Raw genomic sequence first — 72,089 nt, forward strand, 5'->3', positions numbered from 1 at the left:
GTACTTCCTGAGAAGACTGAGGAAATTTGGCATGTCCACCACAATCCTGAGTTGCTTCTACAGATGCACCATCGAAAGTGTCCTTACCGCCTCCATCACTGTTTGGTACGGTAACTGTACAACACGTGATAGGAAGGCACTCCAGCGGGTGATCAAGACCTCACAGAACATTGTTGGGGCAGCCCTCCCCTCACTGCAAGACATTTATACATCTAGAGTCCTACGCAGAACACACAACCTCATCAAGGACAGCACACATCCACAACACTCATTATTCACACTCCTACCGTCAGGCAGACGCTACAGGAGTTTGAAGTCCAGGACCACAAGGCTGGCAAACAGCTTTTACCCACAGGCCATTAGGCTTCTCAATGAAGCACTCAGACACGCCACACGCAACACACACTCATAGCACTTTATTTATTTATTTATTTATTTGTATTATTTACTTGCATTAATGTCTCTTCTGTTGTTGTTGCTTAATTTCTTGGTATTTATGTATATGTGTTTATGTTTCTTATGTTCTTATTTTTTCTTGTGTTTTTCTTTCTTTTCCTTGGGAGAATGAACAGAATAAGATTTTCATTGCATGGTATAACTGCTGTTTTACCATGCACATGACAATAAAACTCTCTTGAATCTCTCTTGAATCTTGAATCTCTTGAAACCTCAACCAGGAAGAGCGCATCTTCAACTATCGGCTGTCCAGGGCAAGAAGGGTCATGGAGAACTCTTCCGGCATCTTGGCCAATAGGTTCCGGATTCTGCTCACCACCATGCAACATCACCATGAAACTGTCAGAACCATCGTTGAATCTTACTGCATCAGGAGACAGGTAGTTACTCCAGGAGAGCTGGACAGGGCCGTAGAAGGTCCTTCAACCCTCAGCAGTATCGGTATCTGCTCCGTTGTGCAAGGAGGAACAGGATGAGCACTGCCAGAGCCCTACAAAATGACCTCCAGCAGGCCACTGTTGTGAATGTTTCTGACCAAACAATCAGAAACAGGCTCCATGAGCGTTGTTGTTGTTTGAGTATTTCCGGGTTATTTCTCCGTTTTTTTCTCACAATTCAGTCAATAACGAAAGTGACACAGATTGAAAATCAGAAATATGGGGCAGTGTCGATGATACACGTTATGTTTTGGTTTTCTATTGATCTGTTTTTTCTAGTCAATACATTTTGGGGAACTATCGTCATGATTTGGCGTAAAGTGAAGTGTGTTACTCTTGTGCTAACTAATGATGCATTGAAGAACACTTTCATTGCATTGAACTACAACTTTGTTTACCAGAACCTGATACTCCATTTTATTTATTGTTTTTATTGTTGTTTGTGGTACTTATTCAAGTGTTTTTTTTCTTAACAGAGACAGGGCCTATTTTTGATTGATTTTGGTTATGTTTGTGATTTTTATGTACAATTTTTGCTCAAGAGACAGAGCCCATTTTATTTTCATAGTTTTTTTTGTTTGTTTTTATTTTATTTAAAAGCACTTGACATTCCAATTCCAATGCTATGTTGTCTTCATCAAAGTTGATTGCTTTGATATGATGTAATCACGTTATGTATTATCATTACATTACATTTATCTATTATCATCCAGCAAAACTAATTATGGTGACAGGCCTACTTGTCTTGTTTCACGGGTATTGGTCCGTGTTTTTCAACAAAATAATATTGGAACATTGAAGGCGTATGCTGTCAGTTATTAAAAAAGAAAAAAATTGTAATCGGAAGGTCACGCTTTTTAAACATTAGTTATCGGCCAGAAAGTTGTAATCGGCGCTCACTTGTAAGCAAACATTCACTGTTTCCGAGGAAGACATTTTGCATGCTAGTAAATGCTCCGCGACGAGGGGGGGAAAAAAAACACGGCGTTTCAACACATCAAACCTTTTCAGCCACCTGAAACGCCAGCATCACAACGTTTGTTCCGATCCACACGACGTCTGAAAAATGCAAAAAGTTAGCCAAAGACGACTCGAGGGCTAAAGTAGTCTGTGATTTCATCATGGGTATGATGGCGGTGGATGATGAGCCCTTTAACATCGTTGAAGATACTGGCTTTTGTCGGCTAGTAAACCTTTGAGTCACGCTTTGTACGTATAAGCCACCTCTATTTTTAAAATGTTTTAATAGTGGTGATGTCACTGTATTTGATTAGAACACTTTGTCAAATCCAACTTTGTTTGAGTCCTTCGGTATCTATATTGGTGTTGGAGAATAGTTACAGATGAAGCAGCTCAGTAATTTGGAGGTACTTTGAATTCAGGATGCGTCTGTGTAGGCTCTCAGTCGTACAGGAGTTGTCCATCGAGGAAAAGGCTTCTTGAGACGTCATCTGTACTTCTGTTAAGAAGGTGTCGGACGTTTCGCTCCTCATCCGAAGAGCTTTGTCAGCGAACTAATAAGTGCTGGTAGCCTAGGCCTTAAATACAGTAAGAGTGGGCGGAAATGGTGTGCCAACACCCTCCTCCTATTGGTTCCTTACACTAAGCATGGGAGGAGTTGTGGTATAATCCTATCCTGCTGTTAACACCTCCGATAAAAGGGAAGTGTCGCTCCCTGAGTTGGGTATGAACGACTCTGATACTGGCTCGTTAGCATCTATTGTTCTGGCTCGGCCCTGGCTCCACCTCATTTGCAAGACTAAGAGCTGTGGGTTTTGGTCTCAGTAACCTGCTGAACACAGGGTCCAAATTAAACCTCAAACCACCATTCCGATTCAATGATGGCTTCTGTTGTTTGACAAAAATAGCTTCCTTTACTCCTCTTTCAAACCATCTGTTTTCTTTGGCCAAAATCTTTACCTCGCTGTCCTCAAAAGAGTGATTGGTAGCTTTCAGGTGTAGATGTACTGCTGATTGAGGACCACTAGAATTGTCCCTGCGATGTTGATAAAGCCTTTTTTGGAGCATTTGCTTAGTTTCCCCAATGTAATGCTCTTTGCATTCCTCATCTTTACAGTAGATGGAATAGACCACATTGCTCTGTTTTTGGTTTGGAGCCTTGTCTTTAGGATACACTCATTTTTGTCTCAGGGTATTTACTGGTTTGAAATAGGTAGGAATTTTGTGTTGCCATAAGATCCTCTGGAGTTTTTCGGAGACCCCCGCTACATAAGGGACTACCACTCCTCTCCTTTTTGCTTCTGTGGGCTTTTGGGTTTCTTTTCCTACTCTCTTCTTTTGACATTTGTTAAAGGCCCATCGCGGGTACCCACAGGTTGAGAGCGCTCTCTGGACATGTTGTGTCTCCTTTTTCCTTCCCTCAGCACTAGTTGGTATTTGTTCCGCTCTATGTTGGAGGGTCCTAATAACCCCTAGTTTATATTGTAGTGGATGGTTTGATTCAAAAAGCAGGTATTGGTCAGTGTGTGTGGCCTTTCTAAAGACCTCTGTAAGTAGCTGTCTGTCCTTTCCTATAATTACCTTGCAGTCTAAGAAGGCTAGTTGGTTCTCTCTTGTCCTCGCGAGTAAATTTGATATTGGTATCCACCCCATTGATGTGATCTGTGAAAGACTGAATTTCTTGTTTTTTGATTATGACAAAGGTGTCATCCACGTATCTAAACCAGTGGCTTGGTTTTGTCCCTGAGAAGGATGTGAGAGCCTGTTTCTCCATCTCTTCCATGTACAGATTCGCCACTATGGGTGAGACTGGTGAGTCCATAGCACAACCATGAATTTGTCTGTAAAATTTCCCTCTAAACTGAAAATATGTAACTGACCAACGAAAAACTCCAGAGGATTTTATGGCAACACAAAATTCCTACCTATTTCAAACCAGTAAATACCCTGAGACAAAAATTAGTGCATCCTAAAGACAAGGCTCCAAACCAAAGACAGAGCAATGTGGTCTATTCCATCCACTTTAAAGATGAGGAATGCAAAGAGCACTACATTGGGGAAACTAAGCAAATGCTCCAAAAAAGGCTTTATCAACATCGCAGGGACAATTCTAGTGGTCCTCAATCAGCAGTACATCTACACCTTAAAGCTACCAATCACTCTTTTGAGGACAGCGAGGTAAAGATTTTGGCCAAAGAAAACAGATGGTTTGAAAGAGGAGTAAAGGAAGCTATTTTTGTCAAACAACAGAAGCCATCATTGAATCGGAATGGTGGTTTGAGGTTTAATTTGGACCCTGTGTTCAGCAGGTTACTGAGACCAAAACCCACAGCTCTTAGTCTTGCAAATGAGGTGAAGCCAGGGCCGAGCCAGAACAATAGATGCTAACGAGCCAGTTTCAGAGTCGTTCATACTCATTTCAGGGAGCGACACGTCCCTTTTATCAGAGGTGTTAATAGCAGGATAGGATTATACCACTACTCCGCCCAGGCTTAGTGTAAGGAACCAATAGGAGGAGGGTGTTGGCACACCAGTTCCGCCCACTCTTACTGTATTTAAGGCCTAGGCTACCAGCACTTATTAGTTTGCTGACGAAGTTTTTCAGATGAGGAGCGAAACGTCCGACACCTTCTTCACAGAAGTACAGATGACGTCTCAAGAAGCCTTTTCCTCGTTTGAATTCAGAACATTAAAAAATCCTTTTCACCACCCTAAAACTTGGCACAAACCCAAATCTGAGGAATGTGTGAAGCTGTGCGCTGGCTACACAACTCCTCCTGTCCTATCACATTGCTTAAGATATGGTCCTGGCTACAACAGTGGAAACACGGATTTAAAAACCTGCTGAAAACAATGGACTCGCGATGTCGCAGTCATAGTTCTATTTAGCATGACAAGCTCTCCCACAAATGTACAAGGAAGTTAGACCAAGCCTGATGCAGTTGACAGGTTGGTGTTCCTGGCACAAAATAAGGACATGCTTGTGTCTTCTGAAAATGTTCACCTAAAATATACAATTTAAAGTATTTAGGAGATGCTGACATTTTAACATTTCCTCATAAACCGAGCACTCCTTCATGTTTCGTTCTTTTTTGCTTTTGTTATTAGCTGAGTATTTGAGCACAGCTAAATGTTTGTTCTAAAAAAAAAAAGATTATATTTAACTTTTTCTACATTTATTTCAAAAAGAGAATGTCCTACTTTATTTTGGCGGATATTTTTTTTTTATCAAAAATATTTTTATTGAATTTTGACAAAGTGAAAAACAAATGCACACAATGTTTGCTGGTAGTTTAGGCAGAGAACGAGAGTGTGAGAAAACAAAAACCAAAACAGCAAAATAACAAACAAAAAACCCCAACACAAAAACACCCACAACGTAAGCCACACACAGCCCAAAAAGACAGAGGTCCGAGTTTGGTAGGACAACCAAATGCAAAACAATCAAAGCAAATACACAAGTGAGTTAAACAACAGATGACAGCAAATAGGCCAGAGAGGGAAAGCTATTGGGGAACTCAGGTAAATTTAAAGTTGTGGAAATATACTAAGAAAGGTCCCCAGACATTTTGGAATTTTTCTTTGGCATTACAAATTGAGTAATGAATTTTCTCCAAATTTAGACAGGACATGACATCTCTCAGCCACTGAGCGTGGGTGGGCGGAGCGGCATCCTTCCACCTTAACAGAATTGCCCGTCTGGCCAAGAGGGAGGCAAAAGACAAACTTGGTTGTCGTGTGGGGGTCAAACGCAAGTCGGGTTCACCTGTGGTGCCAAACAGTGCTATTAAAGGGTTGGGTTGCAAGGGTAAATTGCTAATTACAGAAAGTGTCTGAAAGACTTCCCTCCAATACTTCTCCAGACTAGGACAAGACCAGAACATGTGGATAAGTGTGGCATCCTCCCTCTTACACTTGTCACAACAGGGATCCACCTCTGGATATATACGGGCTAGTTTGGATTTTGACATATGAGTCCTGTGTACAACTTTAAATTGTAGCAAGCTATGGCGGGCACAAATAGAGGTTGAATTGATCATTTTAAAGATTGTATGCCACATGTCACCTGTCAAAGACATATTTAGGTCTTGCTCCCATGCTGTTTTAATGTTAGTAAGAGAGGTCTGTCTTATGTCCAACAGTTTAACATAAACAGTAGAAATTAACCCCTTACGTGATGGTTGCAAGTCCAGAAGTGCATCAACAATGTTCGTACCAGGAATCTCAGGGAAATTTGGTAATCGACTGTAAACATAGTGCCTAACCTGGAAGTACCGAAAGAGATGGGACTTTGGAAGATTATATTGTTCTGTTAATTGCTGGAATGACATGAACGTATTATCGATAAACAGGTCTCGGAGACACAATATGCCTCGTCTACGCCACTCCCGGAACCCCAGATCCAGCAAGGAAGGTTGGAAAAGATGATTCCCTGAAATGGGGCTAAAAAGGCAGAGATCTTCAAAACCAAAATGTCTCCTAAACTGGGCCCACACCCTCAACGTATGCCAGACCACCGGATTATCAATACGTTTGCTTGACGGAAAAGGGAGTGCAGATCCAAGTAACGCTAGAATAGAAACATTTTTAGCCACATTCAACTCCATCTCCACCCATAAAGGCCGGTCTGGACGGTACTGATAATATGACCAGAATATGACCCATCGAATATTGGCTGCCCAATAATAACAGCGAAAATTAGGCAACGCCATCCCACCCTCTTGCTTAGGTTTTTGTAGATGGATTTTATTCAACCTAGGACGCTTGCCCTTCCAAATATAGGAAGATATGACCGAGTCCAAAGTATCAAAAAAAGACTTTGGGATGAAGATTGGGATGGATTGAAAAAAATATAGAAATTTGGGAAGAATGGTCATTTTAATGGAGTTGATTCGACCGGCCAAAGTAGTGGAAAGTGGCGACCACTGCGTCAGACACTGCCTCGTGTGGTTTAATAGACTCAAAAAAATTTCTTTGAAAAGACTCTTATGTTTTTTTTGTAACTGTGATGCCCAAATAAGTAAATTTATTTTCCACAATCTTAAAAGGAAACGATGCGTACACTGATGCTGGCGCCCCCTCATTGACAGGTAAAATTTCAGATTTATTCAGATTAAGTTTATATCCTGAGAATTGACCGAAATTCTTCAGAAGCAGTAGCAAAGCAGGTAAAGATCTGTCTGGATGTGAAATGAAGCTTAATAATCATCTGCATATAGCGCCACCTTGTGCTGTACTCCATTCCTCCAAATGCCAGATATGTTGTCACAGCTGCGAATTGCTATGGCAAGGGGTTCTATGGCCAAATCAAACAATAAGGGACTTAAAGGACAACCTTGTCTAGTTCCCCGGTAAAGATTAAATGGTTGTGACACCTGAGAATTAGTGAGGACGGAAGCAGTGGGACATAAGTAGAGTAATTTTATCCAGGTAATGAAATTTGGACCAAAGCCGAATTTGTGTAAGACCGCAAATAAGTATGGCCACTCTATACGGTCAAAGGCCTTCTCCGCGTCTAAAGATAGCACACACTCCATGGACCCATCAGAAGGGAGGTACAAGATGTCAAACAACCGGCGCATATTGAAATTAGAATATCGATTTTTTACAAAGCCCGTTTGGTCATCTGATATAACCAGGGGTAGAATGTCCTCCAATCTTTTGGCCAGTATCTTGGCTAGAATTTTAGCATCCACGTTTAGTAATGAAATTGGCCTATATGAGGAGCACTCTGAAGGGTCTTTGTCTTTTTTCCCAATAAGGGTGATACATGCTTCATAAAATGAAGCTGGAAAGGTACCGCGCCTGAATGAGTCGGACAGCACAGTACTCAACTGTACGGAGAGAGATTGGGAAAAAGCCTTAAAAAATTCTGCAGGAAAACCATCGGGACCTGGAGACTTCCCAGACTGGAGTGATGAAATAGCTTGTGCAATCTCCTCCTTTGTTATAGGTCTGGCGGATATTTTTAAATACGATTTTTTTAATGCGCATCTTGTGTGAAGCTTTAAAATTTATTTTCTTCAGGATACATATCTTCTATTGATATTTAACCTAAATATATCAGGATACATATCTTCTATTGATATTTAACCTAAATATATCAGGATACATATCCTATATTGATATTTAACATAATATATCAGGATACATATCTTCTATTGATATTTAACCTAAATATATCAGGATACATATCCTATATTGATATTTAACCTAAATATATCAGGATACATATCCTATATTGATATTTAACCTAAATACATCAGAATACATATCTTCTATTGATATTTAACCTAAATACATCAGGATACATATCTTATATTGATATTTAACCTAAATATATCAGGATACATATCTTATATTGATATTTAACCTAAATATATCAGGATACATATCTTCTATTGATATTTAATCTATATTCTCTATTCTATATCTATATATCTATTCTATATTCTCTATATCTCTCTCTATATTCCTTTATCCAACGTACAGACAACTTCTCAAAAAAACTCCCCCTGTAAGTACAGCAGTTAAAGTATGGAATGAAGAAACTGATCAAGTACTTCAGGACTGCTTTGGCTGCACAAACTGGGATGTGTTTAAAACTGCAGCGGGGAGGGAAGATTGTACTGTTGATTTGGATGAATATGCTTCTGCTGTTACTGGCTACATTAGCACATGTATAGAGACTGTTACCACCACCAAGTATTACAGAAAATACCCTAACCAAAAACAGTGGATGAACTGTGATGTAAGGGCTAAGCTACGTGCTCGTTCGACTGCATTTGTCATGGGCACCGCTGATGACTACAAAAAGGCCAGATATGACCTGAGGAGGTCCATACGGGAGGCCAAAAGACAGTACAGACAGAAGCTGGAGGGCTACTATTCCACCTCAGACCCTCGGCGCATGTGGGCGGGGCTCCAGCACATCACAGACTATCGACAGCAGAGTAGCGTAGCCACGTCCAGCCAAACCACACTTCCAGATGAGCTGAACGAGTTCTATGCCCGCTTTGACACCCAAACTTCTGATGAGCAGAGAGGGTGGCTGAACCTGGGGAGCACACAGGACGCACCTCTCATGGTGACATCAGCTGATGTGCGCAGGGTTCTAAACAAAACAAACCCACGAAAAGCAGCAGGCCCAGACAACATCTCAGGACGTGCACTTCGGGTTTGCTCATCAGAGCTAGCTGATGTGCTTGCTGACATATTTAACCTGTCGCTTGCACAAGCATCTGTACCGACCTGCTTTAAGTCCACCACCATAGTGCCCGTACCCAAGAAGAGCAACGTGACCTGCTTGAATGACTATCGCCCTATAGCACTCACTCCTATTGTTATGAAGTGCTTTGAAAGAATAGTCATGACCCACATCAAAAAGAGCATCCCGGCGGCAACTGTGGACCCTCTACAGTTTGCATATCGCCAGAACCGGTCCACGGATGATGCAGTCAACACTGCCATCCACACAGCCCTTTCTCACCTACAGGGCCAGGACACATACGTCAGAATGCTATTTATAGACTATAGCTCCGCTTTTAATACAGTCAGCCCCCACAAACTCACAAATAAGCTCCTCACACTTGGCCTGTCTCCCTCCCTCTGTAACTGGGTGTTTAACTTTCTCACAGGCAGACCCCAGTCAGTCAGAGTCCACAACCGCACATCCAGCTCAAGAATTGTGAGCACTGGGACCCCACAGGGGTGTGTGCTGAGTCCACTCCTCTACACGCTCTTCACCTACGATTGCGTGGCCTCCCAGAACAACACCAGCATCATTAAATTTGCGGATGACACTACAGTCATCGGACTGATCACTGGTGGTGTTGAAACATCATACAGAAGAGAGGTGGCGGACCTCATAGCTTGGTGTCGTGATAACAATCTCCTTCTCAATACAGATAAGACTAAAGAGATGATCATCGACCCAAGAACAAGGGAAAAGGAGCCACATAGACCCCTGTTTATTGGTGAGACTGAGGTGGAGAGGGTGAAAACCTTCAAGTTCCTTGGCACACACATCAGCGAGGACCTCACCTGGTCTCACAACACCCAACAAATTCTGAAGAAGTCCCAAAGGAGACTGTACTTCCTGAGAAGACTGAGGAAATTTGGCATGTCCACCACAATCCTGAGTTGCTTCTACAGATGCACCATCGAAAGTGTCCTTACCGCCTCCATCACTGTTTGGTACGGTAACTGTACAACACGTGATAGGAAGGCACTCCAGCGGGTGATCAAGACCTCACAGAACATTGTTGGGGCAGCCCTCCCCTCACTGCAAGACATTTATACATCTAGAGTCCTACGCAGAACACACAACCTCATCAAGGACAGCACACATCCACAACACTCATTATTCACACTCCTACCATCAGGCAGATGCTACAGGAGTTTGAAGTCCAGGACCACAAGGCTGGCAAACAGCTTTTACCCACAGGCCATCAGGCTTCTCAATGAAGCACTCAGACACGCCACACGCAACACACACTCATAGCACTTTATTTATTTATTTATTTATTTGTATTATTTACTTGCATTAATGTCTCTTCTGTTGTTGTTGCTTAATTTCTTGGTATTTATGTATATGTGTTTATGTTTCTTATGTTCTTATTCTTTCTTGTTTTTTTCTTTCTTTTCCTTGGGAGAATGAACAGAATAAGATTTTCATTGCATGGTATAACTGCTGTTTTACCATGCACATGACAATAAAACTCTCTTGAATCTTGAATCTTGAATCTTAACCTAAATATATCAGGATACATATCTTCTATTGATATTTAACCTAAATATATCAGGATGCATATCTTCTATTGATATTTAACCTAAATATATCAGGATACATATCCTATATTGATATTTAACCTAAATACATCAGAATACATATCCTATATTGATATTTAACCTAAATATATCAGGATACATATCTTCTATTGATATTTAACCTAAATACATCAGGATACATACCTTCTATTGATATTTAACCTAAATATATCAGGATACATATCTTCTATTGATATTTAACCTAAATATATCAGGATACATATCTTCTATTGATATTTAACCTAAATATATCAGGATATATCAGGATACATATCTTCTATTGATATTTAACCTAAATATATCAGGATACATATCCTATATTGATATTTAACCTAAATACATCAGGATACATATCTTATATTGATATTTAACCTAAATATATCAGGATACATATCTTCTATTGATATTTAACCTAAATATATCAGGATACATATCTTCTATTGATATTTAACCTAAATATATCAGGATGCATATCTTCTATTGATATTTAACCTAAATATATCAGGATACATATCTTCTATTGATATTTAACCTAAATATATCAGGATACATATCCTATATTGATATTTAACCTAAATACATCAGAATACATATCCTATATTGATATTTAACCTAAATATATCAGGATACATATCTTCTATTGATATTTAACCTAAATACATCAGGATACATACCTTCTATTGATATTTAACCTAAATATATCAGGATACATATCTTCTATTGATATTTAACCTAAATATATCAGGATACATATCTTCTATTGATATTTAACCTAAATATATCAGGATATATCAGGATACATATCTTCTATTGATATTTAACCTAAATATATCAGGATACATATCTTCTATTGATATTTAACCTAAATATATCAGGATACATATCCTATATTGATATTTAACCTAAATACATCAGGATACATATCTTCTATTGATATTTAACCTAAATATATCAGGATACATATCTTCTATTGATATTTAACCTAAATATATCAGGATACATATCTTCTATTGATATTTAACCTAAATATATCAGGATATATCAGGATACATATCTTCTATTGATATTTAACCTAAATATATCAGGATACATATCCTATATTGATATTTAACCTAAATACATCAGGATACATATCTTATATTGATATTTAACCTAAATATATCAGGATACATATCCTATATTGATATTTAACCTAAATATATCAGGATACATATCTTATATTGATATTTAACCTAAATACATCATGATACATATCCTATATTGATATTTAACCTAAATATATCAGAATATATCAGGATACATATCTTCTATTGATATTTAACCTAAATATATCAGGATACATATCTTCTATTGATATTTAACCTAAATACTTCAGGATACATATCCTATATTGATATTTAACCTAAATATATCAGGATACATATCTTCTATTGATATTTAACCTAAATATATCAGGATACATATCTTCTATTGATATTTAACCTAAATAACCTCCATCACTGTTTGGTACGGTAACTGTACAACACGTGATAGGAAGGCACTCCAGCGGGTGATCAAGACCTCACAGAACATTGTTGGGGCAGCCCTCCCCTCACTGCAAGACATTTATAAAACTAGAGTCCTACGAAGAACACACAACCTCATCAAGGACAGCACACATCCACAACACTCATTATTCACACTCCTACCGTCAGGCAGACGCTACAGGAGTTTGAAGTCCAGGACCACAAGGCTGGCAAACAGCTTTTACCCACAGGCCATCAGGCTTCTCAATGAAGCACTCACACACGCCGCACGCAACACACGCACACACTCATAGCACTTTATTTATTTATTTATTTATTTGTATTATTTACTTGTATTAATGTCTCTTCTGTTGTTGTTGCTTAATTTCTTGGTATTTATGTTTATGTGTTTATGTTTCTTATGTTCTTATTCTTTCTTGTGTTTTTTTTTCTTTTCTTGGGAGAATGAACAGAATAAGATTTTCATTGCATAGTATAACTGCTGTTTTACTATGCACATGACAATAAAACTCTCTTGAATCTTGAAATATATCAGGATACATATCTTCTATTGATATTTAACTTAAATATATCAGGATACATATCCTATATTGATATTTAACCTAAATACATCAGGATACATATCTTCTATTGATATTTAACCTAAATATATCAGGATACATATCCTATATTGATATTTAACCTAAATACATCAGGATACATATCTTCTATTGATATTTAACCTAAATATATCAGGATACATATCCTATATTGATATTTAACCTAAATATATAAGGATACATATCTTCTATTGATATTTAACCTAAATATATCAGGATACATATCTTCTATTGATATTTAACCTAAATATATCAGAATATATCAGGATACATATCTTCTATTGATATTTAACCTAAATATATCAGGATACATATCTTCTATTGATATTTAACCTAAATACATCAGGATACATATCTTCTATTGATATTTAACCTAAATATATCAGAATATATCAGGATACATATCTTCTATTGATATTTAACCTAAATACATCAGGATACATATCCTATATTGATATTTAACCTAAATATATCAGGATACATATCCTATATTGATATTTAACCTAAATACATCAGGATACATATCTTCTATTGATATTTAACCTAAATACATCAGGATACATATCTTCTATTGATATTTAACCTAAATATATCAGGATACATATCTTCTATTGATATTTAACCTAAATATATCAGGATACATATCCTATATTGATATTTAACCTAAATATATCAGGATACATATCCTATATTGATATTTAACCTAAATATATCAGGATACATATCTTCTATTGATATTTAACCTAAATATATCAGAATATATCAGGATACATATCTTCTATTGATATTTAACCTAAATACATCAGGATACATATCCTATATTGATATTTAACCTAAATATATCAGGATACATATCCTATATTGATATTTAACCTAAATACATCAGGATACATATCTTCTATTGATATTTAACCTAAATACATCAGGATACATATCTTATATTGATATTTAACCTAAATATATCAGGATACATATCTTCTATTGATATTTAACCTAAATATATCAGGATACATATCCTATATTGATATTTAACCTAAATATATCAGGATACATATCCTATATTGATATTTAACCTAAATATATCTGGATACATATCTTCTATTCATATTTATGTGTTGGAAAGAGTAATACATTTGCATGACAAAAATGCCTTCTCAAAAAAATTAGACCTCACTAATGGCTCGGCTTTATTTCCTCTGACGCCGTATTAATGCGCGCTATCGGCCGTCCATTGCTGTGAATGTGATGAAAATGGCTGCGAGCCTCGCGGGTTCATCCTCTGTGGAACACATACGTACACAAGATGGCTGCGACCTTGCGGCAGATGCATCTTCATTACATTCTTCTTCCGAGAAGCGTTTTTTTACTCTGCTTTTGCTGCGCGGGATTACCCTCGGTACGTCTCTTCCAGATATGACGCTGAGCTGCGAGCTAGTTCGTTATGGCTGGCGCCATGAACTATAAATGTTCAACATAATTACAAAGGTGATCAAAGATGGCGCCCTCCGTGGCAGACGTCTCTGTGACACTCCCGTTTTTCTCTATTTTTTGCTATTTTATTGTTCATTTTGGACATTCAACACACTCACGCAGTACATTACAACAGAGAGACACTTTTGAACATCGGCAGGGTTCATCATGAACTTTCATTTAGCCTCTCAGACTTTGGCTTTCTTCTGCGCCGGGAGAACGCAGCAGCCTGCGGGCCTGGTGAGCTGAATACCCGGCGAGCAAAGCATCCGAGGCGTAAACGAGGAAAGCGGGCCGGCCTGCATGCTAGGCTAAAAGCTAGAGCGACTAGGCCACCGCTACCAAGCCTGCTGCTAGCCAACGTCCGCTCTCTTGAAAACAAGATGGACGAACTAAGAGCAAGGATTACAGCTCAACGTGAGATCAGGGAATGCTGTGTCCTCACCTTCACAGAAACCTGGCTGTCGGAGGATATACCGGACTCGGCGATCCAGTTGGAAACATTTGCTGCTTACCGGGGAGATCGGACTTTAGCGTCTGGTAAACACAGAGGTGGCGGCGTCTGTGTTTACGTAAACAAACGGTGGTGCACAGACGTACAGACGATGGAAAAGCACTGCTCGCAGGACATTGAGCTGCTGATGGTGAAATGCAGACCTTTTTATTTGCCTCGTGAGTTTAGCGCTGTGTATTTAACTGCTGTTTACATCCCACCACGAGCTAACAACGCTAACGCACTAGGCCTCCTGCATGACATCATTGATAAACACGAGACCAAACACCCAGACGCTGTATTCATTATATCTGGCGATTTCAACCACTGTAACCTCAGGACTGTCCTCCCCAAATATTACCAGCATGTGAGCTTTCCCACAAGGGAAAATAACATCCTGGATCAAGTCTACAGCAACATGAAAGGTGCTTTGAAGGCTGTTCCAAGACCCCACTTTGGAAAGGCTGACCACATCTCTATATTCCTTTATCCAACATACAGACAACTTCTCAAACAAGCTCCCCCTGTAAGTACAGCAGTTAAAGTGTGGAATGAAGAAACTGATCAAGTACTTCAGGACTGCTTTGGCTGCACAAACTGGGATGTGTTTAAAACTGCAGCGGGGAGGGAAGATTGTACTGTTGATTTGGATGAATATGCTTCTGCTGTTACTGGCTACATTAGCACATGCATAGAGACTGCTACCACCACCAAGTATTACAGAAAATACCCTAACCAAAAACAGTGGATGAACTGTGATGTAAGGGCTAAGCTACGTGCTCGTTCGACTGCATTTGTCATGGGCACCGCTGATGAATACAAAAAGGCCAGATATGACCTGAGAAGGTCCATACGAGAGGCCAAAAGACAGTACAGACAGAAGCTGGAGGGCTACTATTCCACCTCAGACCCTCGGCGCATGTGGGCGGGGCTCCAGCACATCACAGACTATCGACAGCGGAGTAGCGTAGCCACGTCCAGCCAAACCACACTTCCAGATGAGCTGAACGAGTTCTATGCCCGCTTTGACACCCAAACTCCTGATGAGCAGAGAGGGTGGCTGAACCCGGGGAGCACACAGGACTCACCTCTCATGGTGACATCAGCTGATGTGCGCAGGGTTCTGAACAAAACAAACCCACGAAAAGCAGCAGGCCCAGACAACATCTCAGGACGTGCACTTCGGGTTTGCTCATCAGAGCTAGCTGATGTGCTTGCTGACATATTTAACCTGTCGCTTGCACAAGCATCTGTACCGACCTGCTTTAAGTCCACCACCATAGTGCCCGTACCCAAGAAGAGCAACGTGACCTGCTTGAATGACTATCGCCCTATAGCACTCACTCCGATTGTTATGAAGTGCTTTGAAAGAATAGTCATGACCCACATCAAAAAGAGCATCCCGGCGGCAACTGTGGACCCTCTACAGTTTGCATTTCGCCAGAACCGGTCCACGGATGATGCAGTCAACACTGCCATCCACACAGCCCTTTCTCACCTACAGGGCCAGGACACATACGTCAGAATGCTATTCATAGACTATAGCTCTGCATTTAATACAGTCAGCCCCCACAAGCTCACAGATAAGCTCCTCACACTTGGTCTGTCTCCCTCCCTCTGTAACTGGGTGTTTAACTTTCTCACAGGCAGACCCCAGTCAGTCAGAGTCCACAATCGCACATCCAGCTCAAGAATTGTGAGCACTGGGACCCCACAGGGGTGTGTGCTGAGTCCACTCCTCTACACGCTCTTCACCTACGATTGCGTGGCCTCCCAGAACAACACCAGCATCATTAAATTTGCGGATGACACTACAGTCATCGGACTGATCACTGGTGGTGTTGAAACATCATACAGAAGAGAGGTGGCGGACCTCATAGCTTGGTGTCGTGATAACAATCTCCTTCTCAATACAGATAAGACTAAAGAGATGATCATCGACCCAAGAACAAGGGAAAAGGAGCCGCATAGACCCCTGTTTATTGGTGAGACTGAGGTGGAGAGGGTGAAAACCTTCAAGTTCCTTGGCACACACATCAGCGAGGACCTCAGCTGGTCTCACAACACCCAACAAATTATGAAGAAGTCCCAAAGGAGACTGTACTTCCTGAGAAGACTGAGGAAATTTGGCATGCCCACCACAATCCTGAGTTGCTTCTACAGATGCTCTATGGAAAGTGTCCTTGCCGCCTCCATCACTGTTTGGTACGGTAACTGTACAACACGTGATAGGAAGGCACTCCAGCGGGTGATCAAGACCTCACAGAACATTGTTGGGGCAGCCCTCCCCTCACTGCAAGACATTTATAAAACTAGAGTCCTACGAAGAACACACAACCTCATCAAGGACAGCACACATCCACAACACTCATTATTCACACTCCTACCGTCAGGCAGACGCTACAGGAGTTTGAAGTCCAGGACCACAAGGCTGGCAAACAGCTTTTACCCACAGGCCATCAGGCTTCTCAACGATGCACTCACACGCCGCACGCAACACACGCACACACTCATAGCACTTTATTTATTTATTTATTTATTTATTTGTATATTTATTTGTATTAATGTCTCTTCTTTTTGTTGTTGCTTAATTTATTGGTATTTATGTTTCTTATGTTCTTATTCTTTCTTGTGTTTTCTTTCTTTTCTTGGGAGAATGAACAGAATAAGATTTTCTTTGCATGGTATTACTGCTGTTTTACTGTGCACATGACAATAAAACTCTCTTGAATCTTGAATCAAACAATAGACAACATTTAAGCATATGTAAGATTAAATGATGTCAGACATCCTTTTAGGGTACTTTTACCTTCATTGAAGATGTGACTGGTCTCAAAGACACGATGTGGCATCAACACCAACACCTTCCATATGAACTTGGTAAACGGTACATGTGGAATACAGGAAGTGCACAAACTTCATGAGATGTATTAGCAAATGATCTGAAACAGAAACGTTGTTGGATCAAATAAGCTTTGCTTCTTTCTACTCCCTTTTGGACATGTGGAATTGTGATATGTTGGAATGTGTGATGCATTCCAATGTGACTTGGATGTACTGTATGTTTCAAATAAAATGAAAGCATTGCTATTACTAAAATGCTTGCACTTTCAACTTTTTGCATTGTTTTGGTTTATTGAAGTAAGAAACGCTATTGAATTCAAGAAACAACTCATGGCAAAACAGGAAGGTGGTGTTGAAGAGGAAGGGGTTGATCTCGCCACCACACGGTGTTTTTGGGAACAGTCATGTCAAGGACCACGTCTTCAAAGAAGTAAAAGGAGCCTTAAATGTTCATTTATTCCTTCAGTTCATCATTTAGATGCATTTCAACTCGTTTTCTACATGTAAAACTATAACTGTGAAAGTATAAAAACTTGTTTTGTGCTGACATGTTTGGCTTTCTGGAACGGATTAATTGGATCCACATTATTTCTAAGGGGAAAAATGGAGTCAGTGAGTGTCCATTTCGGTTAGACTTCTGGAAGGAATTAATGACTCTGACCCAAGTTCCACACCACAATAATAAACATTAATGCAGGACTGGTGAGAGGAATCGAGTGCAGATTAATTGTGAAGCTTTATCTGTTTTATTTATAGTAATCAAAGACCAATGAGGTATCCATGTGTTTCAACCTCAAACACAAATGGAACAACCTACAAAAATGCCAAATCAGGCATCACTGTACCAAAGGACAAAAAACACTGTACCGAACAGACAAAAAAGGAAAAACTTGTCTTTTGAAGGAAGCAATAATTAAAACCACTGTTCCCCAAAGAATTCCCTTTAAGGAAGAGATGAACTGTGGCCACATACCCCTGACATTCCTGCATCTGATCCAAAGTTTCTGGAAGGTCTCTGGAAGAAAGAAGTTGACCACAGAGGAGGCGATTGTGAGACTTCCCATGAGGATGTATGGAAGACCCTTGTTGTAAGAGCCTGTAAATGACAGTAAAACAAGTGTACTGTACGTGAAAACATCGGGCCGCAAGTCAAGACACAAAGATGACACGTGCCTAAATAGATGACATAAGGAGCGGTGATGCTGCCAATGCACGCAGCAGAGGAACACATCCCCATGCCGACGTTCCTGAGCACGGTGGGGTAGAGCTCCGCTGTGTAGATGTAGACGATGCTGAAGGCCATGCTGAAGCCAAACTTGCCAGTCATTTCCAGAGCTAAGCCACATATTCGCGGCCTGGGAAGGAGAGCAAGACAGTGGGAGGGGAATTTCAGTATGACTCCGGTTCTTCTCCGTTTAGACTCTTTGACCGCTGTTACAACCCGGCTCAGGGGCCACACCAGAAGGAGACACACCGGATATACGGTTAACCAAACAATACTTTATTAAAGCAAACTGGACCATATTATCTGAATAATAACACAATGTAAGTGGACATCAGTACAATGTATAGTATAGGGCAGGGATCACCGAGAGCTACTATATGTTATTATTAACCCATTCAATACCAAAGACGTATTTATATGTTTTTATGAACTCAAACGTCTGATCCCAAAGACGTATTTCTATGTCTTTACGGTTTTTTGCATGAGAGGCAGAAAGAGGTGATGACACAAGTGCACACTAAAAGATGTCACTGTTGGAGGGGTTTTAAGCCATAAAAACAGCCACAAGGTGGCAGAAGTGAGAGCATGGATCTTTTGCATAATGACTCTGATAATACACACGCGACAGCAAGGAGGAAGTGAGAGAGCTTGAATGAGTGTAGCGTGCAGAAGGTTATGCGTTGTAGGGAAATGTTAAGGCATGCACACGTGCAGTGGCGGTTCTGGCTTAGATGACGCCCTGGGTGGACTGACACTGTGTGCCTTGAAAAATCTGTCAAAATCATCTAAAATGGCCAGTACTGAAGGGGTTGAATTTGGAAAAATCTGGAGTGGAGATTACATCTGATCCATTCTTGTCCTCACGTACAGTTTTAGCAATTAGCATCATTGTTTATTTGAGAACCTCCCCGTCTGAAAAGGCCTTTTTCTTCATCAAGACTTGCGTAGCTCTAAATGGGGCTTTGGTGGTTTTTGGGAGTTTAACCGGTCTCGTGAAAAAGCTCTTTCTGCTGGTAGTGAGCTTCCCTGTGGGTAGTTAGCATGGTAGCCTGTGTGACACGTTGTCACATGTCTCTCCACATTGTGCCGTAAAAACCCCAACTCTACCTCATCGTGAAAAATGTTTTTTTTTTTTCTGCCATCTTTTTGGGGGTCAGTCATCTCATTTTCGCTGCACCCGCTGGCTTGTTCCCACCATGTTTGTATGATTTCCACAAATGGTATATTTTGGTCCTGCGCACAAAACTGACCTTTTAATATTGTCATTTCCCGTTTACATGTAAGTGTGATTTAACCAAGAAGATCAACCAACAAATATTAGATGCAGGTTACTGGAAAGTGCCACTATTGGAGCTGCTTTTAGAACAGGCTGGTGGGCGACTTATGTGGTCCTTAAAGGCAAACTGGTGCCCCGGCACCGTGTTGGTGACCCCTGGTGTAGGGTGTGCATGCCTGGAAGTGTGTATGCGTGTTGAAGAACGAAACCTACAGTCAGCAAAAACTAATAAACCAAACGGGGAGGAGGACCTGCAGCATGCTCCCAGTCTGGAGAATGAAGGAGAGAGTGATGAGTTGGCAGCTGTGTCTTACATCACCTCTGATGTCCTAGTTGCCACAGGTGCTGCAGGTCACCTCACCAGCCAACAGCACCTCCAAGAGGACCCTATGGGCTGTGAGGAGACTTACTTGTGGGAATGAACTGGATAAGCGGCAGAACTCCTCCTCCAATGAACAGAAGGGCTCTCCTGGGACATTTCTTCAGCAGACACGTGGAGACGATGTAAGCAGGCACCTCTGCAGTCGCCGATGAAAAGCAGTTTGTGAAGGGGTTTCCACTGAGGTTGGAGGTGTTCAGCGATAAACCGAAATAACCAACGTTTATTGCCATCCTGATGGGAGAAGAAAGGCTCAGCCGACCCTTTTTCCTTCTCCTTACTCGTGTACTTTAATACTACTCACCACAAAACAAGACACATGAGTGTGATGCATCGTATGTTATTGGATCTCAGAACGTCCAGCATGGTGTACACTCTGCCTGGAGGCCGTGACTGCAGCTGGAACGCAAAACAAGATCATGCAACTTCAACCAGCAGTGACCAGTCAGCGTGAGCTACAACATGGCGACTCCACCTCAGATCTTCTGAAGATGACAAGCGGCGTCTCTCATGATGGCCTCGGCCTCCGCCACTCCTCCCTGGGTGATGAGCCACCGAGGGGACTCTGGAATGAACCTGTAGACAACATTTGGAACAATTTGAATTGTTCAGTGATTGAATTAAGATGAGATGTCAGAGAGGTATAGAATTGACTTTGTGTCAAAAAGGTATTTATGGCATGTCTTGATTGATTTATGGCCCCCTGTCATAAAAGTTTATGATATGGCAATAAAACAATAAAGCAATAAAACAATAAAACATCAATGCGTTTTCACACCTATGTGTCAGGGATCAAAGCATCAGGAAGTGGACATGCGGAAGTCATAAAACAAACAAACAATCATAAAATCATTCCCACGTGACTGTGTTTTCTTCCGGCTGCATGTGGGGGAAGCCCCCATTCCCATACCCCTCCTTTCCTTTACCCTGTGTATGTGGGTGTGTCTGCGCATGCGCGTGTGGGTGTGTGGGTGTGTTTTACTCTGACCAGGGGCAATGTAGCATGTACGGACATGCCCTATTTTCTAAAAAATAAAAAATTTTTAAAAAAGTCGAACGTCATCAAAAACGTCAGAGGGTGGGGGGCGTGTGGGATCGGACACGGTAAATAAAACACATCTCCGGTGTACGCACACCACACAAGATACAACCCGTCGTAAAGCTGCGGTACACCTCACGTGTGTGCGTGGGGTTGGTGTTATAAAAAGAGACATTCAAAAACCTAAGGTCTGCAGTCTGACCTATTGACATCTGGATACACTACATCCGAGACCTCACAATCTATCATGATAAATCGCGGTGAATATACAGCATTTTTTTTATAACACCGTGTAGGCATCAAATCAAATCACACGCTATATTTGTAGATTTTGCTGTACGGGGTGAAATCCACCCACATCCAGAAAGCCGTCCTTGTAAGTACTTTGATAGCTTGGAAATATGTGAAATATGTACAATATTTTAACAATAACATCATAACTTGAAGCTGTCATCGGAGAAGAGTTGGGATGCATCAATCTGACACAATCAGATATTGGTGAGTATTGATTCACATCCAGTATGGCTCATATCACTATGATGATAATCAATTAAAAACATGAATTGTAGATTTAATTGATGCCATGCAATGACAATTTCTTATAAAAATAGGCTTTGAAGCTGTCGGGTGGGATGAAGTAGAACAAAGGGTGGAGTGTTTGACTCGCACGTTCATGAAGCGAGTGATTCAGCGCAACAGCAAAACAGAGGTATGTGTCGATTTACACTCAGTATGGAATGTATGACTACGATGATAATCATTTAAACAATTACAGATTTAAGTGTCCAGGCTGAGGATGAAGAATCGTCTTCCATGGTGACAGATTGCGAGTCAGCGGGGGGTGTACAGACCATAACAGGTAAGGTCAGCTGTTTATGGTGATAAACAACATGAGATATGATCATAAAAATCTTTCACAGGAAGAGTGGGACGTCGCCACAAAGTTCAAAGTAGAAAAGGAGCGCGCGCAAGAAGGAGAAGGAGCCGAGTTCTTCGTAGGATACTCAAGAGCCTTCTTACCCACGTGGTTCACATCTTAGTTGAAGTTTGGTAATGTGAATTTGTTTGTATTTTTTTCACAATGGACTGTAATATGGATGAGGTTTTCCCTCATATTGTACCTTATGAATTAGAGATGGCTGTAAATGATTTAAATAGAATCCCTCTTGAACAAAACGAAAATGATCTGGGTCCTGAAACAGTAGATGGTGTTGATGATGATGATGATCCTTTTTGGGCTATTAGACAAATTAATGACTTTGAAGACTTTTTTAGTCCGCTTGAAAGAGCACTCCATCAGCTAAATGCACCACAACCATACGACTGTACACGGGATGAAGCAACCGCACAAGCGGGGGGAAATCTAGCAGACCCTGAAATAGTGCACCGGGCCCGTTTCAACAATGTGGAAATAAGACGCCTGTTAAATATACCCCAGCCTGAACACGTGCCTGATTTTGCAACCTTTTACACCGGTGTTATGGACAATGTGAACGATTGTGTGAGGCAACACGTGTCTGTTCAAGTGACTGGCGAATCACATGATGTCCATGCAGCGTTTCAAAATGTGCTGGATCGCCTGGTACAATCCCATTTAGAAGTGATGGCTGATGCCGGTCTAGAGCTTGTCGTGCAGGTGGTGCGTGACCATAGAGGCGGGGTCAAACGCAAGCTGGAGAAAACACTTGATTGTGAAATAATTAAAAAGAAAAAACGACATCTGTACATTCTATACAATAGAGACGACCAATTATGCTTTGCAACCCTAATAGCTCTCATGCTAGATAGCGAGCAGACGTTAGAATCAGCCAAGCAGCAGGGGAGGTGCCTACAGCAATGTGTAGGGCTGAGTGATCAGACACCCGTGGGTTTTAATGATATTCATAAATTTGAGACACTTGTGAATCGTAAAATCGTTGTGTTGTATAGACAAGAGGGCTGCAGACCTCTTTGTCATTTTGAGACAAATTTCCCCAAATCTGCCGACGCTCTGTTTCTGTATTTGGCGCAAATAAATAAAATCAACTGCTGGCTTTGCTGGACAAAAGTATTTCTGTCATTTCTGCTACAAAGGTTATGACAACCCCCACTCCCATCGCTGCCAATGGCATTGTTCTATCTGTACTGCCCCTGAGTGCACGCAGCAAAAGACGGTTGGGATTTACTGTCCTGACTGTCACAAAATATGCCGCACGCAATCTTGTTTTGACAGACATAAGGAGCGCAGATACGCCACCAAAAAACAGACCCACGTTAGCACGTGTGACTTGTGGAAAAAATGTCCTGAATGCAATATGACGTGCTATATCAGCACGGCTGCGAAAAAGCATATATGCCTCACTCGGAGGTGTCAGACCTGTGGTGTGCAACTTCTTCGTGGTGATGAAGACCAGCCTCACTTATGCTTCATGCAACCCTTAACGGTGGAAAAACCCTGCGATAACTTAATATTCTACGATTTTGAAACCTATGTAGATGAAGACAATAAACACGTGCCATTCCTGGTGTGTACAAAAACACTGTGTGGAGAGGTGCAGAGCTGGTACGGTCTGGATTGTGTTAAAAAATGTATCCACCATTTCAGGAGAAATAAGTTTAGAGGATCGACTTTAATAGCTCACAATGCTAGGGGGTTGGACAGTTATTTGATCCTCAATGAAATGGTGAAGATGAATCTCACACCCACCATAATCATGACAGGGAGTAAAGTTCTCTCTTTTACAGACCAAGATTACAAGCTAAAGTACATCGACTCGCTATCGTTCCTAACCACTCATCTCAGTGCTATGCCCAAAGCCTTAGGGTTTGAAAATCAAACTAAAGGTTATTTTCCACACGGGTTCAGCTCCAAAGAGCATCTGAATTATGTCGGCCCCTACCCACCCCCCAGCGCTTATGGGGTAAAGCGCATGACCCCTGCTGAGAAGGAGGTGTTTCTCACTTGGTATGCAAAAGAATGCAAGGGTACGTTTAATTTTGAGAAGGAGGCCTCGCTGTATTGCAAAAATGATGTTGACATTTTGGCCCAGGGTTGTGTTAGATTCATAGATGAATTTCTTAGCGAGACGGCTGTAGACCCGATGAGCTGCGTCACCATAGCCTCGGCTAGCATGAAAGTGTTCAGGACCAGGTTTTTAAAACCTAACACGATTGCTATACCACCACCCGACAATTACGCACGACGACACAAATCATACTCTCAAGCCGGCATTCAATACTTGGAGTGGGTGTCCCACAGCGAAAACATATTCATCAGACATGCATTGAACACTGGTGAAAAAAAGATTGGCGAGTACTTTGTGAATGGTTATGCCGAATCGGGTGGTGTAAAGTATGTGTGGGAGTTTTTGGGGTGTTTTTTTCACGGATGCTCTGACTGCTTTCAGCCATCTGAGATTTGTCCATTAACGGGGCGTCCCTTTCAGGAGCTGCGTGACAAAACCCACAAGAAATTAGACGCATTAAAGACCAAACACGGGGTGCAACTTACAGTAATGACGGAACATGAATGGAATAACATGAAAAAGTCACATCCGCAGTTGAGGGAGTTCCTGCTTCACTACAACGCCCCAGAGCCGCTTTCACCACGTCAGGCTTTTTTTGGAGGTAGAACAAGCGCGTTTACTTTAAGGTACACGGCTGCACAAAATAAGCGCGTGCTGTACGTTGATGTCACCTCTCTGTATCCTTATGTAAACAGCAACTTTGCTTACCCGTTAGGTCATCCGATTATTATCCACAAAGACTTTGATGAACCTCAAGCCTATTACGGGCTTATTAAAGCGGCAGTCATCCCTCCGAGAGGCCTTTTTTTTCCGGTTTTACCACATAAAACATCCAGGGGGTAAACTGGTGTTCCCTCTTTGTCGTACATGCGCCAAAATAAACAACCAGGAGGGGGCGTGTGTGCATAATGATGATGAGAGGTTGCTGACGGGGGTGTGGGTCACGGTGGAATTTAACAAAGCTCTCGAGTTAGGTTACAAGGTAGCCAAGATTATGGAGGTGTGGCATTTTGAAAGAGCGAGCAACACCATCTTTGTGGATTATATGCACACTTTTTTGAAGGGGAAGCAGGAGGCTTCAGGATACCCGCCTGATGTTGTTGATGATGAGGGCAGAGAGAAGTACATCCGCGACTATCAGATCCACCAGGGTATTCGATTAGACCCCACCAAAATCAAATCAAACCCGGCAAAGAGACAAATGTCTAAACTCTTTCTGAATTCTCTTTGGGGGAAACTAGGCCAGAGGGATAATTTAGTTCAAACCCGACTCATCAGAGACCCGGATGAATTTTTCAAACTGCTGTTCTCTGGTAAATACGAGATCAAGTACTTCTCTTTCCTCAACGATGACGTGTCAATGATACAGTATAAATACAATCAACACTAGACAGCCCCCTCAGGAAAATCTTCCAACATCTTTTACGCCTGCTTCACAACTGCGTACACCAGACTGTTAATGTACAAATACTTGGAGAAACTGCAGACACGTGTTCTTTACACTGACACTGACAGCCTCATTTACATTGTTAAAGAGGGGGAAACACCTCTCGAGTTGGGGGATTACTTGGGTGATTTGACGGATGAATTGAATGGTGACAGCATTCAGGAATTTGTAGCAGCCGGTCCTAAAAGTCACGCCTACCAAACCCGAGACAGCAGAAAAACTGTCTTGAAGGTGAAAGGTATCACGCAAACACAAGAGTGCTGTGAACGTGTCAATTTTGACGGTGTCAAAACACTGGTGGAGGGCTACATTCAGTCAGACCGCGCCCGTGCCAGCATGCTTGAAACACCTCAGCATAGTATCATACGTGATAAAAAGACATTTCATTTGAAAAACACAACATTTATGAAGAAGTTCAGGGTGGTGTACGACAAACGACGCCTCCTGCCTGACGGTACAACTCTCCCGTTTGGCTACTAGACCAAAAAATGGATACGGGGCAAGTAGATTTTGACCCTAGATTAGAGCTACCGTTTTCATGTCTGATTTCAGGACCCAGTGGCTGTGGAAAAACATTTTTTGTAAAAAGTATTTTGGAAAACTGTGAACATGTAATGAGATGTGTGCCTCAAAACATTGTGTGGATTTATACCTCTTATCAACCCTTGTATGATGACATGCAAAAAACAAATAAAAGACTGAAATTTGTGGAAGGTCTGCCTGACTCATTTGATGATGAAAACCTCTTTCCACGCAACGAGACACATCTTATCATCCTCGACGACCTGATCTTCCAAGCCTCCGATCACCCAGAGGTTGTAAAAATATTCACGCAGTACAGACATCATAGGAATATGAGCGTCATTTTGATGACTCAGAATGTTTTCCACCAGGGTAAATACAGCCGAACTATCAGTTTAAACAGCAATTATATGGTGTTGTTTAAAAATCCTCGCGATAAGCTTCAGACAAGTGTTTTAGCTCATCAGATTTTCCCCATGCGGAAGAAATATTTTTTAGAGAGTTTTGATGATGCCACCAAAGACCCCCACGGGTATTTATTAGTGGATCTGACCCGCACATGCCCAGAACAATATAGACTGAGGACTGGTGTACTCCCACAGCACTGGCCCATCGTCTACATACCTAAAGGTTGATGCCATGTCAAAGCTTTTAAAAAGGAACGCAGCGCTGCTCAGAGTATTGTTTCACGCAGCACCGAGAAAGCGAAAGGATATATTGGCCCACAGCTCTCCAGACTTGGTGAAGGCTTTCTGCGAGATTGCCCTAAATCTTTTGAAAGGACACATCCCGTTATCTCCTTCTCAATACAAAAAATTAAAAAAACAAAAAAAATACATACGTTTACTAGCAAATAAAAAAGCTAGTCTGAAAAGAAAAAGAGGCGCTTTGACTCAGAGAGGGGGCTTTATTCTCCCCCTGCTCGCAGCAGTGGCCCCTGCATTAGGTAGTCTTTTGGGGGGCCTATTGAAAAGAGATTAATCACAAGACGATGTCTCTGAGGACAACGCAGAAGATGTTTCTCATCTCGCCGCAACAGCTGGAACGACTAAGTAGACCCGAACCGTCCATCCGACAGGAGGCCGAGCATGATTTGGATTTAAAGATGAGGGCTGTGTTAGAAGATCAGACATTGAACCAGTATGACAAGGTTAAAAAGTATGGGACTTTGTTACAACGCTACTTGGGGTTCCTTAAACAAGATCAGAATGAGCGTCATTCACTGACATTAACCCTCCCTCAAGAACCCCCGCAGAGCCTCTTCAGAAACAGCAGTTAGCCACAGATACAGTGGCAGCCAGAGAGGTGGCGGATGGGGTGGGGGATGGGGGTGATGGTGGGAGGTCAGACATTTTGGAAGCCTTCCCCACACGTCAACGTAGAAATGCTGAATATGTGTTGAGAAAACTATCCATCGATAAAAGAGGTTGGACCCCGAGGAGTGAATTTGTCTTTAAAGGAAGAGCAATAAAAGGGTCACGTATGACCGATCTGCTCAAACACCTGACATATGACTTTGGAAAAAGAAAAAATCCAGAGCGCCCTCCCAAAGGTTGGAGTGAATTTCTTCACACACTCTCTGAGCTAAATATCCCAGAAACATATATATCCAACCCCCAAGCTCGTGAACAATTTAGGGTTTTCAAAAACGAATCGTCAAACGAGGAAGAGCATCAGGATGTTGGAAACAAAAAGAAGAAGAGAGGAAAAACGTCAAAGAGTATAAAGTGGATGTGTTTTGGATAAAAAATGTGTGGTTGATATATTGAATAAAACGCATTAATAACACAAAGCCTTGAAGTGTCTTTAATTAAAATGTTTATTAAAAACTGTCACAGGCAGTGACAATCTTGAAATTTATGAAAAGAACAGGCCAGCTGGCCCCCACAGCTTAACGAATCACGCTCAACAAATGCAGAAACCATAGCATCATTTTTAATCACATCCTCTGTGTAGCAGTCTATGACGTCTCGATAAGACAGACCACACCCTCTTCTGCATAAGTAGTACACACAATGCTGCCTGCAGGTGGTTGATAGTTCATGCTGAAGTTGATGGTTATGATACACGATACCATCAGAATTGTTTTCCAGAAAAGTCACTATACTTTGAGGATAATATTTAAAGTCTGGGGGGAATCCAAACGAGTCAAAGAAGCTCCCATAGCCGTCCTTTTCCAGGGTCAGGGCAAGCCAGTGCTCTCCAGGCAGGTTACGTGGGTGTGTGTTGACAATGTAATAGCAGGGGGGCTTGGGGCGTAGAGTTTGTAATTCATCTGAGGCGTAAACACCCTGAAATAAATCTCCCTGTAAACGTTTCATAAGGGTTTCAAGCTCTTTTCCATTCATGGTCTTAGTAATAATCCACCAAAACCTGCCGCTTTGAATTCATTTCCAGAATCGAGTCGTAACACGCGTACACAACCAGGGTAGTGGTGTGGGGGAGGGGGACTCTAAATCGCATTTCCAGCCTCACTGTGCCGGTGGATACTGTTGATAGAGCACCAGAATCCTCGCTGGGGTTCAGATTAAAAACAAATAGGGCATAGCCCTGTTTAAAATCTTCATGATCAATACAGAGTAGTATATCTTTTAAATGTCTACCTGTAGAGGTAAACAGGTTATGAAATTCACGGATTGCATTGCCGCTATTAAATTGAGGTTGAAAGGCTTTGGAGGGTATCTGCCGCCCGTCTTGACACAGAGCTAAATATTCCACATCATGATGGGCAAAGTTGAAGGGGTTAAGATCTCTTCTGCCGACAAAAGCATCATGATTCACAAGGCCCAAAACTACATATTTGGGTGTATTACCAAGAAAAAGATGATCTTGATTACATATGCGGGAATGCTGGGGGATAGAATATGTTTTTACATTAATTCTTGATAGTGGGTAAAGAGCGTTCTCTTTAGCCAGAGCAGCTGCGTGTCCTAAGCTAACGGCAGGTGAGACTGTTACTTTTTTCACAAATAGAGAAGCACCAAGTATTTTCAGGCGGAAATTTGCATCAGGCTGACTCATTAAACAGAAGCTATCGCTAGCCCGGATGAGTTTGAGTCTAAGATCCACTTTGTTTAAGAGAAGCCTTTCGCTGAAGAAAATATCAGTGTGTAAACTGCCCAAAATGTCACACTCTCTAGAACCAACAAGCATTTGGGCTCTCTGAACCAAACCCTCATTAACATCCTCTCCTGTGTTAGCTGTGGAGTCCATAAACCCTCGAGCGTCTTTATAAAACATCCCGGCGGTAAATTGGCTTTTTAGTGAATCCTCTGAAAAATTTAAGAGAGTCTCTATAATGGCCCTGTAGGAGTGGGTGGCGCTTGATTGTGAGATCAACCTGTCACCGAGGGTCACGTCCACTTGTGAGAAAATTGTATTGATGGGGTAATTGATGATGCCCACACGTGCGTTAGGCTCCAAGCGACTCCCATCCCCGTTGCTTACTTGGATCCTCAGATGAAGCAGCGTGTCTGACAGATCCAAATATTTACTTCCATCACGGGGGATAAAGAATTCAATTGGTCCGTCGTTAGTGTGGGCAGACAGGGGAAAGACCTCAATGTACTGGCTTTGTTCTATGGATAATTGGGTCATGGGGGGTGAAAACAGATCCAACTCACTCAAGGCGCATTCCTGTGATTTGTGGTGTAATAGGGCCATATTTGGGGTGATATCCTATGAACTGTGGTTGTTAAGAGAAAATGTCGGAGTTGCTTCTTCGACGTCTTCCTCGCGATACTGATTTATTTTTTGGAGCGCGTCTGCACTTTTTATGTCCGTTAACACGTAATCCGATAGGTCTCTTTGTAGCTCTTCGAGCTAAAACCATCAGGCCCGAACCACCTTGCCCCTCCTCCTTTCGTCGCATTTTCTCTATCACACGCCCCGCCACGTCGGATGCGATGTTTTTGGCAGCCGTTTTTAAGTGGGGTTGCGCTAGACCGATGCCTTTTTTAACAAGTGGCACAACAAAACGAAATAATTTTGCAAAAATTGACCCCAATCCACGACCATATTGCACAGGCGCTCCGTGAAGGCCCTCAATTGAGCCCCCTGCCTGGTTTCATAATAATGGACGAATCTGTACATATCAGGTCGGGGTTCTACCAGCACCATTTTTTATTTAGACGGTTTGAAATGCAACGTCACTTTTCCGTGTTGAAACTTGACCGGTTGGTTCTGGTCTGTCTTAATTTCAACACCGATGTTTTCAATATGTCTTCTACAGACAGGTGGATAATAAGCGGGGTTAAAAGAGCGAAATACAACCTCTCCGTACTCCCCTTGAATCGGAACTGTCCGTAAAAGCGGAGCAAACGCGTCACCGACTATCTGATGCGAGGTAATGTCGGTATAAATTAATAAATTATAAAAACCCGCGTTTATATTTGCTGCGTGAGGTGAGTCAATCACGAATGGGCCACACGTAAGCCACTGCCCTGGATTCAGGCCGAGTATATAGGCCAGAGGTGGAAAAAAACGCACGCGATAACGACCACTCCCCTTCCAATTAAACGTGTGTTTGAGGGGGTTGTAATTTAGACCGATTTCTGGAGCTCTTTTTTTAATTACAGCATTTATCTCCTTTTTTATAAACTCCACTGAGTTATAAAAGCCGCTATCCAGGCTTCATTTTTGGATTTTAAATTTGCTCTCATCAACTGCTTCAGACATGTTCACGGCTGTCTTGGGATCCGGGGCGCCATGTTGCCACATGTCCACAAGATTGAACCCTGTTTGACCATCGGGGACATTGACCCATGTACGCGGGTATGATATCTCGCTAAGAGCCACACGCCAGGCCCCGTCAAGTTGAATATGTTGCGCTAAATTTACTCTGTAGGTTGCCGTTGTATTTCCTGGAAACACATTGTAGCTAGCGTTTGACGGTAATGTCACATAAAAACCTTCTTCCATGAGTACTTCTGAGGAGGATTCTATTTGATAGGCTTTATATATCTACCACCTCGCTGTGTGGGACCCAGGAGTCAAACTTTTCAGGCCAACCCCTCCAACGTATCAGGCATTGCTTCTGACCTCTAAATGTACGTCTTTTAAGAATTTTTTCGACGTGAAAAGCCTTATCTTTTGATATTTTAACTTTTTGTAGCTCTGGTTCATAAAACGATCCTTCAATCGGATCCCCGTCGTAATCCACAAGTTTGTACACGGGTGGGTTTTTTGCGATGCATTCAGCTACTGTAAACAGTTCATTGGTAAAACTCTAAAATTCTTTACCGGCATCCGTTTGCAGCTTTTTAGGTATTTGGCTTTCTAAAAAGATGGATTGAAAAGCTCTCACTACTTCTGCTGCAGTCTTGTCTCTCAACACACGCACATAGGCACGTTTTGAAAACACATCTATGACGGTTAATAAATATTTATTCCCGTCATTGTGATCAGAGAGTGCTCGCATATCGCAAAGATCTGCCTGAAATTGATTTAAAGGTCTTGATACAAAAACTTTATTCCTGGGGAAATTAACTCTGGCTGGTTTATGCAATGTGTATGCGTCTTGCTTGGATAAAAAGTCTTTAACCTTACTACGTTTTACTTTATGAACTGCTTCATTTTGCAGGGCTTGATGTAATCGCCCCACACCGCTAAATCCAGCCGGGTGTGCTGGATCATAAAAAATGGTGCGCATACGCCGGTCACTCATGGTGGTATGGTGTGCTTTTGATCTGATGGCTTATTTTATTTATTGATAATGTGGGTAAAGACCCTGTGTGCTCACCCCCCCCACACACACACACACGCGCGCACACACACGCACACACACACACACACACACACGATCAGGGGGGTGGGAAAGGCAAAAAAAAAAAAAATACACAGTACCACATTCAAATGTATATTTTATTTACTTAATGAGCATTAAACCTTGATATAAAACTGACTGATCAACATTTACATCAAGAAAGGCAAGCAGTGACATTAATTCGAAATATATGTTTACCTGGCGGTTGTTTTGTAAACAATATCTTACAGCATCCACAAACAAGGCATAGACTGTAATCAAACGACCCACATTAAATTCATTCGTCCAATGTTTTAGTATATTTTTGATTGTGTCAGTCAAACTAGCTTCAGACATGTGAACCAGTTTTAAGACCAACAAATTCCATGGTAACTCTGATACAGCAAGAGAACGGGCTTTTTGCATGATTTTTTCCAATCTATCAACGGTGGCATCTCCGCTCGATGTGGATCTGATCGTTTTGTCCAAAATGTTCCTCCACTGCTGTGCTATGTAGCGGCGTTCAAACTGTCTGTGGAGAGTTGTGAAGTAACCCCCATCTAGGCTTGATAAAACCCGTACACAGTCTGCAGGATATTGTAGGCCGCTCGCCCAAAGAAGCCGATGGTTGTGATGTCTCTCTCCAGCTGAAGCTCAGCTAAGAAGACCTCTGTTAGAGTTCTCACTGTGGCGACATCAGCCTCTGCACCAAATAATGCAAGCGCGTGGTGAATCGCTGGAAGAAATCTCGGTGTGTTGAGCCTGCCTAGCAATGGGTAAAAGTGTTCTGTGATCCAAAAATCATCGCTGATGTAAAGACACATGTGTTGAAGCTCATCGGGGTGGTTGTCTCGGCAGCCGTAACATGCCTCCTTCACATACTCCTGCAGCACCTCAATGAAGATGTGACGGACTGCTGCTTTACAGACGAATAAGACGTCTGCCTCAGGAAAGCGGAAAATTGGGGGTGTGTCAAAACATGGGGCTTCCCCCACCTCTTCTCCCCCAAGGGCTGATGCTGGTGGGCTAGCTGGTGATTCAAGTGAGGCCCAATCCTGAGGCTCCTCTTCCTTACCCTGCAGCGGCATGGTGTTGTGGGTCGATGATGATGGACTAGCTGGTGATTCAGGTGAGGCCCAAGTGGTCTAGTGGTTAGCACGTTGGCCAATACAGGAACAGCCTGGAGATCGAGAAGACCTGGGTTCGATTCGATTTCTGTGTGGAGTTTGCATGTTCTCCCCGTGTGCGTGTGGGTTTTCTCCAGGCACTCCGGCTTCCTCCCACATTCCCAAAAACATGCAGGTGAGGTTAATTGGCGACTCTAAATTGCCCACAGGTATGACTGAGTGTGAATGGTTGTTTGTCTATATGTGCCCTGCGATTGGCTGGCGACCAGTCCAGGGTGTGCCCCGCCTGTCGGCCAAAGTCAGCTGGGATAGGCTCCAGCATGCCCCCCGTGACCCTAATGAGGATGAAGCGGTATAGAAAATGGATGGATAGAGTTCATGTAAGACATTTCTTATGAAACCCTATGAAGCAGCCTGCAGAACTTCATGAAGCATTTTGTCTCGCATATGCTTCCCATTTCCCAATGTGACCTGGCCGGCTCCGCTGGTCATGTCTCCCAGAGGAGGCTCTCCGGCTCCGTGGTATCACAGACACCCATGCACTCCCGGGGCTATATGTTGCCCATGGCATTATAGGGGTGTCATGAGACGAGACAATACATGAGATTGGGCCAAAAATAACTATTTGTTGTTTTGTTTGTTTTCATAATATTCCGACAGTTGAGGATGTGTGATGTGTGTCAGGCGAAGGCAAAACCAGCTCTTTCTAACCTTGCGTAACAAAACATGCTATATGGCTTGAACGTGCTCTTAGAGTCAGTGGCAAAGTGAAAGTTACCTGTTTTCACAAAAGGCTGTTCATCTCCCCTTTTTAGTCTACAGTTATTCTCCTTCGGTTGGGCTCATTTCTTGAAACTGTAAACGTAGGTTGGTCTTCTTCTCTTATCAATGTAATGTCGTTGGGATATTTGTCAGCATTTGCTTTCCTCCAGTCCTGTCCTACTCTATATGCTTGAGCTCAACATAGCGATGTCACAATTCATGCAACTGCCTCGGCCAACTGTACCAAGACCCCCGATGAATGTTTGGGGGGTTTGGCCCACCTATGTTCTGCACCACAGAGCCGCGTTTGTCAAAATTGTCTCCCAGCCCTGGGGGTGGCCGCTTTATTCCAGTCTCATACACAATCGGCAATAATGATATGACCCCCGATATAACACAACCCTGGGAAATAAGTTCTTCCATAATTTATGTTTTAGTTCAAGATAACAAAATGAACAGAATAAAGTCCAAATAAATATCTATATGAATGGAAATCTGTCCTGCCATTTTAAGTGACTGGAAAATGTGGAACTACATGCTCAAAACTCATTGTTAAATGAAAGCCAATTGGACAAACAAATTTAAGATACACTGAAGATAATAAACAGTTGGGAATTAATTCATTTAATTTCATGGAACATGTCTCCATGGCGTGTGACCAATCTTTGCAGGAAAAGGTTTTTGGGCTTTTGATGGGGGTGGTAACTGAAAATTTCTCCAGGCTGTACCTGTCTGAAGTGGGGCGGCTGAAATATTGTGTCACTGATTCCTCACTCTGGCACTTTCCTGGACTTTCCTGCCTTCTGTGCCTCCACTATCTTCAGCCTTAATTTGAAAGACGAAAGTAAGATGAAGTTAGATGAATGATAATGGGCTACTTTTGTTGATGACCTACAATACGCCTAGGCTGTGTGAAGGGGTCCAGGAAAGCCCTAGTAGAGCCCCTGTACACTGGCGTGTCTGAGATAGTCAAAATGAATGGTGGCCTAACTCTTTGTGAAACTCAATTTCATTCAATGGTTATTCTGTAGCATCCCATCTGTCATATCAGAATAGCTCAACTTTCATTTTATCAAGGAAAGGTTAAAATTAGGTAGGCTAACACAGAAATTAAATTGCCTAGGCTACATCAAAGCCTATAGCCATAGCCTATAAAATCAAATGTGTAAATGTGTGTTATTGTCATTTTTTGTTTTAAACTCTATAGAAGTTTGATTCCCCTGTCTTCCATTACAAGTTATCATTGCTGCAGTTTTATTAGGTTCCAGGCCAATGCATTAGTCATTTACCATGTCTCCTTATTTTTAGTGTAGCCTATTTGTCAAATTCACTGCGTGTTTCTTTTGAGGGCAATAAGCCATTATTTATCATCATCACAACGCAAATCAAATAAGTAGAAGCTGATTATCAGAGTAGTCGATTGAGTAGCCTACATAACGTCACTTACCAGTACCTCCTCTTCTACCCCCCCAGTACCCCCCCCCCAGTACCTCCTCTTCTACCCCCCCCCAGTACCCCCCCCCCCAGTACCTCCTCTTCTTACCCCCCCAAGTAGCCATGAAGATCCCCTTGCTGTCTCTCCCTCCACATCATGTTGCTCTTCATGATCAAAGATGGCGCCCTCCGTGGCAGACGTCTCTGTGACACCCGTTTTTTTCAATTTTTTGCTATTTTATTGTTCATTTTGGACATTCAACACACTCACGCAGTACATTACAACAGAGAGACACTTTTGAACATCGGCAGGGTTCACCATGAACTTTCATTTAGCCTCTCAGACTTTGCCTTTCTTCTGCGCCGGGAGACCGCAGCAGCCTGCGGGCCCGGTGAGCTGAATACCCGGCGAGCAAAGCATCCGAGGCGTAAACGAGGAGCGGGCTGGCCTGCATGCTAGGCTAAAAGCTAGAGCGACTAGGCCACAGCTACCAAGCCTGCTGCTAGCCAACGTCCGCTCTCTTGAAAACAAGATGGACGAACTACGAGCAAGGATTACAGCTCAACGTGAGATCAGGGAATGCTGTGTCCTCACCTTCACAGAAACCTGGCTGACGGAGGATATACCGGACTCGGCGATCCAGTTGGAATCATTTGCTGCTTACCGGGGAGATCGGACTTTAGCGTCTGGTAAACACAGAGGTGGCGGCGTCTGTGTTTACGTAAACAAACGGTGGTGCACAGACGTACAGACGATGGAAAAGCACTGCTCGCAGGACATTGAGCTGCTGATGGTGAAATGCAGACCTTTTTATTTGCCTCGTGAGTTTAGCGCTGTGTATTTAACTGCTGTTTACATCCCACCACGAGCTAACAACGCTAATGCACTAGGCCTCCTGCATGACATCATTGATAAACACGAGACCAAACACCCAGACGCTGTATTCATTATATCTGGCGATTTCAACCACTGTAACCTCAGGACTGTCCTCCCCAGATATTACCAGCATGTGAGCTTTCCCACAAGGGAAAATAACATCCTGGACCAAGTCTACAGCAACATGAAAGGTGCTTTGAAGGCTGTTCCAAGACCCCACTTTGGAAAGGCTGACCACATCTCCATATTCCTTTATCCAACATACAGACAACTTCTTAAACAAGCTCCCCCTGTAAGTACAGCAGTTAAAGTGTGGAATGAAGAAACTGATCAAGTACTTCAGGACTGCTTTGGCTGCACAAACTGGGATGTGTTTAAAACTGCAGCGGGGAGGGAAGATTGTACTGTTGATTTGGATGAATATGCTTCTGCTGTTACTGGCTACATTAGCACATGCATAGAGACTGTTAGCACCACCAAGTATTACAGAAAATACCCTAACCAAAAACAGTGGATGAACTGTGATGTAAGGGCTAAGCTACGTGCTCGTTCGACTGCATTTGTCATGGGCACCGCTGATGACTACAAAAAGGCCAGATATGACCTGAGGAGGTCCATACAAGAGGCCAAAAGACAGTACAGACAGAAGCTGGAGGGCTACTATTCCACCTCAGACCCTCGCCGCATGTGGGCGGGGCTCCAGCACATCACAGACTATCGACAGCGGAGTAGCGTAGCTACATCCAGCCACACCACACTTCCAGATGAGCTGAATGAGTTCTATGCCCGCTTTGACACCCAAACTCCTGATGAGCAGAGAGGGTGGCTGAACCTGGGGAGCACACAGGACTCACCTCTCATGGTGACATCAGCTGATGTGCGCAGGGTTCAGAACAAAACAAACCCACGAAAAGCAGCAGGCCCAGACAACATCTCAGGACGTGCACTTCGGGTTTGCTCATCAGAGTGAGCTGATGTGCTTGCTGACATATTTAACCTGTCGCTTGCACAAGCATCTGTACCGACCTGCTTTAAGTCCACCACCATAGTGCCCGTACCCAAGAAGAGCAACGTGACCTGCTTGAATGACTATCGCCCTATAGCACTCACTCCTATTGTTATGAAGTGCTTTGAAAGAATAGTCATGACCCACATCAAAAAGAGCATCCCGGCGGCAACTGTGGACCCTCTACAGTTTGCATATCGCCAGAACCGGTCCACGGATGATGCAGTCAACACTGCCATCCACACAGCCCTTTCTCACCTACAGGGCCAGGACACATATGTCAGAATGCTATTTATAGACTATAGCTCTGCTTTTAATACAGTCAGCCCCCACAAACTCACAAATAAGCTCCTCACACTTGGCCTGTCACCCTCCCTCTGTAACTGGGTGTTTAACTTTCTAACAGGCAGGCCCCAGTCAGTCAGAGTCCACAACCGCACATCCAGCTCAAGAATTGTGAGCACTGGGACCCCACAGGGGTGTGTGCTGAGTCCGCTCCTCTACACGCTCTTCACCTACGATTGCGTGGCCTCCCAGAACAACACCAGCATCATTAAATTTGCGGATGATACTACAGTCATCGGACTGATCACTGGTGGTGTTGAAACGTCATACAGAAGAGAGGTGGCGGACCTCATAGCTTGGTGTCGTGATAACAATCTCCTTCTCAATACAGATAAGACTAAAGAGATGATCATCGACCCAAGAACAAGGGAAAAGGAGCCGCATAGACCCCTGTTTATTGATGAAACTGAGGTGGAGAGGGTGAAAACCTTCAAGTTCCTTGGCACACACATCAGCGAGGACCTCACCTGGTCTCACAACACCCAACAAATTATGAAGAAGTCCCAAAGGAGACTGTACTTCCTGAGAAGACTGAGGAAATTTGGCATGTCCACCACAATCCTGAGTTGCTTCTACAGATGCACTATGGAAAGTGTCCTTACCGCCTCCATCACTGTTTGGTACGGTAACTGTACAACACGTGATAGGAAGGCACTCCAGCAGGTGATCAAGACCTCACAGAACATTGTTGGGGCAGCCCTCCCCTCACTGCAAGACATTTATAAAACTAGAGTCCTACGAAGAACACACAACCTCATCAAGGACAGCACACATCCACAACACTCATTATTCACACTCCTACCGTCAGGCAGACGCTACAGGAGTTTGAAGTCCAGGACCACAAGGCTGGCAAACAGCTTTTACCCACAGGCCATCAGGCTTCTCAACGAAGCACTCACACACGCCGCACGCAACACACTCTCATAGCACTTTATTTATTACTTATTTATTTGTATATTTATTTGTATGAATGTCTCTTCTTTTTGTTGCTGCTTAATTTATTGGTATATATGTTTGTGTTTATGTTTCTTATGTTCTTATTCTTTCTTGTGTTTTCTTTTTCTTGGGAGAATGAACAGAATAAGATTTTCATTGCATGGTATTACTGCTGTTTTACTATGCATATGACAATAAAACTCTCTCAAATCTCTTGAATCTATCTCCACATCATCATTCCTGGTGCTGCTGGCTCTAGCCCCCCCACCCCCCACCGCCGCGCTCAAAAAGCTGTGGAAGCTTCCTACATTTTTAAGCTTCATTCTCCAATAACTTTTTTTTCTCTTTTCATTTCTGCCATCCATCTTTTTCTTGGCTTTTTCTGCTCGCCATTTCCAAAACACTTGTCTTCTTTGTTGGCTTTTTGACAGAATGTAGGCCTATGTTTGACAAATGATCGTTACAGCGCCATCTGCTGGTAGGCCTTGGTGTTAGACAGGGACGTCGACCGAAGAAAAAAAAAAAACAATTATCGGCCATAGACTGGATGGCCGTTCTGGACTTTTCCAGAACCCAGATTACCAGTCCGTCGCTGTTTTGAAGTGAAACCTGCTAAACTATCTCGACTACTTGCTGTGCACGGTCCTTTGACAAAACAATGCTCACTGAAACGTGAGGGGTGTACTCACTTTTGGGGCTGACTGTATGACGATGGGTTGGCGACTCACCATCCTTTACCGCAGTGGTGCCCAACCTTTGACCCGCGGACCGGGTGGGGTTCATACATTACAGCAATCTAATTTATCTCATAATGTATTGTAAAACTAAAACATGAATAACATCAAATTAAAAGCACAAAATGAATGGCGACCCACCATCCACCAGTTAAAGTTCCAGCCAAGTTTTTCCAGAGAGATGATTACATCACTGACGTGTGCGGTAAAAGGCAGTGTGCTAGCATGAATTAACTTGAAACAAATGTGCACATTAGCACTCAATAAGTCATCCAAACTTACCTTCATACATTCCCACATAGTATCAGCATTTGACACCACATATGAGGTAAAAGAAAAATGGTAAAAATACAGCAGTAGAGAGAAAGGTCGCACACGCACAATGGACATGCATCAAGTGAGGCGGATGTAACAGAGAGAATCCGGCCACTTTTCAAAATAAAACAAAAAAATGAAATAATGGAAATTATTTTTTCTTTCTGTGAAAAAAAGTACCGCGGCCCGGTACCAAATGACCCACAGCCGGGTACCGTGCCGCGGCCTGAGGGTGGGGACCACTGCTTTACCGCACCAGGTGATACAACAGAGCACATCATGTTGTGAAAATGTACATTTAGCACTTACACTTGATTACAGTACTGTTAGGTAATAACCCCCACCCAGGAGGACGTGAAGGACTAAGCATCGTGAGAACACTGGTGCCAGCTAAACTAACAACATCCAGTAGCACATATTGGAATAACGTGTGAAATGCTGTATCATGATGAAAAACACATCATAGGGGTGTCAGCACATGTCTGGCATGAACAGAGCGGCCAGGAGCCTATCAGACTCAACTACGGCATCGCTACTGTCGAGTGTGTGGGCCGGACAGGATGGGAAGCACACATTAAGTGCTTTACACACACTAGAAATTTTGCAATCCAACCTGCATGAGGCGTTTCCAGTGTCACTCCAGTTTCATGGTGTGGTCCTGGTGAAGCCAAGATCATGCACGGTGACACCCCTACTTAAACAGGTCAAAGAGTAGCATAATCAAGGGACCGTTTGCAACTCTCATAATCAAGGGACCGTTTGCAACTCTCAAGGTTAATCAAGCGGCAGCTAACATGTTAGCAGGACATCTTCAATGTATCCCTGAACTACATACAACTAACACATCCATCCATGCGCTTATCCTCACTAGGGTTGCGGAGGTGTGCTGGAGCCTATCCCAGCTCTCTCTGGGTGAGAGGCAGTGGTCAGCCAAAGGCAGGGCACATGCATTCATGCTCACATTCATACCTATGGACAATGTAGAGTCTCCAATGAAGCTAACATGCATGTTTTTGGAATGTGGGAGGAAACTGGAGTACACAGAAACCCCCCCCCACACACACACACACACGGGGAGAACATGCAAACTCCACACAGAGATGCCCACTTGTATATCTTTCACCAAGAAAGTGCATGCCAGCTTTGTGGTCGAGGTGAAAAAGCCCATCGTTCATATCACCTTCACTCTTGGTCCTTTTTATTTTTCTAACCATTTCAACTTTCTTGTTGAATCATTTGTCAGATTTTTTCTAATATTTTACTCCCACATTCCAAACCCAAATTACAGAGAAAATTACAATGAAATGACATCATTTAACTTTGTAAAACAAACCTTTTTCTTGTTAAAATGCCATTGTTTGTTTCATTTTCTAACTTTCTTCTTGTACATTTTCTTCTCAGAATTTTGTCCTTATTCCCGTAATCATTCTCATCTCGTAACTAACTTTTTATGGTCAGATGACACATTTTTCTTTAACTTTATGACTGATGTTGTGTTTTAGGTGTGTTTCTATTTGTCCTGTCAGATAGCAGCTTGCTATTTGCTGTGTGCATCATTTTAGCTGCTGGCTAATGTAGAAGATCAGCCAATTTCAATAACTGAGTCAGTGAGGTTGAATAAAAATGTGAATGATTATTTTCTGTGTGATGGCTTGTGTTAGCTCCTCAACTGCAAACAGGACGAGCTTTAGTTTGCAAATTGGCGTCGTGCAGGTTGTTAGGGATCATGTGCTCGTCCATGATGATTAGCATTCATTCAAGCAACTGAATTGAAGGCAGAGTGGTGATCTTTCGTGCCGACGTCTTTGAAGGAGCAGCCGGATCACACAGCCGAGACCATCCCCAGAACTTCTGACAAATAAATTGTTGATTGTAAATGCAGTTGCCCTCAAAGAGTCCGCCTGTGAAGAAATCAAAAGGTTACAAGATGAAGGGTTGTTAAAATGTTCATCAATCATGACTGCATTTCTGCAACCTTACCCGAGTACATCTGCACACAATCTCTTTTACCAAGCCGGTTATCAGGCGCGTCTGGTCCCCATATAGCATCCTTGCTGTCCCCCTCGCCGTCCTTCTTCACACTAAATGTGGAACCATCAACCCATCTCCACACACCGCTCTGAAAAATGAAAGGAAGAGTTGAAGCTATGAAATTGGCGTCCTGTTGAGCAGTGCTGACCTTTTTTCTCATGAGAGTTACTTTTCCAACATGAACATCTTCATAGATGATTCCTACAACACTGGCGTACATGTTGGTGTACACAACACACGTCTACAAAAACCAGCATGTCTTACCTCTTTGTAGCCCCCAACCCATACCCAAGTATTCCATCTTCTACCCGTCAAACCGTAGAGGAAGTCAAACGTGGCTTTGGTGGGAACTGAGGCCAAGTGTCCATCATTGGCTCGGCAGTAGTTCTGAAAAAGCCAAAGAGGACAGGATAAGATTGGCATAACAACTGTGGCTGTAGGCAACCTCCTAATGGAGTTAATGAAATCCACAGGATGGCGGTAGCTGCATTCAAGGTAGCATCCAGCAGCTTTATTTAGCTCTGATTGTCACGTAAGGCGTGGCTACTATGGAAGTGGTGCCATTGGAAGCGTACAGGAAGTGCTTCATGCACACCGTAGGCCCCGCAATCCAAGCTGGGGGGGTGACGTGTGTATGTTTTGAATGTGTTGAGTTGAACAGCTGTGGCACCGCGTTCACGTCCAAGCACAAGCTGTACCAAGTCTACATTTCATCAAATGTAAGCCAGGCGTATTGGTGAGCACGTACTGGAAGATGAAGGGTGAAGCGGGTGTCTTGATCATTAGTAATGCTGCATGGCCATCGCAACACACCTCATACGTAGTGCTGGGCTGCAATATCGTGCATGGTCTCGTCTCAGGAGTAGATGTGCCACGGTAGTTTTCACATCTCAGACCAAACAGCCTGTATTTGCCGTCCACCTGCTGGGAAGAAGGAAGCCTGAGCTTCCCTGCTTAGGCTGCAGCTCCGACAACCCGACCCAAATACAGTAACAGCAGAAGATTAAGTCTGGTGCTGTTTCCCATTCAAAGCACGCAGTAAATGCTGTTTCTTCAAGGGTACTTTGCATAATGAAATGATACATGTGCGTGCATCCTGTTGAACAAAATATTTTTTTGTGGTTGGGGAGAAATGAGCAAGGACATTGAAGGATTAAAAAGGGCTGGCATACCTCAGCATCATGCCAGGTCTTCTTATTGTCAACAAACAGGTAACATCCTCCCTCATGGTAACGCCACGGCAGACGGCACGCGCCTGTGACAATAAAAGATTTAAGAAAAAGCAGCAAACACAAGGGAGCATTGATTGTAAACATAAATTGATTGACATGCTAACCTGCTGTCATCAGAAGATCCTGTGAATATAAAACAAACTGATTCAACTGAAGCTTTTCTTTTGCTTGACTCATCTTACTCTTCCTGTCAGTAATAGCTGAGACATCATGAAGGGCTCATCTGTCTACTCCTGTTGGGACATGCTCACTTGTGCTTTCTGTCATTTTCCAACTATTTGAACTTTGTTGTCAATTCAACTTTATTGCCATAATATTTTCACTTCATTCTCATAACATTCTAACTTTTCCTGCAACCTACAATTTTAAATGGCAACATTTTCAGACAAATACCTTCAATTCCTGAGCCATCTCCTTCACATATCCCATCAGGCCCTGCAGGAGTACATGTTACACCTTGTCAAGCTGCGTTTATGTGTAGAGCACGACAATAGTACACGTGACGTGCATGGCTCCCGCATGGGTGTGCATTGTCACCACCACTTCCTGCACCCATGAAGCAGTCTCAGTGTTATTCGGTCCCGCGTGACGCCACGCAACAGTAGGCATTATTCTTATCTTCATTCATTCAGGACCTACTTGAGAATTTACATTATTTTGTGGTTCCTGTCTATGTACGTAAATAAAGTACCCATGTGTGTGTTTACCTTCATCCTACTTAGTACTCCCAAACCATACTCAGGGAAGGCTTCATTGAACCCCTGCAGTAGGACATGTTGTGGGTCACTATATGGTCTACTTCCTGCGTTCAAGTGCACTGCGTATTTCTGACAGCTGAATCTGCTGTTTTTTTAAATGAAACATGCAAGTAGTCAAGAGGAATGTAGCGTGTAGCGTCCAATCAGGACTAACGTAAAGGTTCCTAGCTAGCACAGGTTGCAGGGGGAACATGAGAGCCACTCATGTTCACTAACGAGTCTTCAATAAAGCCAAGTAATGTTCAATGCTGGGCTTTCTAAAAGAATATGTATTTCTAATAGAAACAAAGTGTTTGCTGGACCTTTTGGAACACAAAGACCAAAACTGACGTTCCGCCGTAATATATACTGTAAATAATAAAACATCAAGTGTTTCTTTTTACATGAATAGTCTTGTTCAACTCGGCCACGTCGTGGGGTCCATCCTGGTGATCTGTCTGTCCCTGTAGAAGACATGTTGTGGGTCACTACACTCCAGTCCTTCCTGTACATGCATGGGAATAAAGTATCCATTTGTGCTTTTACCTCGCCCTTCACTGCTTCAGCCAGTGGCATGGCGATGAAGAGGAGTCCAATCACGAAGGTCAAGCGGATGGTGGCCACCGGGAAGACGAAGGCCTTTGGAGGCTTCTTGCCCGCCATGTCCAGCTTGCTCTGCATGTTGCTAGTTGTTGTGTGATGAGTGTGTCTGTCCTGGAGAAGATGGAAGAGTGGAAGAGGACGCTTCATCAACTCAACTCCGCTGGCTTTTATTTTCTATTTATTTACAGGAGCCTGTCAGCTTAGCTTGTTGAACATGTCTTCATATTTACATCAGCATTCTTTGCTTGTTCAAGCCATTTTTAGATCTACAATTGAGCTAAATTGGCTAGGAATAGGCAAATGGGTATGAATACCAGCGTGAATGCTTGTTTGTCCACATGTGCCCTGCCTCTCACCTGGGATAGGCTCCAGCATGAGGATAAGCGGTATAAAAATGGATGGGGGAAAAGCCAATTATTAACATCAACTTCAATCTTTGCTTTTCTTTTTTCAATTTTCAATAATTAAAATTTTTGTCTTAATATTTTCTTGTCGCAATATTTTGACTTTATTCCCATAATATGACTTATTTTCCTAATAGTAAAATTGAAAAAACAGCTGTGTGCCACAAATGGCCCCTGGGCCGCACTTTGGACACAGCTGCCTGAATCTCAGGGTGGGTGCCAGTCATGTGGTTCAAATCCTGGTTTTGTTTTGCTTGTTTGATAGTTAAGGCCATTTTATTTTCTTAACATGCTAGGTCTTTTATTTTGTCAAGCGCCAAAACTATCCCATATCGAAATGACTAACATGTGCTCCAAAAGACTTCCAGCTAAAAACACGGGTCGTCACTTGGCTGAAACGTGGTTGATTCAATGCTGCACTCATCCAGATGACCCTCAGCAGCCCCCACTAAGTTGTCTTTGTTCTAGCTGCTTTTCATCACTTTGAAATCAAAACATGCACTTATCCCGCACACACGCCACGTTCCAACGTGCGGACGTGACACATCAGCGGCAATCTTACAAGAATTGGGGGAAAAAAGAAAAAAAAAACTGAAAAAGTTGTAAATTTAGGAGAACATAACATTATGAGGAATAATTCATTAGCATAAAGTTGAAATATTAAAATATTTTTAAAAAAAGATGAAACAACAAATCAAGTTTAATAAAGTCAAAGTGTTGTCGGCACAATGTCATAATTATGACAAAAAAAGCAGAAATGTGAAACAGCTGTAACTTTACAATAATGTCAAAATATTGACAAAAGTTCTCAGAATAAACGTGTAACATTGGGCCTCATTCACGAACATCTTCTTAAAAGTCTTCTTAAGAAGTGTACTTAAGAAGGCGCGGGTTGGAAACTGCGCCACATTCACGACACGTTCTTAAGTAGGGATAATCGTTCGCACCGGTGTTCTTAGGTTGATGAATGCCAACTGCGATGCCCGTGCATGTGAGGCCTAATTTGCATAGGTCACCGCCTATTATTTCCTATATAAGGTCAAAAATGTGGCAGCTGGAGGCGGAGATGGCAACGCGCAAGGGCAAGACTGAGGAGCAGCTGGACAACAAACGAAAGAAAAACTTCAATTCTACTGAAATAGAGGTGCTTTTACAAGGAGTGAGCGAACACAAGACCACCTTATTTTCACATGTATCCACCGGTCATCAGGCCATCCAAAAAGAGTCGGCATGGAGCACCATTGCAGGAAACATAAATGCCGTTTCCACGGAGAAACGCGCCACCGCAGAGGTTAAAAAGAAGTGTTTTGACTTAAAATAGACTCAAAAAAAAGATTGGACTGCACCGGAGGGATCTGGAGGAAACGGGAGGTGGGCCATCAATCAGAAACCAAACCATTTCGGAAACTCTAGAAAATATTTACACAATCATGATGGAAAAATAAAGTAAAAATACATAGTTTGTGTGTGACAATGTATTTTTTCTGTGGTTACATTTGATTAGACGCTGCCTAATTAATACAGCAGCCCCGTGCTCTGGCTCAAGATGTGGCTGGGGGCGCATGTCGTTATCTGGGGGTGCTACGTGCGCAATAGGCACACCACGTTTCATTGCCATGTTATTCTGATGATCCTGCACACCTGCAAGAACAGAGAGGGAAGCCTGAAGCCTGAAGCGGGACATCAAATATTGGTGGCTTTCAGCAAATAAATCTAATGGTCCCTTTACATTCTCTCTCTGCGCAGCGCACGTCCAGCCAGCTACTTTTTTTTTTGATGAATTGGGATTTGAATATATATTTATCCATGGAGTATATTTTAGTTGTTTTGATGATAAATAATTGTTGGGATATTTTATTTGCACTACATTTTTTGGGATCAGGTTGCAAAATCCATCATGAGGGCGATTGTGTCATGTTCTGTGTTCTGCTCTGCTGCCCTCTGTCGTTTATTTGTTGCAGCACATCCCTGAACATGACCCAGTCCTAATTACACACACCTGCAGCTCATTACCACCGGCCTACTTAAGCTCCAGCCAAACTCCAGACCGGTGCCAGATTGTACTCCTTGACTCCTTGACAACCTGCTCCCTGTACCTGCTCCTTACCCTGCTCTCTGGCTCCCCGGCTCCCCGCTTACCTGTACCTACCTGCTAGCCTTGTTTGTGATCTTCTCCTGTAAGGTTTGCCTGCAGTGTATTTTTGTTATTTCTAGTTTTTTCCTAACAGCCTTTTGCTGTTAGTGTTTTTTGTTATGGACTCTTACCTTGTTGGATTTTCCTTATTTGTACTTTGTATTTTTGCTTTGGACTCTTTTGTGTATTAAATTGTTCTTTTGTACTTTCTGCCTCCCTTGTCTGCATTTGGGATCCTAAAATACTCGCCGTGTTCCACGGCCGCCCATGACAGAACAATCTGGCCAGAACATGGATCCCGCAGACATGGAACAATTCCGAAAAGCCCTGACACACCAAGGACACATGGTTGGAAGCCATGAGAAGTCGCTCCAAGGGATCCTGGAAGCCATTTCTGTTCTCTCTGCTAACATGGAAGCATTAAATCAACGACTGGGATGTTCCGCTCCGGTTCCACCACCAGAGGTCGGTACAACCACTACCATGAGTGATTCCGCTGCTGCCACAGCTGCAAGCACACCTGCTGCTCATCAAGCTCGTGAGCCCATTATCCCTCACCCTCCTCGCTTCTCTGGTGACTCTGATTCCTGTAACCAGTTTCTACATCAATGTTCGTTAGTTTTTGATCAACAACCTACATCTTACTCCTCTGATCAAGCTAAAGTAGCCTTCATAATGAGCTTGCTTGCGGGTAGAGCTGCCACTTGGGCCCTGGCCATAAGTACTTCTATGCCCGCAATCCGTACCTCCTTACCATTATTTTTAGAGGAGATAAGAAGGGTGTTTCATCACCCTATCCGGGGTTTAGAAGCCACCAATCGCCTGTTGGACTTAAGACAAAGAGGGCAATCTGTGGCCGATTTTTCCATTGACTTCCGTGTGCTCGCAGCAGCAAGCGAATATCCCGATACCGTGCTCCGTGGTATCTTCCGGAGGGCTCTTAGTGCCCGCATTAAGGATGAGCTAATAGCCAAGGATAATACTACATCGCTTGATGACTTGATAAACTTAGCGATTTGTTTAGACAACCGAGTAAAGGAGAGAATCAGGGACTATGCAGAGGAAGGATACCAGGTTCATACACCGATACCACATTCGCCCACGGAGCAGAGGAGGACTCACCCCATCAATGTTGATGGTGATACGGAGGTTCCAATGCAGCTGGGAGGACGACGACGACTAGCCGCCGAGGAGAGAGTCCGTCGCCGTCGCCTGAACCTGTGCCTGTATTGCGGTAACCCAGGTCATCGGCTTCTTCAATGCCCCATCCGTCCAGTTCGTCGCCAAGGGTCGACTCCAGGAGCACCATCGGCACAACTATCGCTATCCAGTATCGATCCTCCCGTCACCAGCAGCCAGTCCTCAGCTGGTATTTGTGAGTACCCCCAGGAAGTGATCGACACAGACAATGAGTCCCTGAGACGTCTCCAGGTCAAGGGGATTATTACAGGGGGGGGCAGAAATGTGACTGTAACCGCACTAGTTGACTCCGGTGCCGATGACTGCTTTTTGGATACGTCATTCGTTGAGAAACATAATATCCCAGTGATTAAGCTATCCTCTCCGAAGGACGTTCTGTCTTTAGATGGACGTCTTCTAGCAGTAGTCACGTATCAGACCGAACCTCTTTCTCTGCAATTGTCGGGTAATCACTCAGAGAGGATTAGCTTCTTTATTATGCCTTCCCAAGCAGCTCCACTAGTGTTAGGGTTACCGTGGCTCAAACTCCACAATCCTGCCGTAGATTGGACTAAGATGAACATAGTCAACTGGAGTATGTTCTGCCACGCTAACTGCCTTAGGTCTGCCATTTCCGAGGTTTCCGTTAAACCACTTCCTGTAGAGGAGATTAACCTCACCAATGTGCCTGAGGAATATCACTATTTGAAACAAGTATTTAGTAAGGATCGTGCACAGACACTTCCACCTCATAGACCGTATGATTGCTCGATAGAATTACTAGCCAACACCACATTACCCAGCGCTAAGCTCTATAATATTTCTGGGCCGGAACAAAAGGCTCTTAAGGACTATATCTCTGCCTCGCTAGCTTCCGGTCTCATCCGTCCTTCTTCCTCTCCTCTCGGTGCGGGTTTCTTTTTTGTTGCCAAGAAGGACAAGTCCTTGCGCCCCTGTATCGATTATCGGGGTTTGAACAGTATTACGGTACGTAATAGTTATTCGCTCCCTCTCATGGACTCTGCCTTTTCCGCTCTCCATTCGGCACGGATCTTTTCGAAACTGGACCTCCGTAATGCCTACCACTTAGTGCGCATTAAGGATGGAGACGAGTGGAAGACCGCGTTTAACACTCCGCTGGGGCACTTTGAGTATCTTGTCATGCCCTTCGGTCTTACTAACACCCCAGCGGTGTTCCAGAATCTGATTAACGACGTTTTAAGCGATATGATTAATCTGTTTTGTTTCGTGTATCTTGATGATATTCTGATTTTCTCTAGGAATCTACAAGAACACACTACGCATGTCAAACTCGTTCTTCAACGCCTCCTTGAAAATAGGTTGTATGTTAAAGCTGAGAAGTGTGATTTCCACGCCACATCAGTGCCGTTCCTGGGGTACATCGTGGAGAAGGGTCAATTGCGTGCCGATCCCGCCAAGATTCAGGCGGTGGTCGAATGGCCAACTCCCAAATCAAGGAAGCACTTACAGAGGTTCCTAGGGTTCGCCAACTTCTACAGGCGATTTATCCGCAATTTCAGCAGTAAGGCAGGACCTCTGACTAGGCTTACATCTCTTAAGGTTCCGTTTGTGTGGACCCCAGAGGCAGAGACGGCTTTCTGTAATCTGAAATCGTTATTCACATCAGCACCTGTGCTCGTTCATCCTGATCCTAACCTGCAATTTTTTGTAGAGGTCGACGCATCGGATACGGGAGTGGGAGCCGTCCTGTCCCAGTGATCCTCGGTCGACCAGAGGCTGCACCCCTGCGCCTTCTTCTCTCGTCGCCTCACACAGGCTGAGAGCAACTATGATGTGGGTAACAGGGAGCTGCTGGCCATCGTTCTGGCGCTGCGGGAGTGGCGTCATTGGCTGGAGGGTGCTACACTTCCGTTCATAGTCATCACGGACCATAAGAACTTGTCATACATCCGCACCGCTCAAAGACTCAATTCTCGACAAGCCCGCTGGTCATTATTCCTCACCCGTTTCAATTTTTCAATCACTTACAGACCCGGTTCACGCAATGTCAAGCCCGATGCCCTATCAAGAGTCTTCAGCCCCACGGAGGAGGGAAAGGCACCAGAGACTATCATACCTGTGGCTCGAGTGTTTGGTGCACTCCAGTGGGAGGTGGAGAGGAAGGTGTCGGAAGCAACAGATGGGAGGAGACCACCAGAGGGCTGCCCCCCAGGAAGACTGTTCGTCCCAGAGGAGCTCAGGTCAGAGGTACTACAATGGGGTCACACATCTAAAGTAACCTGCCACCCGGGACTCAAACGGACGCTATACGCACTGGCGCAAAGATTCTGGTGGCCTTCTATGGTGGCGGACGCCAAGGAGTTCGTCGCGGCCTGCTCTGTCTGTGCCAGGAGTAAGTCTTCAAACCGACCACCAGCCGGCCTGCTCCAACCATTACCCATCCCCGCCCGGCCCTGGTCTCACATATCCTTGGACTTCATTACCGGTTTACCTGCCTCTAGGGGGAACACAACAGTATTGAACATTGTGGACCGGTTTTCTAAAATGGCTCATTTCATTGCACTACCTGGACTACCTACATCCCTGGACACAGCTCGTCTGCTGGTGAGACACATTTTTCGTATTCACGGCATTCCCACGAACATCGTCTCAGACAGGGGCCCCCAGTTCACGTCCAGAGTCTGGAAGGCATTCTGCAAGATGCTGGGGGCCTCGGTCAGTCTTTCTTCCGGTCACCATCCCCAGACCAACGGCCAGACAGAGCGGGCCAACCAGGACCTGGAGGCTGCCCTTCGTTGCGTTTGTCACCGGCATCCATCTTCCTGGGCCCCCCACCTCCCCTGGGTGGAGTACGCACACAACACGCTTGTCAGCTCTGCCACAGGTATGTCACCCTTTAAGGTCGCTTACGGATATCAGCCCCCACTGTTCCCTTCACAGGAGGCGGAAGTTGCAGTGCCATCCGTGCAGGTTCATCTACGCCGAGCCCGGAGGATTTGGAGAGAGACAGTCGCTGCACTAGGCCGCACGGCGGCACGAAATCGACGGCTGGCTGACCGTCATAGGATCCCAGCTCCCACTTATCAGGTTGGCGATGAGGTCTGGTTATCATCCAGGGACTTACCTTTAGCAGGGACTAATAGGAAGCTGGCGCCCAGATTTGTGGGTCCCTACACTGTGGACTCCATCATCAACCCCTCCTCCGTGAGACTCAAACTGCCATCCAGTCTCAAAGTACACCCAGTGTTCCACGTCTCCTGTCTCAAGCCTGTATCTACCAGTCACCTGTGCCCTCCGGTCGAGGCTCCGCCCCCGCCGCGCTTGATCGATGGCCACCCAGCCTACACTGTGAAGGCCATTTTGGACTCCCGAAGGAGGGGCAGAGGGTTCCAGTATCTGGTCGACTGGGAAGGTTATGGTCCTGAGGAGCGTTCATGGATCTCCCGCTCCCTTATCTTGGATCCGTCCCTCATTAGCGACTTCCACCGTCTCCATCCTGACAAGCCAGGTAAGCCGCCAGGCGGCGCCTTATAAGAGGGGGGCATACTGTCATGTTCTGTGTTCTGCTCTGCTGCCCTCTGTCGTTTATTTGTTGCAGCACATCCCTGAACATGACCCAGTCCTAATTACACACACCTGCAGCTCATTACCACCGGCCTACTTAAGCTCCAGCCAAACTCCAGACCGGTGCCAGATTGTACTCCTTGACTCCTTGACAACCTGCTCCCTGTACCTGCTCCTTACCCTGCTCTCTGGCTCCCCGGCTCCCCGCTTACCTGTACCTACCTGCTAGCCTTGTTTGTGATCTTCTCCTGTAAGGTTTGCCTGCAGTGTATTTTTGTTATTTCTAGTTTTTTCCTAACAGCCTTTTGCTGTTAGTGTTTTTTGTTATGGACTCTTACCTTGTTGGATTTTCCTTATTTGTACTTTGTATTTTTGCTTTGGACTCTTTTGTGTATTAAATTGTTCTTTTGTACTTTCTGCCTCCCTTGTCTGCATTTGGGATCCTAAAATACTCGCCGTGTTCCACGGCCGCCCATGACAGATTGTGCATTGAAAGTGCAAGCTTTGCTTGTGCGTAAGAGTCCTCCTGAGCGTTCGTGGAATTTGTTCTTAGATCTAAGAACTGTGAGTTCAGAACACGTTTCGTGAATGCCAAAAATCTTCGTAAGAAGGCTTTAAGAACACGTTTGTGCGTAAGAACGTTTCGTGAATGAGGCCCATTGTGAGTAAGTCATTTATGAACATAGAGTTGAAATATTAAGGAAAATGAAAAAAAAAGTAATGTGATGATAAAGAAACAAAAGTTGTGACTTTTGGCAAAATTAGGTTGGGAGGGGGGGCCGTCATAATATTGCCAGGAAAATGATTTAAGAAGTGGAAATATTTGAAGCAAAGCTCCTGACTTTCTGATATCACAAAGCTTTTTTTCCTTGCCAAATCTACAACTTCTTAGCATGTTACGAAGTATCAAAGTGGAATCCTTGCACTTTTCACTTTGTGGTCCTGGCTGGAAAAGGTTTGGCCAGCCCTGCTTTAGAAGCAATAATAGTTCTTACCTACCAGTTAGCTATCAGGTCAGGATGCTTCCAGTCGCCTGTGCAGCGTCTTCTACAAGTGCAGCCTGCAACGATGGCTGCCTTAAAGCATCATGTCACAGGATAATAAACATGTCCTTGCCATTCCATTGTCTTTCACTTATCCAGGTCACGGTGGTGGGGGCAGACTTCACGGTCCCCACGGCCACCTATTCCAGTTCCACTGGGAGGACACCAAAGGTGCTCCAGGGCCAGCTTTGAGACATAATCCCTCCAGCGTGTCCTTGGTCTGCTTAGAGGCCTTCTCCTGGCTGGGCATGCCTGGAACACCTCACCAGGAAGGCATCTGGACTAGATGCCCAAACCACCTCGACTGGCTCCTCTCCATGTCGAAGGAGCAGCAGACTTTCCCAGGAAGGCTGAGGAGTGTGACACCCCCCGCCTCCCTTCTTGAAAAGGGGGACCACCACCCCGGCCTGCCAACTGTGGTATTGCACATTACTAGTCTACTGGATTCACTCGTCACATGTGCAACAAGGTCCACGCAGGCGTGCATTAAGTGAAACAACAAAAGATTCACCATCTTGACCCACATTTCTACCGGTGTTGCTACATGATACGCAGCGGAAACATGATCGGTTCTGCACACACGAGACATCAAGGACAAGATAAACGTCATTATCCTGAAGGGGCAATTTGTTCTACGGCTAGCAGTATCACACACAGACAACATGAATTAACAATACAACATTACAGTTCTTCACCACAACAGTGGCTGCATCGTTCCAAGATATTTGTACTGCTGAACCACCTCATCAACAACAGGTGAGAAGACTGTAGGATTCTTCCTCAGCTCTACTATCATCTTCGTTTTGGCAGATTCACCTTTAAGAAGGACATGCTACACCAGGCCACAAATTCAGACAATACAGGGCCATGATCAGAGTCATCATCTGCAAGTGTGACGATATGCCACCCCGGGCATGGAGTTTGCCACTAATTGGTATACAAGACAAATAAGAGGAGAGAGGACACCCCTGTGGCGACCCAGTGGGTATGTCACTTCCTCCACTCGCCAATTTTTACCCAAGCGCTTCTGTGACGTCACGTGCTGCGATTTCTATTTAATAGAAATGAGCAATAACCATATTTAATATGTCATATTGCAGCTTCTTTTTAGTCACTTATTGCCGGCACCAACCACGTCACATATCCCATCTGCCAAGTTCTTTTGGGCTTTACGCACTTGAAAAGGCCCAAAAGATTGTCGAGGACGCGTCAACTCAACACCAGCAAATGTTCTTGAAATGTATTTCACCTATTCACAGGAGAACAGGTAAGGTTGCTAACCTTCCAATCAAAGAGGAATAGCATTAAATGATGACTTACACGCTTTGTAATTTAGGAACAATAGCAGCTGGTACATACCAGTGGTCTCTGTCTTCTCTTGTTACAATAGTCGTAGTACTTTCATCGTAATTGGCAACCTCTTTGATGAAAACACGTAAGTCACGTGACGCTTATTTTCAACAAATACGTCAAATTCGACCCAACAACATCCATCGACACTTCCGATAACCACAAAGTCGACACGTAGAACTGATCGTGAAGTGACACGCAGCAACCAAACGAAGCACATGAAAATAATAAGCTTGGCGAATATTGGCAAGACCGGCAGCAAAGCGTCAAGATGACCACACGTGTTCACCAGCATCAGTGAAAGTTGATAAGTTGTTAGCAAAGAGCACCAACAGTAAATGTTCTTATTACCTGTTGCGTCCACAGTCCAGTCCGAGCCAACAAGCAGTACTTGGAATGCAGCCTCCGAGCACAGCTTGTTAGCAAACTTTCATGTTGATAAAGGTGACGTCACGACGTCATTTCAAGGCATGAAAGATCCGTTTCACTCACATCGTCACTGCCACCACTCATACCACACATTAAAGATCATCTTTTATCATACACTTGCTTTGATACGGGCGTTTGGGGGGGCTCACCCATCACGGAAGCTATTGATAAAATGATGATGAAGATGAATGATAAACTGGAGTAAATGTATCTAATAAAATAGGATAGGAAATGATGCCAGATCATGTTGTGTACAGTACACACATTCATTTGTGTGATTTCTGGACAGAGGGGAAGCATAAGCAGGAATAAAATAGCACAACATACCTCACCACACTGTCACGTTACCCCCCTGCCCCCTCATCTCAATAATTACCACTAGAAACCAAAGTAAACTTGGCTCATTTGAGGAAGAGTACAAATGTCTTGCAATTGTCTTGCATCTGAGTGAGATGAGACTCAACACCTCCAAATCCCAGGCCGTGGTTCTCAGTGGGAAAAGGGTGGCTCGGGAACCAGAGGGGGGGGCAGGACCTCCAGCCATGCCATGCCACCCTGTCATGTTTGCAACTTCAAACCAGCATCTGTGTGTGTGCACTGGTGATGCATATGAGTTATTATGTTATGTTGGTGAAAAGGACAAGACGGTTTTAAGGTTTTTAATACTTTCAGTATGCAGAAATATACAAGTGTTGAACATTTTAGGATAAATAAGAAGAAAGGTACAAAGTTGGGGGTTATCCATCAATCCACCCATTTTCTATGCCTCTTAACCTCACTTTATCCTTGGAACGACCCAGCTTTTGAGTGAGTGCCAGCTTTCTTGGACTATAAATCAGCTGGGAAAGGATCCTGCACTCTCCCAAAACGTAGCAACATCCTAGCTTAGCATGCAGTGGACTTCCTGCTCATAGCATCAACAGATGGCACTGTTTCCCTGTTAAGAGAGCCCAAAACTGCATTTTTTCAAGTTGTGAAATGACACTTTTCCGGCCCGGAGGTGGGGGTTCAATGTGGAGGAGCAGCGGTTCTACTCGGGCACAGGTCAGCAACCTGCCAATCAGGGTGCGTGACAATCTGTGCATCCAACAACACTGCAGCTCTGTTTGGCGAACTGTGGTTCACGACGTCACAGTTGCCACAGAACAGAGAAAATCATGTCTTGTTTCGGGTCGGTAACATTCGTGTCAGCCACCGCGGTTATACGAAAGACCCAAGCTCACAGAAATCAACACAAAATAGGAGTAACAACTTTTATATTTTCTTCTTGTGTGTTTACTTTGTTCCCTCAAGGGTGCACAGTATGTAACATGAAGAAAATCACAGTGCATGATGGCGCAATGCTCTAATGTGACATGTGACCTCTGTATTCAATATAAATGAGGCACATAACTGAAAAATTCAAGAAAAACATTTATTATTTCAACTGCACTTTATTTACAAAGCACGTCTCCACTTAGTGTGCTCATTTGTAACAAATATAAAATGTTAATAGAGGTTTGGAAAAGGTGTGCATGATAATTACAGGCCCGTAACCAGGGGGGGTTCGGGGTTTAAAAAAAAAAGCTGCTTTAAGGTGTGCAATTGTAACGGAGTGTAGATGTACTGTGATAAATGAAGGCAGAAGTGTTGCAACAGCGCCTGTTGCTGGTGAATAGTGGCATGTGCACATTGCTGCAGGAAGTTGTTAACTGTTAGCCTAACAGTTAACAACGATTGTAGCTGAGTTCATGTTTGGAGGCAAGCGTGAACTGTCTTTAATTTCCAAAACCATTCTAAAAAATATTGGAGATAGTAATGACCAGAATGTTTTATAAAACTCGGCAGGGAAACCGTCGGGTCCAGGTGCTTTGTTATTCGGTAACCGGTGTAGAGCGTTATGGAGTTCTATTCATGAAATGGGTACATCTAAGATTGTCACCTGTTCGTCATTTAATTTTGGTAATTCTATGGTGTTGAGAAATGTTTTGATATTTGGGAGAGATGGTTTAATCTGAGGTGTATATGGATTTTTATAAAAGCTCCTAAAGACGGAATTAATTTCCTCCGGGAGGTGAGTGATGTGACCTCCTGAGTTTCTAATGGAGGAGATAGAGCATTTTTCTTTATTGACTTTTAGTTGGTTAGCTAAGTATTTTCCGTGTTTATTGCCATGCTCAAACTTTTCCAAACGTAGTCTCTGCAGTTAGAACTGAATTTTCTTGTCAGTAATTTCTTTTAAGTCTAGTTTCAGTTTTCTTAGGTTACTTAGGATATGCTCATCTTGTGAGTCAGCATGAGCTGCTTCGAGGAGTTGGATTTTTTTCTCCAACTCTGATTCTAGTAATCTCTCTTTCTTTTTCTTATATGATGAATATGAAATGGTTTTTCCGCGCATTACTGCTTTTGCTGCCTCCCACAGAATACTAGCCGAGACACCGGGTTGGTCATTGAAGTCTAAAAACATTGTCCACTCTCTTTCAAAGTATTTTAGGAAGTCTGAGTCTTTTAGTAATGATGTATTTAATCTCCAGCATCTAGTAGGAGCGCTCATTGTTTGGTTAGTGAGAAAAAGAGAGACTGGGGCGTGGTCACTAATGGTGATAGGGTGTATGTGAATGTTTGAAATGTCAGATATGATTGAGTTGCTTGTCAAAAAGTAGTCAATACGAGAGTAGGTGTGGTGCACTGGTGAGAAATAAGTATATTCCCTGTGAGTAGGGTGATAAGAGCGCCAAGCATCACAAAGACCAAAATCATTCATGTATTTCTTCAGTATCGATGTTGATTGAGACTCACGATGTCTCCCAGCTGGGCTAGACCTGTCCACTTCTGGATTAAATACTAAGTTGAGGTCCCCTCCCAAGATCATACTTGTATCCAAATGTGCAGAGAGAGAAGAAAAAAAGGCATGAAAGAAGGAGGGGTCGTCAACATTCGGACCATATATGTTGGCAATGCAGAAATGTACATTATCAACAGATATGTTCATTATTATATATCTCCCTTCTGTGTCTGTACTAGTGTTGTGGAGTGTAAAATTCACCCTCCTGTTCATTAAAATAGCTACCCCTCTCTGTTTGGAGTTGTAACTTGCTAAATATGTGTGTGGGAGCTGTGGTGAGTGAAGTGTATGGACAGCTGACTTGGACATGTGAGTCTCTTGTAATAAGACAATGTCTGCTTGGGTGTTCTTCAAATGGTTAAAACTTTGTTGTCTTTTTCCTATCGACCCAACTCCCCTGACATTCCAAGTGACAAACTGTAGTGAGTTCATCCTAGACTAGCTTTAGTGATGTGTGTGTAAACAAGATCAAATGCCAAGTATGTGTACCTGGAAGTAAAATTAATGGGAGTATATACAGTACATTTAAATGTATGCTTAATTTGTACATAGGCAAAGTGTCACATAGTAATCCTGAATGAACTAAGCCAACTAAAGTGAGGACGTGATGTGGGTTTATGCATAAGTGAGATGAGCGTGCTTGTGAGTAGTTGTGATATCCATATCAATAGTAGAATATGATGTGTATGTGTAGGAGAATGCGTGCACGTGTGTGTATTTGTGTGAATAGCTTGAATTTGGTTGGGTTTGGACTTTGAGGGTGTATGATGTCACTGTGAGGAGATGCTGATGAAGGAGACAGCTGGCAGACAAGAGGATATGTGACAATATGAGGAGGGGAAAAAACGTGAGACAGAGGGGGGAATAGAAGAGGAAGAAAGAGAAGAAGAAAAAAAGGACAAAAAAGAAAAAAGGCTGTGCATACATACAGTGCCACTAAAATAAGAAGCATGCATGTTGTTCTGAATGAGCAACATACAGCACGGGTACCGAGCTCCATATAGTTCCTCCCCACCTGAGGTGCTGATCTTTCATTCAAACATGAACCCATTTACATCTGACTTCATTTTAGTGCGGAAAAACTCACTTGAAATCATATTGAAAGCAGAAACAACAGTCGTTTATTTGCATCGTATTCAGCCTTTTTTTAACTGACTTTTTTACATTAGCTTTTGACGTTATTACGTTCTACAGTGTCCATACAACCAATGATGCAAAATTAGGCAATGATGTCATTTGGTGACCTCTTGTGACTTTCAGGACAGCCAGTATGTTTATTCTATTTCTTTATGTACGCCATACGTAACCGGATATGACGTTTACGTGCATTGGGTACGTGTTTAGGCAGCTCAGTCTTGGTGGATGTCATAAGGCCATAGAAACATCCACATGCTAACCAAGTATTTGAACAAGTCACTCCCCCCAATATATGACATATATGAAGTATGCTTACTGACCATTTATGTTCATACATTTCAAAAATAACTACCACAAACAAAAACGTCCACAAACGTTTATTTGACTAAATCATGATGTCAGATGTTCTTCCAGCCATCCATTTTCGATGCTGCTTATCCTAATTAGGGTGGCGGGGGTATGCCGGAGCCTATCCCAGCAGACTTACACCCTGGACTGGTGTCCAGCCAATAGAATAGAATAGAACTTTATTGTCTGTTCTATAGAACAGAAATTTGTCTTCCAACACGGCTTATAAAAATTCACTCACAATGAAGTACAATATAAAACACACAACAAAACATACTACAATACAAGAACAACAGTGCTACCGGGCGCTGCTTAACATAGTTACTGCAACTGGAATGACGGATTTCTTGGAGGTGTTTTTGCGGGCCAGTGGGGTTCTGACGGCAGCAGAGTGGAGGAGTGGTGCAGGGGGGGTGTGGCATCCTCAGTGATGAGAGTGGCTTTTCTCAGCACTGATCGCCTATACAATTCACAGAGGGGAGTCTGAGGTGTTTGAGTGATTTTACTGGCCTGGTTTATGATTCTTGACAGTTTTGTTTTATGTTTGAGTGTGAGAAAATTGTACCAGGAAGAGATATTATATGTGAGGATGGATTCTATGAGTGAAGTGTACACAAGAGTTAGAATGCCTTTGCTAACATTAAAAGTGGCAGGGCACATATAGACAAACACTCACATTCATACCTATGGACCATTTAGAGTCTCCAATGAAGCTAACATGCATGTTTTTGGAATGTGGGAGGAAACCGGAGTACCCAGAAAACCCACACACACACGGGAGAACATGCAAACTCCACACAGAAATGCCCAAGGGAGATTCCAACCCAAGTCTTCCCATCTCCTGGCTGTGTGGCCAACATGCTAACCACTAGACCACCGTGTGGCCCGCATGTTCTTTCATGAGCTTATGAACTGTACAGTCAGTTTGATGCTCCATGCAAACAGGCAATGCTGAAGGACATATAGATGTTATGTATGACTGATAGGAATATTAGTAGTGATGTTAGGCTCGAAGCAGACGCTCGAGACAAGTGTCGAGCGCTCGCGGCAGAAGTATCACAATCAGTCGTCCCGATGTCTCGCTGGATCTGGTGGAACAGCTCGTGACGTCACGCTCGAAGCAGGCGCCCGACAAGTATCGAGCGCTCGCGGCAACAAGTATCCCGATACTTGTACCGATGTTCATTCAGTGGAAAATCACCTGGCCGCGGAAGCGAAGCGTTGTGACGTCACACGCGTGTCGGCCGTGACCGTCGACGTGTCACTCAGGTAGGGAGGGGTCGAGTCAGTCAATTTGGTTCAGTCAAACTCACAATGCTTATAAAAAGGGGAAATATCCCTCAAAATGTTGTGGGTTGTGAGGAGAGCTTTTGTGCGCATTACGTCATATTGAGAACGAGGGAGAGTAAAGTGAAGTTAGATCAGATTACACATTAGATTCATTTGCAATCGCACATAGTATAGGCATTCATTGACACACTATACACTGATTTATATAATATACACACACACATGCACACACACACACGTTAGTTTTTGTGTCTGTCTGCCAGTTTGTATATTTGTTCGTTTGTCTGTTTGTTTGTGTGAGAGTATTAAGCGTGTGAGTGATGGTGTCGTTGTAGAGAGTGAGGCCAAATAGGGAGAATGGAGGGAAGGCCAACTAACAGAGCCAGGTCATATGTGTGGGAGCACTTTGACCTTATTGCACCAAAAAGGGTCAAGTGTCAGATCTGTGCTCAAGAGTTGGCATTCACTAATAACACATCCTCAATGTTAAAGCACTTGCGCTCTAAACACCCCAAACAACACCCAATCCAGCTGCTCCTACTGCTCCAGCTGCTTCTGGAGTAAGCAGACAAGGTAAGCCTATGGCAACTGTCATGTATTTATATAGTATAGTCAAAAGATAAAACAAAGCTTAAAATATAAAATATACATGACATTATATTATATTATAAGTTATATGTAAGTAACTATTCACATTGGTCACATTGTTTCAAGGACGACAGGCTGAGCTGGATGAGGCCTTGGTGGACATGATTGTGCAGGACTGCCAGACATTTTCTGTGGTTGAGGATAAAGGATTTAGAGCATTTGTTCACAAATTGGACCCAACATATGCTCTCCCCACAAGACAGGCACTGCGAGGCATGGTGGACCAAAAATATAAAGAGGCCCAAGACAAAGCCAGAGCAGAGCTGGAGAAAACTGTGGCAGTCATTTTGACTGCAGACATGTGGACATCTGTCAACATGCCTAATTTTCTTGGAAGAATGAACAGAATAAGATTTTCATTGCATGGTATAACTGCTGTTTTACTATGCACATGACAATAAAACTCTCTTGAATCTTGAATCTCATTGATGAATGGGGCCTAACTAACAAAATCCACTGTCTTGTCACTGACAACGCTGCAAATATGGTGGCTTGTGCAAAATTACTTATTTGTTTAAATTTACTGGCAAAGAAGGCACTTGAGGCAACACCAGAAGTCTCAGAGATCCGTTTGAGAGCCAGAAAGGTTGTGGCATTCTTCAAAACAAGCACAAGGGCCAAAGAGAAACTGCCTGAAGTACAGTTACAACTTGACAAACCACAACATAAACTAATTCAAGAAGTTGACACAAGGTGGAATTCTACTTTTCAAATGTTGCAACGCTTACTTGAGCAGCGTGAGCCAGTCGGAGCAGCCTTGGCGTCATTAACCACACATGTGCTACCACTGAACTGTGCTGAGTACGACGCAGTGGCAGAATGTCTACAAGTTCTGGGATCCTATCTCTGGCTACTACAGAGCTTTCAGTGGAGAAGAAGGTGTCTGCATCTAAAGTCATTCCATTAGTCAGAATGCTTCAGCATAAAATGACTGAGAAATCTACATGGTTACTCCACCCATGTGCAAAACAGCTGAGCCAGAGCCTGCTGCAGTTTTTAGTGGCAAGGTGCAATGTGGAAAACATCCGGGTCCTGGCAGTGGCCACTATTTTGGACCCGAGGTTCAAAACACTAGCATTTGGTAACCAGACAAAAGCACAAGAGGCCGTGTCTCGCCTCATAGCTGAATGTGCAGGACTGATGGCAAGGCGCTCAGTACCCACACCCACAACATCACAGGTAATTTAACTTCATTTTCTCTGCTTGTATATTGCTTTATAAAAGTCATGTATCAGTTTCCATTTTTTACAGTCCACAATGGAGGAAGCCCCTGGACCCTCAACCCAACAGGCTGACCCTGATAGTCTGTGGGCCCTTCTGGACTGCAGAGTTGGTTGGTTGCATTAGTCTGGAGTTACCTTTAACTCCGAAACATGAACCATTGATTTAATCCCTTTCTGTCCTGATGTCTTGCAGGTGCAACACAGAGTGTCCATCATGTGACAGCTGATGCAACTGTGGAAGTACAGCGTTACATGTCAGAGCCCTACCTCTCCAGAGGAGAGGACCCTTTGAAATTCTGGAACTCTAGGCAGCCATTTATCCCCATCTTGCAGAGTTGTCAAAGATTTATTTGCATATGCCTGCCACCGCTGTGCCATGTGAGAGAATATTCTCAAAAGCTGGAGAGGTCATTAGCAAAAAGAGGAACCGGCTGAAACCAAATGCTGCTGAGATGATTTTGTTTTTAAATAAAAATGTGTGAAACACCCAAATCCCCATCCCAGTGTCACTAGCATTCTATACACCTACCATCAAGAGTTCCCTATTGCACAAGCATTTCCCTTTTCCATTTAAAAGGAACACAACAGCTTTTTTTTTGTTATTGTTTTTTTAATTATTATTTTAATTTTTTTAATTCATCTGGGGGAAGGATAAAAAATAAATTTCAGGACTGGAGTCAAACCCACTACTGTTTGCACATTAGGCAAGCTATGTAACCACCATACCACCCACAGGTTTAGTTAACCAGATGACACTTTGTCCTTTGTTTATATAAAAGTTCAATATATTTTTGTCCAGCAGATGTCGCCACACTGAATTGTGTCAAATGCCTCGAAGCACTGAACCATTTCAACACATTTGCTTCAGTGGTAGAGAAAGCAGTGGTGAAGCAGTGTCGTGACTCACCACACTGATTCGTGGCAAATGCTTCATAACACTGAACCATTTCGACACATTGCTTCATATTGATTCACTGCTTCAGAAAGCTTCGGTTTCTCCTTCACTAAATATTAGGATTGGAAGGCTTGCCGTGGACTATTTCCATTCTCTTGACATTGCTGCTTTGGAATGATTACAAAGAATGTTGTTGATCAACATCACTAATAGGATTAAAGCTGATGATGCTAACGATCATAGCTCTTATGACTTTATGATGCAGGACAGTGATGTTAGTGACACGTAGCTCTCATACGTTATGTTATGACACCTGTATGACATGCTTGCTATGAATAAGCTGTTGGTGTAGCTTATAGGAGAAGTGGACACGGTGATCCAACTCATCAACACAAACCAACAACCACACAAACCCTGAGAGCTAACTGGTAAGTCCTAACTATGATTGCTTGGAAGCTATATTGTTGGCTGGAGGTGGCTCAGTGACAAACAAGCTTGTAAAAAGGTGCTTTTTTCCCAGATGGATGGAATGCTGTGTACTTGATGTGTCGTTCCGCTTCGTGTCGTGTCACATATTAGCTTGATGTTTTGCTGGAGGTTTTAAATTGGTGCTTATTTACAGTACAGTAGACGCCCCGCTACAACGTAAACAATCCGTTCCGAGAACTTTTATGTTATAGGGTTTTTATATTACACGAAGCGTAAAATACATGTAAATAGCCTAATCCGTTCCAAGATCTTCCCAAACTCACCCCTTTGGCCCTTCAAAATATTCAAAGTCCACCAAATATGGTGGGAAAATATAAGAAAACGTTAGCATAAACATAGTAGAGTAACATTCCAATATAAAATAAGGTCATCAATAAGATTACTGTCAATGAATAAAACTGAAAAACAAAAACAGTCCTACCGTTTATGAGATGTCTTGATCAGGAGCGCAAGTGGAGGCAGGAAGGAGGAGGAGGACGAGCCTTAAAGAGTAAGAGTCAGCTGGTCTCACAGACAAACGCACACGCGCTACACGATAATGCTGTGTGCAAAATTTTAACCCTAACCCTAACCCTAACCCTTTTTGTAACTTAACTTAATTGTTTAAGTTAGTTTCAGGGCGACTACGAAGAGGAAGGAGGTGTACTCAGGACTCAGGTGTGCCGCATTAGCACTGCAAGTCATGTTGCCAGCTACAGTTGTGATGTTCAATGTTTAAAAAAGGGAATTTGGAAATGGTGGGCTGGATTAAGACGCTTGGACAAAAAGGTTGGAACCCGTTATGCAGACTGACACAGTGCTAGTAAGAAATACAATTTATTACACAAAGTAATCATGACAAAAATACAAAAATAACTACAAAAAGATAACTAAGGAACACAGGGCTAGAGCCAAAAACTACAAAGAACGAAAAACACTGCAAGGCAGGAAAAAGGTACTCACTGAACAAAAAGGGGCTGCAGGAAAAAAGGTGCAGAACAGGTAGAGGCAGTAGCAAATCACAATGGCAGAAAGTACACGAGCGAAGGGGACCAGTTGGGAGCCAAGGGATGAGGAACAGGAAGCAGGGTTGGCAAGGGAATAACTGGCAACTAGGTAGAGGCCAGGCAGACGTATATATGGGGAGCAGCAGATTGATCACAGGTGTCCCTGATTACTCATCAGTGCAGCCATGACACTGCAAGGACAAAACAGAGGCAGCAGCAGAGTGGAAAACAAACACAGAACATGACACTTGGGACTCAGTTTGCCCACCCCGACTAATAGTATTAAAGCTCATGGTGCCACCTGACACATATCTTATGGCTTTGATGAGTCAGGACAGTGTTGCTAGTGACACCTGTCCTACCTGTTCTACCTTGAAATAACTTCTGACACCTTTAACTCTTTCAATACCAAAGACGTATTTATACGTTTTTAGAACCCCAACACCTGATCCCAACAACGGAGTCATACGTCTTTTAGGTTTTTTTGTACAAGAGACAAAAAGAGGTGATGATGCAACTCTCCAATAATGCATTTCACTTCAGAGCAATTTTAAGTCATAAAAACGTCCACAAGGTGGCAGAAGTGCATTCGATAAGAGCTCGGCAGGCATCACAGGAACCCACAAATCAGAGTGTGGCGGAGCGTAGCGTGCAGAAGGTTGCACGCACACACGTGCACACACACACACACATGCACACATGCACATAGTTCAGTTCCACATATGATGAAAATTGTAAATAGTTTGTTATATTTGTAAATAATGTGCTTTATTTTTTGTGTTTAGATATTTGAGCAAAAATGAAAGTTATGCTTGAAATGTATCGTTTCACAAAAGGTGTTTTTTCTCCCTTTTTTAGTTAGCAACTGATATTTTCCTGAAACTTACCTATGTTCTACTGCTGATTAGTAAAGGACAGAAAACGGTAGAAACAAGCTTTTTTTGTGATGAAAGACGGGAGTGTCATGTGTCTTTTGGTAGGTTCCATGTTTATATCGCCATACAACACAATATTCTGTGTGCCCTGAAAGATCGGTCCAAATCATGTAAAAGGGCCGCTACTGAAGGGGTTGTCTTTTGAAAAATGTCTGGGATTGAATGAGTTCATTGCTGTATGACATGTCTGCTATCAAGAATAAGACATGTGATGTGATGTGCAGGTTATCGGAGACGTGGACGCAGCACAAGTGATTGGAAGCGGTCAAAAAAACCTGAGAGCCAAGTGGTAAGTCAGAAGTATTTCTACATGGCTCAGTGACAAATAAGCTTGTAAAAAGGTGTTTTTCTTCAAATGGATGGAATGCAAATTGTGATTGAGTCATGAAGCCGCTCCTCCATGTCTTGTGTCGTATGTCGTATTGAAAATTGCGATTGAGTGACTTTGCCATCACTATAGCGCAGCGTCTTCGTCTTCTCCCCCCAAACTTGATTATTTTGTTACACTTGTAACACAAGTGCTGCTCAGACACCAGGGGGGCACTCCTTCAGCCCAATTTGAGTTTTTTGACAAAATACTACCACGTTTAAACTGGCCTAGCAAAGCAAACATACATGTTTAGCTTATCATACATAAAGTGTGTGTGTGTGTACTGTATATAGAATCCAATGAGGTAGATTTGCTCTAGCATTCAGACATTTTAAGTTCTTTTTTACAGAGCAGAGTTAGCTAGCAATTTCCACTGCTCACTTGCGGTTGTCATCACGCAATCCGTACCAGAAATGCAATCGCTTCTGCGCATGCACGAGAGCGTCACTTTCGTCTTTGGCACATTTTTACAACAGTGCTTCTGCAACGCCACGTGCTGTGATAGCTTTGAATATTTTTTAAACGTAGGAACATAAATGGTCAATAACCATGCTTGATATATGTAATATAGGTGGGTTATCTTATTAGTGACTCTTCTTAAAAGACTTCATGAGCATACGGATGTTTCTATCGTCTTCATTCACCAAGACTGAGCTACAGAAAAACTTAGGCAATGCATGTCGTGCATGCAAAGATGTGCCACAGTCGTAAAGGTCATGTGCCACAGTCGTAAAGGTCATACTGTATCAAAATATGTATAATATCCATGAATAAATACAGGAAAACAACTCATCAGATACAGTAACATTTGAATGGAAACAACCATTAGCAGAGTGATGCAATAATGGGTTCATCTAGAGCAGGGGTCTCAAACTCAATTTACCTGGGGGCCGCTAGAGGTAGAGTCTGGGTGAGGCTGGGCCATGAGTTTGAGACCCCTGATCTAGAGGATTTTGTCACGACTGGTGCGTGGATGTACAGGTGTGAAGCCCAGTATGCAGACAAGACACTTCCAGGTAAGAATAGCAGCTTAACTTGACACGTTTGTAGTAAAAAAAAAATACAGCAACTAAAAACAACGGTGCTACAAGAGTGTCCAAAAGTTAACTAGTACAAAGGAGAAACTAAAACTACCTGAGAGACAGGCGGGCCACTGGACCAGCAGGTAGGAAGGCTAGTACCAGATAAGAATGAGACAAGGACAGAGAGGCGAATGACTAGGAAGGCAGCAGACATGAAGCATGAGAGTAGCGGAATACTCCTATGTCTTCCTGCAGCAGCTGAGGAGCATAAATGCAAGTGCTGATGGGAAGCAGCTGTGCTCATCCACCTCAGGAAAACCAGCCTCTGGAAGACAGAAGAAAACTGAGCAGTAACGAGCGCATAAGAAGACCAAAAGGGTCTCTAGCGGTCCGGCGATAACGAAGAGGCTGACATGTCACAGCCGAGCGTGACAGATTTATCTATTTTTATTCCATCCATCCATCCATCCATCATCTTTCGCTTATCCAAGGTGGTGTTGCGGGGGCAGCAGACTAAGCAGGGAAACCCAGACTTCTCTCTCCACAGCTACTTCGTCCAGCTCCTCCCGGCAGATCCCAAGGCATTCCCAGGCCAGCTGAGAGACACAGTCTCTCCAACTTTGGCCCTTCTACCGGTCGCCCGTGCCCTGAGCACGGGAGTCCGGGAGGCACCCTGACCAGATGCCCCAGCCACCTCATCTGGTTCCTCTCAATGCGAAGGAGCAGCACTACTCAAAGTTTCTCCCGGATGACAGGATGAGTGCTTCTGACCTTATCTCAGGGAGAGTCCAGCCACCAGTGAGAGTTGATGATCACGGCTCAATGAACCAGAACCGGAACCCCTCAACGCCCTGGCTGCACCTAGAAATTCTGTCCATAAAAGTAATGAACAGAATCTGTGTCAAAGGGCAGCCCTGGCGCATTCCAACCCTTGGGAAACGGGTCCGACTTAATGCAAACCAAGCTGTGACACCGGTCATACAGGGAACCAACAGCCTGAATTGGGTGGTCCGATACGCCGTACCCCCGGAGTAATCCCCACAGAATTCATCAAGGAACACCGTTGAATGCCTTCAACAAGTCCAGGGCGCCACAACCGCCTCTCAACCAAGGGTATGTTATAAGATGTTGTAATATCTCCAATCTTAATAACGTTTTTCGGGAGTGGGGGTGACGTATATTGCACATGACTAGTATAAATCTTGGTGCCTGACGTTTACAATCTGTACCTGCTGTAAAAAAGATGGATGGATGATGTAGATTTCACATGCGTAGTAGTACAAATCGGCTTGCCAGACACAACCCATTGCGTTGTGCACATGCGTAGAACTCATTGTGTTTCTGCTACGGATCACGTAATGACAGCAGTCGTCTTCAGAGTGGTCACATGATGTCTTGTCAGCTGATTTATACAGGTGTTGGCTGTCTTCCTGCCAGTGAAAGTAGGGCCACAGCGCCATCTGCTGTCCGACTCCTTTAGGACCACATCCCAGGTGTGAGAGAGGAAAAGACCCCCTGGTCCCGGTTTATGGTCCTGTGGGCACGTCTCCGTATTTTATTTGGTCCAGCAGTGGTGTTTTCTGTGCGTTCTAAAGATATAAAAACAGATAAAATAAGACATGTCATTACGGCACACACCTGGGACACACCTATTCTGCCATGAGAGGCCGCTATGAAAACACCTCCAAGAAGCTCCAACAAGGTTTAGTGGTTTTCCATCCATGCTGTGAGCGTGTAGTAACAGCTGCATGCATGATTTCCCTCTGAGGGGAAGTTTTTAACAAAGTTAGTCATGCTCATTTCAAGTTGACAACTTGTTGATGTCCTGTACTTTATTTGTTGTGCATCCTTTCCTTCAATAGAGCAAGGTGTTCTCCTTTGACAATTTTCTCCGCATTTTGGTTAGGATACTTTAGGTCCAGGCTTGGTGGAATAATTCCCTCATCCTGGCAACGTAAATTAAATCTGAGATTTAAATCTGGTTTCGGGAACATGTCCTTTTCCATTCCCACTGTTCCAAGTGACACATTGTTGTCTATGAATCCAAATCCAATGAGGTTTGGCCATTTCTGAGCATTGCAAAAGACGAAAGCACATTATGGATTGGAATGGAGCAAACGTGATTGGGACAGAGGACAACAAACACCACCGCTGGACCAAATGAAATACGGAGACGTGCCTACAGGACCATAAACCAGACCAGGAGGTCTTTTTTCCTTCTCACACCTGGGATGTCGGACAGCAGATGGTGCTGTTGCCCTACCAGCCCAACATCTGTATAAATCAGCTGACAAGACAGTCACAGGAATATCACGTGACCACTCTGAAGAAGACAGCAAGTGAGCAAAACTGTCATGGAAAACTAGCTGACTCTGGTACACTATACATGTACATACATTAGGGCTGTCAATCATTGTCCATAGTTAACTCAGAATTAATTGCAATTAATTGCAGATAAAAAATTTGATCCAAAAAGTAGGGATGTATATCTTTCTGGTAAACAATTCAACAACAACTACAACAATAACTACCGTAAAGCACCGAGTATAAACCGCACCCGTGTATTAACCGCATCCCCATTTTCAGGCTCACGGGGGAAAAAAATGTTTAGTTGATAAATGCTTGCCAACTCTTTCATCTCAAATCAACATGTGTAAAGGTACTAAGAAATTTCAAAAAGAAAGGAGAAATCTGAACTTCGGCATCTAGATCTTTAATATTATGGCTAAGCACAGATTAATAATAATAATATTATTAATAATAATAATAATAATAATAATAATAATAATAAATTAAAATAAAGACTTGCAATTTTCAGAGATGTTTTGATATCTTATCTTTCACTGCTTCTCTTTTTCTCTATTATTTTATTGCATTGCTTCAGTGTGAATTTGAATAAACTTGTATTTGACATTGGAAGCTTAGGTTAGCTTCAGTGTATATAGAGATGTTTCACTGTGGAAATACAGACAGCCGTCAGATAAGTTAGTTGCATACACAAGCATTTTCAGCAACTGTACAGCAGAGGGCGCTAAAGTCAAAGCAACTGTCTGGCACGGCTATTCTAAAATGGACTCGTAGTCAATTTCTGCGTCTGGTCACAGACCTGTCATCGTAAACCGCACCCCGATTTTTTGCTTCTTACCAGTGGAAAAAAAAGTGTGGTTTATACACGGTGCTTGACGGTACATCAAATTTTATGTAAAGGGTTGTCAGTTCTGGAAATATGGGCCATTATTTCATTCAAAAAATAATACACACTTAAATCCCACAGTTTTTGAATATTTAATGTGAGCGGAGATTTGTCTCACTTTGTTGAACGGTCCTTGAATGCACCGTGCAACTTTGTCCCATGCTGCACAGATAGACTACTACGCTATATTTATATATTAGCCTTTTTCTTTCACCTCATACTTGCTCCCAAATGCTGATACTATGTGGGAATGCATAAAGGTAAGATTTGTTTAGCTTATTGAGTGCTAACGTGTATGTTTGCTCTCTGAAAAACAGCCCAGGCTGGTACTGGTGGATGGTGGCTCTATTCATGTCGTGCTTTTAATTTGATGTTGTTCCTGTCATAGTTGGACACAAAGCATCATAAATAAGATCAATTAGAAGGCTATCATGTATGTATGTTTTACTCATGTGTTAAAAATCTTTCCAGGTGACTAGCTAGTGGCGCTGCTAATGTGATTTACGTCCATTCTCGTCTTCAGCCATCGTCATAATGACACAAGCCCCCAAATAGCTGTCCTTGGCTCTTGCCGGATGGTAAATAGCAGCAACTCCTAACCCAAATTTAAGCTCGCAGGAAAAAATCAGCCGAGCGACGGCTCACATGTAAAAAACACTCATCAGTTGGGACACTCGTATGCCAAGATACCACTGTATAAATGACAATAAAATAAATATGGGCAGTGCTCCAGTAACTTCTCGCTTCTCTCTGGCAGGCGGGCGATGTACTCCGGGACGACTCAAATCACAGTAACAGTAGATAGAATTAACCTTGGTCTCGTTGTGAGAGCCATCTGCCAGGGCTTTGAAGCTAAACATACCAATCAAAATAACCTTTTCTTTCTCCACTTCTCATCAATCTTAACAGCTGTCAATAGCTGTTTTAATCGTGATTAATTGTATTTTGTCCATAGTTAATTCATAATTAATCACAGATTGGAAGAGGTTTTGATCTACAAAAAGTAGGGCTGTCCGAATAATGGCATCAAAATGTAATATGGGTCAATATCGGTATCGGGCATTTTTCCTACAATGAAAACTGATTTTAAAGAATGCTGTATATATGCCTATTGGCTCCCGTATTATCCGGTGTGCAAATGATGACCTCATCAAACCGTGTCTGAAGTGTTTTTCTAGCAACAAGCTTGCTAGCTCCTGACTAACATTATAGCTGTGGAGTCTTCTTCGGATATTAAACTTGGATTTGCGACGACTGCAAAGCGTCTTGGTTCCGCGAGGTGGAACCAAGACGCTTCTTTCAATTCTTCCAATTCCCAGGGCAAAAGCCATCAATGAGAAAATGTGTAATACACTGGATAACCAGCACTTTTCTACCGCGCAAGATGCCGGATGCACCAAACAGGAGTTCCATGCTTTGCCATGCCCGATCACAAGTGTTGTATGTTTCAGATGTTTGCTTTCTCGAGCTGTACAGTGTTGTTTACAGCCACGTGGAGAAGCTAATTGCTGATGCTCTATCCATTAGCTTCACAACAGAGATGTGTTCATTCCACCACAGGAGATATGTGATGGTACACATATCGGTATTGGTATCGGCTTTTATCGGAATTGAAAAATAAGAGTTGGACAATATCAGCATATCATATTGGCAAAAAAGCCAATATCAGGGGGCAGGAAGTCCGGAAACTAGAAAGTGGCTAGTCTGATATGCTATCATTGAGTCCTGCCCAAGCAGGGGCGTTACTCCTTCCTAATTGGATCAGTATGTGATTATGTGTTAGTATTTGCCTGGTTTCAGCTTGTGTCAATCAAGTGTGTGGGTGTGTGAGTGTTGCAAGCATGGCAGCTGGCTGGATAAGGTTGCCAGGCAACCTGCAACATTCAAGTAAAATACAGTGCAAAGTCTACAGTACTGCTGTTGTGTAATTCTAGCCAACTCTAGCAAACTCCCATGCACCCTCAAGGACCCTACTGAGAGTGCAGAGCTGGTCCACAGTTCCACGACCAGGACGAAAAACAAACTGATCCTACTGAATCCAAGATTCAACTATCCGGCGGATCCTCCTCTCCAGAACCCCTGAACAGACTTCACCAGGAAGGCTGAGGAGTGTGGTCCCATGATAGTGGGAACACACCATCTACCCTTCCTTAAAAAGGGGGACCACCACCCCGGTCTCCAATCTAAAGGCACCGCCCCCGATGTCCACGGTATGCTGCAGTCATGTTAACCACAACACCCCACAGCATCCAAGG

The 72,089-nt window shown here is 43.2% G+C and overlaps 1 protein-coding gene and 1 pseudogene across 1 annotated transcript; both read right to left on the reverse strand.

Annotated features, from left to right (window-relative positions):
• Nucleotides 1-14,194: 14,194 nt before the first annotated feature.
• Nucleotides 14,195-21,782, reverse strand: LOC129194343 (organic cation/carnitine transporter 2-like; annotated as a pseudogene).
• A 19,077-nt stretch (nt 21,783-40,859) lies between these two features.
• Nucleotides 40,860-54,426, reverse strand: LOC129194439 (CD209 antigen-like protein C). Its single transcript, XM_054799707.1, has 9 exons — nt 54,397-54,426; nt 44,333-44,500; nt 44,191-44,250; nt 43,443-43,484; nt 43,154-43,172; nt 42,990-43,072; nt 42,082-42,204; nt 41,767-41,905; nt 40,860-41,687 (listed from the first exon to the last, which is right to left on the reverse strand). The coding sequence occupies exons 2-9, from the start codon at nt 44,465-44,467 to the stop codon at nt 41,539-41,541; spliced, it is 750 nt and encodes a 249-aa protein (XP_054655682.1). The 5' UTR covers nt 44,468-44,500; nt 54,397-54,426; the 3' UTR covers nt 40,860-41,538.
• Between the last annotated feature and the right edge of the window lie 17,663 nt (nt 54,427-72,089).

This window comes from Dunckerocampus dactyliophorus, chromosome 14 (assembly GCF_027744805.1).
Source record: "Dunckerocampus dactyliophorus isolate RoL2022-P2 chromosome 14, RoL_Ddac_1.1, whole genome shotgun sequence".
In the NCBI taxonomy this organism is placed as follows: Eukaryota; Metazoa; Chordata; class Actinopteri; order Syngnathiformes; family Syngnathidae; genus Dunckerocampus; species Dunckerocampus dactyliophorus.

Coding starts and splice junctions, on each gene's coding strand:
- LOC129194439 (XM_054799707.1), bottom strand. CDS start 44,467: ATGCAGAGCAAGCTGGACATGGCGGGCAAGAAGCCTCCAAAGGCCTTC. Junction 44,251..44,332: donor CTGAAGCAGTGAAGGGCGAG/GTAAAAGCACAA, acceptor TGTCTTCTACAG/GGACAGACAGATCACCAGGA. Junction 43,485..44,190: donor AGTTGAACAAGACTATTCAT/GTAAAAAGAAAC, acceptor GTACTCCTGCAG/GGCCTGATGGGATATGTGAA.